General features: G+C 38.9%; 3 protein-coding genes across 4 annotated transcripts; all 3 read left to right on the plus strand.

The window, feature by feature from the left end:
- The first annotated feature begins 2,386 nt into the window (after positions 1-2,386).
- Positions 2,387-23,382, plus strand: n4bp1 (nedd4 binding protein 1). Of its 2 annotated transcripts, XM_055035380.1 has the most exons (13): positions 2,387-3,094; positions 8,794-9,021; positions 9,106-9,279; positions 9,905-10,422; positions 10,955-11,061; positions 11,182-11,321; positions 11,662-11,994; positions 12,754-12,989; positions 18,333-18,463; positions 19,426-19,522; positions 20,073-20,180; positions 21,035-21,136; positions 21,215-23,382. In XM_055035380.1, the coding sequence occupies exons 1-13, from the start codon at positions 2,783-2,785 to the stop codon at positions 21,549-21,551; spliced, it is 2,823 nt and encodes a 940-aa protein (XP_054891355.1). In that variant the 5' UTR covers positions 2,387-2,782; the 3' UTR covers positions 21,552-23,382. The 2 variants fall into 2 exon arrangements, with proteins under 2 accessions (XP_054891355.1, XP_054891345.1); XM_055035370.1 differs by having other exon boundaries at positions 10,955-11,321.
- A 2,228-nt stretch (positions 23,383-25,610) lies between these two features.
- On the plus strand, positions 25,611-44,039 carry tango6 (transport and golgi organization 6 homolog (Drosophila)). The gene is made up of 19 exons (XM_055040575.1): positions 25,611-25,768; positions 26,588-27,011; positions 27,659-27,863; positions 28,662-28,778; positions 29,352-29,496; positions 30,153-30,259; positions 30,747-30,909; positions 31,475-31,542; positions 32,192-32,304; positions 32,388-32,564; positions 32,640-32,766; positions 33,241-33,444; positions 33,594-33,737; positions 34,317-34,736; positions 35,520-35,577; positions 35,723-35,881; positions 39,172-39,323; positions 40,780-40,893; positions 43,801-44,039. The coding sequence occupies exons 1-19, from the start codon at positions 25,717-25,719 to the stop codon at positions 43,975-43,977; spliced, it is 3,126 nt and encodes a 1,041-aa protein (XP_054896550.1). The 5' UTR covers positions 25,611-25,716; the 3' UTR covers positions 43,978-44,039.
- A 10,287-nt stretch (positions 44,040-54,326) lies between these two features.
- has3 (hyaluronan synthase 3) lies at positions 54,327-59,209 on the plus strand. Its single transcript, XM_055036574.1, has 4 exons — positions 54,327-54,423; positions 55,028-55,578; positions 57,139-57,240; positions 57,853-59,209. The coding sequence occupies exons 1-4, from the start codon at positions 54,330-54,332 to the stop codon at positions 58,780-58,782; spliced, it is 1,677 nt and encodes a 558-aa protein (XP_054892549.1). The 5' UTR covers positions 54,327-54,329; the 3' UTR covers positions 58,783-59,209.
- Positions 59,210-63,607: the final 4,398 nt, after the last annotated feature.

Below are 63,607 nucleotides of genomic sequence, written 5' to 3' on the forward strand. Positions count from 1 at the left end.
GCCATTGTATAGCACACACAGCTGTAAGACCATCTGACCAAATGTTCTGAAACTCTGCCTATGTTGCTTGGATTGGGTTGCTTGGTAACAACGGAAAACAATTGGGACATTTTTTCCAAACCCCAAAATAAACACAAACTTATTGCCCGAAAATGGTTGGGTGTTATTTTTATAAAGCACTCTGTCTGTTTTTAGACGTTATTCAGACCGAAATAAAAGTACAAGAAGGCAAAACATGAATGTTCTGCAGTAGGTCCACTTTAAAGTGGATTAAAAAAGGGACATCCTGTGACTGACTACTTTCTTTAGAATGATTTTTTTACTTCATGACAGAAATATCAACCCAACATGCTGAAACTAAACTCCTAACATTCATATAGACAGAGTCATGTAAGGTTTATATATTAAGTATAAATTAAGCTCCTTTTATGTCGTCTCCAGCATTCAGCTTCCACAAAACTTGTTTCTGTGTTTGTGTGCAGCCCTTATGAGGTTTGTGTTCCTCTGTTTCAATATTTCTCTCCAAATGGCTCCGTTTTAATTTCCATCCCAGTGCAGGAGATCCTTCCTGCACTGGGGTAATATCAGGTGATCAGGGGATAACATTTGTTTCCTGAAGTTGGCTATCGACTGTGGTCAGTAAAGTACAACAATCAGGCCTCTAAAGGGACTCTTTGGGCTATTCTCAACTCACACCAAAGCACTTTTAAAATGAGTAGATTAATCTGCTCAGAGCCCTCATAGGATTTCTAAACGACTCAGCGGTTTGGTTTAAAAACACAACATTTCTACTCTGCAGGAAGATAAGTTTAAATGAGGCAAACTGCTTCTGTACATTTTAATTTAAGATTTTATCAGAAAATATTTGCCCATCTGGAGTATGCCATCATGCAAAAATACGCACAATGCAGCAGGCAGTTAAAAATAAAATTAGTTATTTAGATTACAATTAAAAGTCGGGGCAATGACTGATTATCAGGAAGTGACAGCCAAATAGTCCTCAGTCTCTGTTGCTTAGGTTCAATAGATGAAGGAATAAGTCACACTCAACTAAATTAATTAAAAATGAAGGAGTAGAAACTAATACCAAAAGCAAAACTGTAAAAACATACAAATATAAACTCAACAATAACGAATGAAAATGATGCAATAATGAAGATAACCAAAAATTCTTTTAAGTGATTATTGTTCAATTAAATAGCCTACTGAATATAAATCAATAACTGTTAAGACTATTGATTCTTAATCTATTGATTATTCACAGCAGTAAATGATCTAATTTAGTATTTTGGGATAACAGATTTAGAGCATGTCACGCCTCACAAGATGGCGGCTTAAACAGGCTTAGAAAGCTAATGTTGTGTTGTTTTAAATAACGTATTTTAAGATAATAAAATGTATCTAAAAGCAAAGCCTCCACCACAGGACAAATTGGGCAAATTGTGACAGACACAAACCAAACTGTACCATCATACAGCTGCATATTCACTGTTCATCCGAGGAGGGCGGCACTGAGACGTAAAATTAAACAAATTTACACAAAAATGTCAACATTTTCACAGAAACATAAAGATCTGTGTTTTTGTACCCAAGCATCTTGAAGGATTAAATCCTGCAAAACACAATAAAACACAGTGAAATTTTATCAAAAGTAATATTTAAATTAAGTAATATCAATCCAGACGCACATCCAACCTTAATCATCCTGAGGAACCAGTGAGTCTATCATGAATAAGGATTTCAGATGTAGGTGTGAAACTAGGGAGTGTCTTCAGTCAGAGGCTTCTTCAAAGTCGCTGTATAACAGGCTGCTACAGGAGATCCTTCCTGCTCACAGTCATCAACGTCGACAAAAACTCTGAAGAACCTTACATAATAGGAGTTACGTCATTTAATTACCGTTTGGGATTAAAACTGTAGTATGAGTCATGCTTTTAAAAAGAATATGTTTTCTACATTTTGTTAAAATGTCGTGACAGTTTGTTATGAGACAGATAATCTGTGAAAAAAAATATTTTTGTTATTTTGCTATGTAAAGAAATCCTTCCCTAAAGAGGAGTGTCTTCGCGTTGTCAATCATTCTCACTCACTGCTAAATGTGCTATTGACTGAAAATCAGCTTATGGTTACTGAAAAACAGTTCATCCGTCATTGTCATGCCTGAGCATTCACAGTAAGATCTTCTGACGGGAAAAGCTGCAGCGGTAGCAGAAATCAAGGCAGCGGAGCTCATTTTTTCCCCAGATTGTTTGTCTTATTCCAATCTGGCACGACTAATATGTATAAAAACATTATGAACGTTGCATACTGCAGCTTTAATAAAGTATTTTATCAATCTCAAGCTAGTATCACTTCCTCACCACTAGAGGGCAGAGCGGTGGTTTTACCCCGATGTGAAACCTACTTTTGTTTGTTTGATCCTCACATTTTAAATAATCTGTGGTCTTATTTAATGATCAGGATCGCGTCAGAAATTTGGTTCGTTTGAGCGGAGTTTTTATTTTCTGAACTGTCGGGCAGATAATCATCTTAGGACACAACACTCGGCCGGCTGTCGTGCTCTGATGAGGCCATCACTGGGACTTTCCGGATACGTCAGACCGAGCTTCCGACTTGTTAACGCTAGCTGCCGCCGCCGCGTTCATGTCGTTAGAGGCGGTTAACGTTACGTCGCAGCTTCGTAACAAACGCAGAGAAGAGACCATGAAAACTCCTAGAAGCCGCCAGCAGCGCCTGGAGGTCTGAATATAGAGGCGCGGTGGTCAGAAGCGACAGGGGCGGGATGTCAACAACTCGGCCTCTGCTCGGAATGAGACGAATCACCGAGCTCGCGTGTCCGGAGCAGCCGGGCAACAGGCTCCCTGCGTCGGCCGGGAGGCAGCAAGTGGAGGCCCCCACAGTGGACGAGTTTACGGTCCTGGAGGACAAAGAAGAGGAGCTAAAATGTGCCAGGCCCCGAGTGGAGCAAGTTTTTAAAGTGACGTTTACAATTATAGGTCTGTTGGACCACACAGGTCAGCCGCACGGCAGCAAAACATCCCGGCAGATATGGCTGCAGCTCCGGGGCAACAGAGACGACGTGTCCAAGGCGAAGGTGGGTTTCAACCGACCTTTCTGTACGCAAGCCACCGCTGGCACGTCGGTTTCTTAACATTGACCAACAGTTCGCTGTGACATGTTGCCGGTTTTAGTCAGAAATAAGGAAACCTAAAGTGCAAGTCGACTGTACCACTCCCTGGTGAACAGGTGTGTGTCAATGGCATGAAGCTCAACTTTTCTGACCAACAGCCTCTCTGCCTCACTTCAGCGTCTTAAAACCCTTAAATCAAGCAATTAACTTTATTATTTCACTTACTATTAGGTATAAACTCTTAATACAGCCATTATTTCTGTGTATTTTCCTCTTCTGTCTTATTTTAGTGTTTAAAAATCTCAAATCAACTGTTACACTTTCTTATCATCTCCCACAATCTATGATCAGTTTTCCAGGGTTTTAATTGTTTCTTTGGACTTTGAAGTATTGATGAACCAATCAGTACAGAATGATCTAATCTTCCAGTCTTTAGCTGGTGAAGAAAGCTCTAAATGAAAACAATAGTCTGAACAGTTTCCAGCCCAAGAGGATAAAAGAAAAGGTCTTTCCAGAGCAAACTGCCCCATTTTGAGTACATAAACAATAACTAAATTTTAAAAGCCTGTTTTGGACACTTTCTCTCAAAGTAAAACTAATCTTTTTTTTAGTTATGAGCAAAAATCTTCAGAACAAACTGTCAAAACCAGTTGTTTCAATGCTTAATATGACCTCTAGCAAAATTTGAACTTCTATGTTTTTTTAATTTTTCAAAACATTTTGATGTGAAAACAAAATGTGTGCCACTGTCAGAGTTCTTAAATGTTAGTGATTGCATATACATAGAGAGAGACAGTCCTGATAGTCCCTCAGTTTACATTAATATCTGGGAAAAGAGACAGAAAATTACAAATGTTAGGAAAACGAAACAAAACCCCCCCACAAAAGTTCAACCCATAATCTTTGGCGAATGGTGCCAGAATAAATGTTGGTTAGTAGATCACTAATTAGGTCAAAAAAGTTAGTTTATTACTGTAGAATGGGATTTTCTAACTAAAAACAGTGAAGATGCATATTCTAAATAAAGAGCTTTTATTGTTTTTAAGCTAACGGGTTTGATGAAAATCTGACCCTTTACATATTTTTAGAAACGCTGGCCTAACAAATAAACCATTAATAATTCAGTCCAGCTAAAAGTTTAATCCCAAATTAAGCAATTGGAGCACAAAAAGCAGCCCACACTGTGATTGTACCAGGGTGACTATAAGCATTATTTATAGATTGCTTATTGAGTTGCACAAGACTTTCATATTCTATACAAAATTGTGTTTTGGGCAGAAAATCTGCTGTTTTTTTGGTTTAAAGCTACTCAAAACAGCTTTCTACCAAAAAGCAATTTTCCTACTGCTCTTTATTTCTGTCCTAATTTGGAAAGCAAGCTTTGAGTGGAAAGGTTGTGTAGCTACTGTTATTATTGTTAGCATGTATTTTTTTCCCCCTTGGTTTTGGAGCAGTTTTCTGAGATTCCACCAAAAGTTAGCATAATACCATTGGTTTGGCAGGAGGTGGTAACAATGGCGACTTTAACCACATCCAAATGAAAAGAAGTAAATCCTGATTGTGGTAAAACAATTGGCATTGTTCACCATTTCCTCTTAGTCATCAGCTTCTTCCAGCTTGGATTGTTTAGTTGAAACAAAGAATAAAGTGAGACAGATGTGGAAAACCCCATTAAAGGAGATTTACTGTTAAGAGCACAGAAAACAAGAGTGGACACTGATGAAGCAGAAAACCAAATCATTATTTTTAAAAACTTTTGCATCTCTTGTCTTCATGTCTATTCATGAAATAATGTGTAAAAGCTTTACTTTGGTAAAACAGACTCGATTAAAAACAGAAGATTTGTTTTTATGTGAATGGATAAGTCATAAGGAGATAATCACTCGAGCTTTAGAAGATAAACATCAATGTGCAAATGAGCAAGAACAAGTTTTTTGACTTAACCTTCATTTAACTCTGCAGGACACATTATGAACCATTTCTCATAAACATTACCTGGTAAAAGGAAACAGGAAATGATTTAATGTGAAACAGTGACTGCAGAAAGCAATGAATTATGTTAAAGTTAAGTTATATTTAAAAAGAAAACATGCTACAGCAAGTCTAATCAGCAGTCATGTTTACTGCTAAGAAAACATAAATATAATTAACATATAATTTATTGATCTTTAGTATTTTATATTTTTTTTAAAGTATTTTGGGTAATTTTTGACACACTTGAAACTAGGATGGCATGAATAAGCAGTTTGGACAATAAATCCTTAATTTTTGTTTTTTTTTATTAATTGTCTGTGATCAGCCAATAATCGCATCATAAACTGGTCTTATCTGCTGAGAAGCAGCAACTTGTTCTCTTTTGCTGTTGCCAGTTTGGTGTTTGTTGCAACTTTTCAGACAAAAACAAATTGGCATGAGCCAAAATCGGAGTCGATGATCGACCAGAAAGCTAGAAAACTGCAATCGGTACATTCCTGCTTGAGAGTAGAGATTATATCTATAAATTTTGCTGGATGTTTATTGTTTGCAATAAACAATAATATTGTTGTTTTGAGACCATTTTCAAGTGCTGTAATGCTAATGGCAAAGTAATGCAAGAACACATTCTCAAAGAACAATGAACTTTAAATTCTCATGAACATTTCACTCTGGAAATGGATTTAAATATCCAAAATAAATATACAAAGCAACTGAAACAACAAATACAATGAATTATGAAGGTTGTAAGTAAAATTGTTCTTTAAAAAATGACTAGTAGAGACTAAAACACCAAACTGAAAACGTTTGCAGTCCAGTTTTTGAAAGAACAAAAAGAGAAAAACAATAAATCATGGATGTGGGAATTATTGAGCTTGTTGTAATTTATCATGTGATTAATTGATTGACTTATTGAGACATTCCTAGTAGAAATTGGTATCTTAAATAAAAAATACAGTTGAAGAATTAAATGAAGAATCACAGAAGTCAGGAAAGTATCTCTTAACAAGTGGCATAAGTTAAATAATGTGATGATTTGACAAAAATAAAATTTTCTCCATAAAAAATGTCAATTTAGTATGAAATGAATGTTTTACAGTGACTAAAAAGCCTGGTTTCAGCTCTGTATTCAGTTTGGTTGCCAGTGAAAAGTTGTTTTGTTGTAAAGTTGTGTTGCAGTTTGTTAAAAACATCTTTTTGCTTTAGAGCTGCTGATGCAGTTTAACATATTTTCCACAACATTAAATGCTAACTAAACACTTCTGACCATAGCTGCAGTTTCAGAGTGTATTTCAACCAGGGGATCTCCACATAGGAAGTCCATGTTCTGGTTTTCTTTATCTGACGTTTACATGAGCACACCTGAGGTAATAATAGTGATAATAATAATAATCCAGTCAGATGGATTCAAAGTTGGTCTCAATCCTCTTTTGTGCTTGTTTGTGAATGGATCCTTTTGATTCACAGCATAATTTAAAAGTCATGTGAGCTGCAGCTCTGTTCAGACATATTGCTGTTGGCTGACTGAAAAAAACCCATTTAGATCAAAAGTTAGCCACACATTATGGGTGTAATTTCCCACAGAAGAAACTCTTTCACACTTCTGCATCCTGTATCACGAGTCCTGGTCGTGTTTCAGCAGCTGCTTTGAGCTCTGCCAGTCAAGCAAAACCAAAATGTTTCAGTGGAGATTTCATCAGCCTCCAATGATGAGCAGCAGACAATTTTAGCTTCCTACTAACAGAAACCTTATCTGTTTATCCAGACTCTCTAAAATCAGTTTTTGTGTCCAAAAGTTTTAAAACGGCTTCAGCTTCAGTTAGAAAACGTCATTTATCTGATGTTAACTCAGCTGTAAAGGCTGATAACTGATATTTACCGATGCTACATGTATTTTTCTTTGAAACATTAAGAAAGTGACCACAATGCCAACATTGCTTCTCTGCTCCAAACATGTTAAGGTCCTGCACTGCATCACTATCACATGACGAAACAAATCTGTTGAAGCACGAACAACAAGATGCAAAGAAACATCGGTCGTTAATATTGGCCCAGTTCTGATTTTCAGGTTTAGATTTTCAGTTAACGTCATTTATTGTTTTACTTATTCTTTATTAATTTTAGATTTTTTTTTCCTCATCAATCATGATTTTTGTTTTGTTTTGTTTTGTTTTAAAAACTGACAATTTAAACCCGCAAAAAAAACTTATTGCATGTCCATAAAATATATATGTATTTTTTTCAAGTAAAATTTTTTATTAAAGGCCACTTATGTTTATGCTTGTATTTTTTGTCAACTTGATGGTATATATATATATATATATATATATATATATATATATATATATATATATATATATATATATATATATATATATATATATATATATATATATATACATATTTAACTTTTATAAAAGTGTTCAGTTGGAAGTTTTCAGCATCCTGTATTATTTTTAAAAATTATTATTTTTTTAAATTATTTTAAAAATTATTTTATTTCCAGCTCCTATAAAAATTTATTTTTATTGTATTAACTTTTAAAGAGACTTAGATTTTCAGTAAAAGCTGAATCAGCCTCACCTTGTTTCTCTGTATGAAAGCAGACCTGAGCTCCTCTCCTGGGGTCATAGTTGACTCATTTCCCTCCTGTCTAGTATTTCATTAATGCTAACCGGGCATGTCACATTATCACTCAGAAAGCTGCTGACTCACCCAAACGTCTCCCTCAGCCAGGAGAGTATCTGCATCTGATTCATTGCAAATTGTTCAGTTTCGCACTCACGTGACGTGAATTAATACAAGTACCCACAAACCTTACTTTCATTTTCTGTTTTTTTATATGTCTTTCTTTCTTTGTATTTGCTTAAAATAAAGAATTTTGCTCTTTTGAAATCAAATTTTTTAGGGATGAAACAATTAATTGTCTTATTGTTTATTAAAATAATCAAGTAATTTAGTAATTAATTAATTTACTGGAATATAAAGACTCAAAACAGGCCATTTGCTGAAAGAATGATAAAGTCAGAGCAGTAATGAAGCAAAAGCTGTAAAAATATATATACCTTTTGTATTTAATAGAAAAAAAAAAGTTTTGTAAATATGGTTTGCCTGAACTTGTCAGTGTCACTGTTTAAGCTTCAAGTTCTGTGAATAATATTTCTTATTAAGTACCCTTTTCTCTTCAATTAGTAAATGATTAATCAGATTAATAGCAATTAATTAATTATTGAAATAATCAACAACTAATTTAGTTACTGATTAATCGTCACCTGGAGTATGCAGATTAATACAAAGATTATATGCTGAAAGGACACACTATAGCAATGTGAAGCTGTAAAAAATACACATGCATTTTGTATTTAAGAGACAAAAACAACTTTGTAATAATTAGTCCCCCTTTAAACACCTTTTGCTATTCAGCTAATTATCGGTTAATCAGAAAAAAAGGTTTTCGTTATAACTTTTCTCATGTTCTTGTTAGTATTTTTTGCATCCTTCGCTACAAATCATCAAAGGAATTATATATTGTTGCACTTTAGGCAATAAAATTTTAATTTTCTAATTTTAAAAAGGAATTGAATGAGTTATCTTTTCTAATGTAATATTTTATTTGATTAATCGTCAGAATACTTGATTAGTAAAACAGCCGTAAGCTGCAGCGTTGATGTTTTGTTTCTTCTCTGAAGGAGTATGTTCGAGGACTCTGCGACCCGGAGCTGCAGAAAGAGGAGCATTATCCCACAGACATGCACTGCATCTTCGCCGGGGCCCGGGGCCTCTTCCTGGACAGGCTCATACGGGACACCAGCGCAGAGGTTCTGGTGCCAGAGCCGGGCCGACTGTGGCTGGTGGGCCGAGCCGAGCCTGTTGTGATGGCGCAAAGCCGAGTTCAGCAGTTTGTTGCTCTCTTCCAAGTAGGACTGGTGAAATTACATTGAAAATTGCTAATTTGGAAATTATTTGTGTTTTTTCTTCATTTGTTTGTGTTTTCTGTGCAGGAGAAGAAGAGTCTGCCAAGTGATAGAGAATCGGCGGTGAAGCGAGCCTTTAAGTCGTTTGTGGAGGAACGAGATGATAAATACACCATGGAGCTCCTGCTGCTGCCCAGTGCCCTGAAGGAGGAGTTACTGGGACTGGTTCACAGCCCCACCAGCACAAACACGTCGGCACTGGTTGGTAAAGTCCTTATAATCTATGGTAAAAAAAAAAATTTACAGAATAAATGAGAGAATCATCAAAGGTCGATTTACTTCTGCAGTTGAGTCAGGCCTGGACGACATGGCTAAAAAAACAGATAATTATTAATCAGTTTTTTTGTTGTTTATTATATCTGAAATAATACTGCACTGTTGGCATTACCTCCTGTTTTATCCACAGTTTTCACAACATTTTAAATTTTTAAGCAGTTATGAGGCGCAGTGGAAAAACCAGAAACTGTTGCTGCGCAAGTTACTGTGCAGGTTGTTGCTAGGCAACCAAAGAGTGAGTGAGGGCCACCAACGCAGCTTAGTTAGCTGAGTTTGAGCATCTAAAGCCCTTTTTCTGTTTACTCTATAAAATGATTAATGACTTACTGAATTAGTTGATGAATATTTCATTAATCAATTAATCATGATCAATCATTTCAGTTAGCTCCAGGGCTCAGATTAGCTACATTTGTACTCAAAAGTGAGTTTGATTGTTGGTTTAGTTTCCAGTGCAAATATCTTAGTACACTTGAGAAAAGACAAAACTGGACCAAAAATACTTGGTAGTATTTTCTGCTTTTTCAGTGTATCGTTTTATTCCCACTATCAGGTCAACCAGGCGCTGCTTCCCAGCATGGCGGAGGTTGACCAGGACCGCTCACAGAGCAGCACTCCGGTGACAGAGCTCTCCAACCGCATCCTGGACACCAGCTTTGAGGAGAAAGGCGGTCCGGCGGCGGCGGCCGTCTGCGCGGGCGGGAAATCGGGTTTGGGTCCAGAGTCGGTCCTGCTCAACGGCACCCGACCCTCACACAAGCGGCGCTCGTCCGAGAGCGAGACTCGGGACACAAAGAGACAATACTCCCTAGAACGGAAGGAGGAGTCGCCAGAGAGGACGGCGAGGGAGCGACCTCGGGACAGGGAGGTCCGGGGCGCCGGCAGCAGCTGCAGGTCCAAAACCCCGTCTGCTTCCTCCACGCTCTCTTCCTCCTCCTCCTCCTGCTGCTACTCAGGGAAAGCGAACACGGTGGCCGGTCCGATCACACAGGAGTCCGGCGAGGCCGTACCAGACGACGGCGAAGCCGTCAGCCCGGAAACCAACCTCCGATGCCTGGTGAACTTCTTCAGGTAAACCTTGAAAGGGAAATTCACATCTTGCACGTTTTTGTTTTTCCATTTGGGTTTCAGCAACTTTTAAAAACAAATACACCCAGCCATTTTTTGGCAACAAGTTAATGTTCCCAAAAACATGAACTTGTTTTTGGCTACAAGTTAAAGTTTTCTGAAAGTACCTTTAGTATATTAGTATGACCTTGTACAAAAGCTAAAACGCAGTGCAGCGCTTTTAGTCAACTGGAAGAGATGTTGTGATTTATATCTGTTTTGGACGCTAGATTTTAATTAACTTATTAGTTAATTTGAATTAATATGAGTTACAGCATTTAATTTTCTTTTGGGATCATTAAAGTGTTTGAATTTGAATTAGCTTATGTTAGTTTGTACAGTGCACCAAATGTGTTCTCTGTATGAAGTGAGACACATTTCAAAAGCTAAAAGTTTTGTTAACTGTGTCCCTGCTGTAAAAGATAACACCTTACCACAAAGCATAATTAATAACGGTAACAAATTATGTAATTTTTTACCCATGGTTCCTTTCCAGAACCATGGGCTACCAGCAGGAAGTGGTGGAGCGCGTTGTGAAGGCAACGGGGCAGACGGAAGACACCTTTCTAATCCTGGAGAAAATAGTTGAAGAAACCAAACGTTGTGAGCAGGACTGCAAAGTTGGGGACAGAGAGAGACGAATGAACTCTGTGCGTCCCGCTGACACCCTCTGCTCCTCTTCCTCCTGCGCCTCTTCCTCCTCGTCTTCGTCAGCCTCGTCAGTGACGTCCCGTTTCAGGGAGAAGGAGCTGGGAGACTCTGGGAGATCGAAGGAGAACATCAAGCCGAGCCAGCGAGGAGGAAGCAGCAACGGGTTGGGACACCGGCGGAAGTGCAGTGGCAGTGACACGAGCACTCAGCAGGTAATCTCACATCAAACCACAAATAATCCCATAATCCTCGTTTTAGGACATTAAAGCACAATCCATATGTTTTAAAGCTTCCATTAATCTGTCAGTTTGCTGTTGATGCCATTACATTTTGTTATTAAGGGACAAATAAATAATCGTTCTAGACGAGAATAAATGTCAAACCAAGGACGAATCTTGAATAGGGCTGCAACCAGTGGTTATTTTATTCAGGTGTATCATGTCTAGAGACGAGGCATGCACCGATTGCAGTTTTCTGGTCAATTTCTGATTAACAGTCTTTAAAAAGTCTGACCTGCTGTTTCCAACTTTCTGTGTCTTACATCCTTTTTAGGCCATCACAATCAAGAGAAGCTCCAGCGCTCAGGGCGGAGCGGGGAACTACGAGGTGATCACGATCGACGATGACGACAACGTCATCCCCACCAGCGCCAAAACAGCAGACGGTCGAATGTCCCGGATAATGACGATGCCGCACCCCGACCCCGCGCAGTCCGGATCCCGAACAGACTACCTGGCGCGAGGAGGGGGCGGAGTCTCGCAGCGGGACTACCTGTCTCGATGTGGGACTCAAACGTTGGGCGGACCAGTGAAGGTGGAGAGCGTTACGGCGCTGCGCAGCACGCCGCAGTGGCTGAGTAACGCCTCTCTGGCTTCAACTCCCAGCGTGAGTTTCTGTTTGTTTTTGTTGAATTATGTGTCAATGTCTCCATCCAGTCCAGGCTCAGGCTCTGCAAAACCACAACATTTTACTTTTAGTGCAGTTTGTAGTGCAAATATCTTTTTACACTTTAATACCAAACTAACTCAGAGGTAAGTTTTCAGTAAGAAATATGATCTTATTTTAGGTAAAGAATTCCTTAATATTGATGAAAAAGTTCTTATTCCGGTGGCAGATTATTTCACTGATAACAGGGGAAAATGTCTTGTTATCAGTGAACATTTCTGCCAGAGGATCTGGTTCTTTCTCATCAATATTAAAGAGTTATTGACTTAAAACGAGCTCTCCCATCTTACTTGAAATTCAGTTTAGTCTTATTTTAAGTGTAGTAAAATATTCACTAAAATACTTGGTAAGATTTCGTGTCTTTCTGGTGCTGAGGTTTTTATTATGCCATACCAACTGCTACCCTGTTTGTCCTTTTACAGCAAATCAGCCACCGACTCGTACTCCAATCTCTCACTGAGTACTATGAAAAGAGATTAAAGGTGTTTTCACACCTGATAGTTTGGTAAACTCAGCCTCAGTTTGGTAGCCTTGGATATTACTCTGTTTTTTTGTGGACCTTTTTTGATTTTTTTTTTATGTTTTGTGGTGTAACTTTCTAATATCACACCCAGATTTGACTTAACGAAGCTGAGAATGAGCTGTTGCTCTGAGTTCCCACCCCTAATTGTGTGTTTCTGCTTCCTGTGTCCTTCCCAGTCGGCTCAGCCTATCAACCGGACTGCAGCCTCTGCCTATCAGACCATCAGCCACGTGAACTTCCAGGGCGGCGTGGCTCGGACACCGCCTACCAACGACCCACCGGCCCCCCCGGTCACCGGCCTGGCTCGGTTCCACCAGTCGCTCCGGACCCAGTTCACCTTGAACCTGCCGAACGAGCGGGGGAACCCGGACCTCAGGCACATCATTATAGACGGCAGTAACGTGGCGATGGCGTGAGTCTGCACACAGCTTCTCACTTCTTGGTCACTTTCAGTCCTTTAAGGTTTGAGTCGCCACAAAACTCTTGAGATGATGAACCTGAAGTGTTTGAGTAGGAGGAGAAATGTAGGCTCCTTTTCCTGCCAGATAAAATCTCAAATGATTCACAATAAACAAAGAATACTGACACTTGTGTATTGAAAATAAACCATCACAGTAGACCTGAAACGAACAGTTATTTTAGTTGTCAATTAATCGATTATTCTGATGATTAATTGGGGGGAAAAATCCCAGATTCTGCTAATTTTTTGTTTAACCATTTAAGCCTTTTTTATACAATATTAGAAACACACTAAAAGATGGAAAACAAATCTGTATTTTAAAATAAGAAAATAAAACATTTTACTGACTAATAGGTTATTCTTTAGTGTGTTTGATCATTTAGCATCTACAGCTATTAAATACTTCTGACATCAACATGTGAAAATTTCAGTCTTTTCTGTTCAACATACATCAATCTAGTTTATTGATGATTGTTTTCAGAAATGATTAATCCTCTTAATTTTGATTGATCTGTTATTGAAAGAATCTTCAGCCAGTGTAGTGATCGATCAATCCTTAGAGTATACAGACTCAAAAAAGGCCTTTTATGGAAATCTACAGATTAGTGTAATCCTTTATTGATGTTAAGTCAGAGGAAAGACTGAGCCTTTTTTTTACATGCAGATTCATCCTTTGCTACAAATGGTTAAACATATACAAAAATATGTTTTTATTTAAAAAAAGGAATTCAAGTTGTTTTCTGTATTTCTAATATTGTGTAAAAAAGGCTCAAGTGGCTTAAGAATTGAACAACTTCAACTTTATGTGCAAAACTAAGATTTTTTGTGACAGAATCTCCACCTTATTTCACTTTAAGAAAAATCATGACTAACATTTTGATAAGAATTGTTCACCTCCCTCATTACTCACCTTTGTGGTGATACGTGCGATACCACTGTGGTGCAGGTGTAAACAGGAGTTACTGGCACATCGTAAGCAATCAGTCATTGGCTTTTTTTTTGGCTGAAATTGAGATTTTCTTTAAGCGCCGCTTGAGTCAATCCTCGTTTTCTGAGATAATACAAAAACAAAGAAGGGAGTAAATGTTGGTGACAAATGCCAGTCATAACCGGCTCATGTTGATATAATCAGAATCAGTTTTAGTTTTGATTTTATTATTTTTTTTATTTAAGAATCTGTGTGAAGCCGCAACTCATCCGATGACAAATCGAATCTGCGTTAAGTTGGTGTCACGTCCCACTCCGCGTACTACATGTTCTCCTTTTGACTCGTGAAGCCGCCACCCTTCCCATCAGCGCCATCGCCGCTTCATGCAGGCGCCACACAAAACCGGGCGTGCAGGTCTGTGCTACAACCCCGGTGTCGTTGGCGCGCCCACGCCTTCACATGTCGTTGTGACTCATCATGTTTGGGGATGACTGTGAGCAGCCTTCAGAGCAGCTGGAGCGCCATGTCGAAGCGAGGGCGGATCGTTACGGAGGTGTTTCTCAGAACAAAATACCTTTTCTAGTAACAAAAAGAAAATCAGCGATTTCAATCTCTGATTGATCCAGAAGTTGTTTGTCGTGGACTTAATGTGCAGATGACGATGAAAGGAGCTTTTGCTTTCACTTTGATTTATGGGCTCGGTCTTCATCCTGCATGACCTTATCCTGACTCTTCACTAGTGCAACTACTTCCTTTCACGTTCAGGTTTCTTCCTTCCTTCCTCCTGCTTTACCCGAACTGTCCCATCATGCACCTCTGACTCAGCCGAATGTTTCAACATGAGCAGCAGTTCGGTTGTGCCTGTTTTTCTTACAACACTAAAGTGTTTCACTGGGATTTTATGTGACAAATAAATAGCAGAAAGTACATCATCTGTTTATTTTCAACCCCATTTACTCCGACAACCCTCGTTACACTCAAATTTGGTGCAAATATCTTGGTACACTTGAAATAAACCAAAACTAACTTATAAGTAGCTTTTCAGATATGAGCTTGTTTCAAGTTAATTATTCTTTAATATTGATGGAACAGTACTAGTTTAACAGAGTATGTAAAGGTCCATCTTGATATTTATTTCTACTGTTGTTCTCTCCATAGTAAAGGTATGAAGTTATTTTATCAGTTTTTTGGTGATTAATCGGATAAAACAATTAATTCCTGGATTCAGTGTGGTGTTCAGAGAAGGTTCTTTTTTAATCTTAAATGCAGAATGTATTTTTTTTTTAGTTTTTGCTTAATTACTGCTTTGAGTGTGTAAGTTTTTTTTAGCATGTGACCTTTTTTGAATCCATATACTTTAATCTTAATTGATTACTTTAGTTGATGTCAATTGATTAATCATGATTATTCTGATTAATCGTTTCAGCTCTAATTAGAAATAACTTCAATGATCAAATCTGTCAGAAATGTATCATAAAATCTGATTTATTGAGAGTTTATCACTAAATAATCAAGAAGTTTTTTATTTTGTTTAAAAAACTCTCCCAGTGAAAACTGATCCTACAAAGCATTATTTAAAATTATTCAAATGAGATAGAGCCATTTTCCCTCCTTGTGTTGCGTTACCGCAGAGTTTGGTGATTATTACACAACTTACCCCCGCTTTCATGTCATTCACAGCTGCTTTCTCTCTCAGCAACTGTGGGAACTTCCCTGCTCTTTGCATATATTGACCCCTGGCTGAAAATGCACCATGTTTATGTTTTTACATGTTTGTACAGAGCTGCAAACACAGGGAAAGTGAAAATGTTTCCCCCTGATCGTATCACGAGTCTCAGCAGCAACTTTGTTAGATTTCAAGTTGGAATTTTTTATCTCTTTAGTTTATGATTACAGCATCTGCCGTGTTTAAGCGCCTGTTTCTGCTGCAGCTTGGTAACTCTTTGCATCACCGTTTGCCCCAAAAGTCCCAATGATCTTCCTTCTTGGTTGCTATTTTGGCCGCGTAACGTCAGCTGAGAAGGAAAGCTGCTAAATATTGTTTGTGGCATCGCTAACCTGTTCAGGCTGCTTGAATGCGTCTCTGTGAAACCACAGCTCACGTGAGTCCAGATCTGTAAACCCGATAGTAAGCCGAGCAGAAAGGGAAAGAACCAGGGCAGACGGGAGAGATATTCTCATGACGAGGAGGAATTTTAATTCAAAAATTTTAATTTCTGTGAATATGTTACAGACAAAACTCAGAGTTGCATAGTTTAAGAAAATCTACTTTTGCTATCCAATTATTAATTGGTTAATGCAAAGAAATATTCAGATTTAATCATATCACTAAATTAGTTGATGATCACGACTAATCTCATTAATTGTTTTTTTTAAATAATCAACAAATCAGCTTTACACTGCATTCATAAGCAGAAAAGATTTTTACCTTTTCATGTTATGCCCAGTTCACACTACGCGATTTTTTGCCCCGATTTTGCCCTTACGACAATCTTAGAACGTTCTGAGTTCTAAGATTGTCGCTTCCGACAATCGTAACCGATCATCCTGTCGTGTTACGACTGATCGGCTCCAGTCGGTGGAACGTCGGGACCGCTGCTACGGTGAATGAAATGTGCTTAATTAGATCTCATAAAACCATAAGGAAAACTTTATCCTTATTCGGAGCAGCATGCTATTGGATTGTTGTTTGCTTGTTTTTTTTTTTAAATGAAAGATAATTATAAAATTATTGCACAGAGTACATCTGGTTGAGAAGCACATTCCAATCTTTGGTTGAAATGGTGCATTTGATTTCATTCTGCAGTCATAATACAATTTTAAACAATACAATAAGTTTCAATTAAAGGAGCTGGAATACGTTAAGCTTTCTGTCAGTTGGGGGGAAAAAGAATAGAAGCATTTTTTAGCTGTAGATTCATCTTTTGCTACAAAAGCTCCAGGTTCACTAAACAAAAGCTGGCACCGCATTTTTAAAAAAAGTTTTCTTATTTAGAAAAGGAATCAAATTATTTACTTGTTTGCATCTTTTTATGTTTATAAAAAGAAAAAAAAACTCTTAAGTGGTTAAATGAAAAATTTGCGGAACGTGTCCATCTATTTTATCCAATTAATCATCTGAATAACCGATTATTGAAATCATCGTTATTGCGATCGTTGGTTGCAACCATATTGTCCAGAAAAATTTGTTATTGTGTTATTTGTTATGGAGGCCTACGTCTCCCTCCATAGCTAAATATAGCGCCTAGCATACTTGCGTCAACGGTGTAGGCGTTAGCAGAAGCGAGAGCGATGTTGTGCAACATAAATAACCTTCCGGCCAGGCCACACTGCGCTGAATAGCTTCACAGTATTTATTATTACAAAACATTTAATGCATTTTTAAGGCAGGTAATTTGTCTCCAGGATTGTTTTGAAATCGTTTTACCTGAATTATCCATTGGTGATGACAGAAACTTTGTGCTATTTTTAACAGTCAAACATTGCAGCTCAAGCAAGCAAACAAACAAGCAAAAATAAAAATCCGTGACACGTATTGGTTTGGTGGTTTGGGCCTGATGAACAGCACCACAGATCTGCTGGCTGTGATAATGTCTATAGTTGTGCGATCTGTCTGCAGCTTCCTGCTCAGGGAGTTTCTCATCTGGGCTGCCGCTGCTGGTTGTTTGCGTTGCGGTTTTTGTCGCCTTACCTACCAACATGTTGAAGTGGAGCCGTCTGACGTGCGCTTGCAGTTTGTGCACGTCACCGGAACAGTGTGTGTCAGCTGATGTTTTAAATTGTGTCTCCTGGAAGTTTTGTGGAGGCTAATAAAAGCCTGTTTTCTTTGAAGTTGTTGCTATCTTTAAAATGTTCGGATTCGTTGTTTCTGATTGCATCACAGTTACAGATGTTTCTGCTAAGCAAGACTCATATATTCCACCCCTGAATTAAATAGATTTACCCTTTTGGAGCTGCTGTTTTCTCTAATTCAGTTTTTTTTTCTCCCCACACTTGTATGAAGTTGCATCTGAAATTAAAGACTTTTGCAAAAAGCATATTAAACATTAGTGGCGTTCAAAATTCTTATCATGACAGGAAATTGATCACAATAAAGTATAACCGATATGATAAGTGCTCAACCCTAATTCAGAGCTATAATTAAGCCTAAACTTTACCAAAAATATATGAATTTTGCTTTTGAATTCTGCTTATTTGCATTTTTATGGAACGTTAATATTGTGCAAAACAAGCTTTGGAGATTAAATAAAAAATCTGTAGAATTTATTGTATTAATATAAAACTAAAATAACCATTAGCTTCAGACCGACTCCATTGCATCTTTCTACGTTGTCTTTTAGTTTAACTTCCTTTTATTTGTTTTCTAGTCATGGCCTTCACCGGTTCTTTTCGTGCCGCGGCATTGCTCTGGCCGTGGAAATGTTCTGGCGGAGAGGCCACAGGGAAATCACCGTGTTCGTTCCACAGTGGCGTCAGAAGAGAGACCGACTTGCTACAGGTAAACCTGGCGCTCACCTTAACGTTCAAAACAAAAAGATGCTTTATATTTATATACATGCATATATATAAAACAACAATGTCATATATATAACTCTCGAAAATATTTATTTTAGAAATGTTTTTAAAATGTATATTATCAGAAAACCACCTGATTAGGAAAGTAAACACAATCTTGCTCCGTTCTCTCTTCCTACAAAAGTGAAAGTTCAAAATACCAATTTTTTTTATTTTATTTATTTATTTTTTGTTTGTTTTTACCGAAAATAATTACAACAAAAGTAAGTAGAGTTTACATTTTTTATCATACCGGTAATAGGCCTGGACAATAAATCAATTGCAATATATGTTGTGATCAATATCGATAGATGATGTTTAATAGAACATTCAATAATCAATATTTACAACATGTTGGGATTTGAAGAGTAGGGTTAGGGTCAGACTGTGGTTACCTAGCAACAGCTTGTTAAGTAACTTGTGCAGCAGCGGTTTCAAGTTTTGCTTCATAACTGCCCAAAAATAATCATTACGAAAAAAGCAATGTGGAGTGAAAACGACAGTTAAAACAGGAAAGGCAGCATTTCAGATATTTAAAACAAAAACCTAATCAATAATTATTGATTTCGATTTTTCAGCTACTTCGCCCAGCGCTTAATGATAATATTGATACCAAGTTGGTATCCGTATCTGATTGATACTAGTGATAAGATTGATGGTTAGTTTTTCCATATTTTATAATTATTTCAATAAAAAAAACAACATAAATTATTATTATTATTTCTTTATCATATTAATGTGTTTGTAAAATATTTTGGAAATACTGGCTTGTATTTACCAAAATATGCAGTTTTACAAACCTCTATTCAGACCCCAGAGACATAAACCCCAAATTACTCAAAGACTTCAGATCATCATTTGACTCTAAATATCTTGTTCTGATCCATAAATTGATTTTTATTGCAGAGCAACACTTTCTAAACCAGCTGGAAGACCTGCGGCTGCTGTCCTTCACCCCCTCCAGAGAAGTCTGCGGCCAGAGAATATCGTCACATGATGACAGGTAAAAATAAAAAACCTTTTCACCTCATTTCCCACCATATTTAAACCTACATAGAAAACATTTAGGTTGGCTACCCTAACCATGCTAAATTACCAATATGAACTAAGTGATAGTAAGATAAACTAAGTTAAATTGTGTAAACAAAGAATAAAAATGGGCTAAACCTAGAAAAAGTAAGCTAGCAACATAAAAATGTGAAATAAGCTAAAATGAGGTAAAATCTGGTGGAAGAAAACTCAAATGAAACTTTTATTCAAGTTTTTCAGGTGGTCTGCAAATGATTGAGAGAAACCTCTTCCGTTTGCTAAATCTCTTCAATTTGAAACATTGGCATTGAACAGATATTTGAGGAAATTATGGAAATATCTCTGAAAGTTTACTGGTTCCACTTGAAGTCAGATTGTGACATAAATGCCTTCAGACTGAAAACAGGATCCTGACTGAGCTCTTCAGGTTTTCCTCTCCGCTCTGGAAATGTCTGACATTTGAACCCCGGGAAAATCCTGAGTGTCTAATCCAAACAACCCGCTCTGCCGCTCTTTTTTTTCAGGTTCCTTCTCCACTTAGCAGAGAAGACAGACGGGATAATCGTCACCAACGACAACCTGCGGGACTTTGTTGACACCTCGGACACATGGCGTCGGATCATTCAAGAGAGGTGATTGGTTGTGATTTGTAGAGTGCAGTTCGTCAGACGCTGACGTGTTTCATTACTCTGAAAGGGTTCTGGAAAGTCCAGCAATGCAGCTGACTAATAAAGATTTATAGCTTGTTTAGCTTTACTGAAACTGTTCCTCTGAGAAAGAGGAAACAGAATCATCACAGAAACTTGTTTTAATTAATGAAATATTCTCTTGTTTAATGTGTTCCATAATATCAGTGGCACATTTTCTATTTTTCTTTTCATTTAAGTCACATTTTTATTATAATTTAATGGAAAGTGAAATTATGTTTTAGTTCTTTAATTGGAGATGATCAATGTTTCTTAGATTCATTTGCAGAGCAGAAAATAAAATCATTTTTCACCAAAATAAATCTGAAATGTCAATTATTCCTAGTTTTGTGGTGAAACATTTAAATAGACATGGCAATGTAAATAGAAATACTTTTTTTTTTTTTTTTTGCTATTTTACTGAAATATGTGGGTGTTAACAGCTGTTATTTATTCAAAGTTTAAATGCTAACTCAGCTGCAGACACTTTGAAATCTTATTTTATGTGTGATTTTCTCACCACCTACTGGTTGGTTTGTGTATTACATCAAGATGAGCACCATATTTTATTCTTCGTTCCTTTTATATTATATTCTAATGTCAAATTTATGTGACGAGGTTTTCCTGAAATCTAATATTGAATGTTTTTCCATTTTCCATTTCAAAGCGAGTTTTCTGGGGGCATTTTATGCTAAAACACACCTGTCCGAGCCAGGACAGGTGCTAGTTTTTCAATACTAAATTTTTAAAACAAATCCTGTTCCATTTGTGTGAACGCTGCACTTTGTGTTTCCTGACAGACTTCTTCAGTTTACCTTCGTTGAAGATCACTTCATGATTCCTGACGATCCGCTTGGAAAAAACGGTCCCCACCTGGACGACTTCCTGCGGAAAGACAACAGGTGAGACATCCGATGTGTATCTGTGACTCTGGTTGTTTGGGATTTATCTGCAGCCTGTTTCTTCTTCTTCTCACTCAGGAGAGTTTCCCCGCCGCTGTTCCACCCTCCGGATTTCCGGGCCTCGTCCCAGCAGCAGCCGCCCGTTAATGTCCAGACTCTGCGTAACCCCGCCTCCCTGACAGCCCACCACACCTCACACTGGCCGCACTCCGGGCCGCCCGAGTGGCACCCGCCGCGGCGCTCTCCCTCGCCGTCGCCCGCCCCGCCGCCGCAGCGGTCGCCGGGGGAGACGTCGGAGCTGAAGAGGAAGCTGTACGATATCTTTCCTGACCAGAAGCAGCGGATCGACCGGATCCTCAGCGACAACCCGTACATGAGAGACCTGAACGCGCTGTCGGGTCTGCTGCTGGGGTGAACCGCCGCCCGCCCACCATCTTCTTCTCCTCCTGGTCGGAGGACACAGAAACTGTTTATTAAACTAGCTGCTATCTGCAATGAATACTTTCTGGGATCTTTTTATTTTTTTCCATTTTTAATTTTTTGCTTTCTGGTCCATCGAGGTGAGCAGCACCGCTGTCTGCAGAACACAATTTCTGTATTTCATCGAGAAAAATTCTGTTGGTCTGGGAATAACATTTCTGCTCGCGATCGAGATTTTCAACTTTCACCTCTGAAGGTTGGAAAGTTTAACAAGATACAGAGAATCTCATGTTGAAGAGGGTTAACTTTGTTCATAAGTATTTACTGTTGAAGTCGTACTTTCAGTCAACTGGTCGCCCTCCTCACTTTCCCTCCATTTTACAATCGAAGCACAGAAATGCGGCTACTTCACGCAGCGACTTTTTCCTGAAATGGTCAAATCTGACCACTAGGTGGCGATGGCAATGTCCAACAACATGCAGAAAGATGCAAAGTAATTTTTTTGTCACAACAAAATGAATAGTAAATATTTTTACCACCACACTGGTTCTGGAGCTAAACTTGAATCAACCTGCGTTAGTTTGATCCTCCATTTTGAATGTTTGGGGCGATTGTGTTGCAGTGAGATAATGTTTGTATGCAAATCAGTGGATCAGCGTCAGGCTACATTCATAAACACTATTTACGATATTTTCAAGCGGCCATCAGTTAGGAGTTACACACACAGTTCCAAGTTGCATTTATAAACTCCAACTTTCAATTTGAAAGTCTACAAATTTATGTTTAAACCTGGATTCATGATCAGTCGGGTTGATGTCAATCGAACTCAGTTTTTATAGCACCTTACATAAATGGACATGGGCTTCCTGAAATGCTGGTTAAATTGTTAAGTTTCTTTGGTTCAGCAGAAAGTTGGTTGGGAAGGAAATAACTTGTTTATTTTTACCATTTTAATCCAGTAAAACGTTTTTTCTAGCTGGTTGATGAGCTCTGGGACAGTTTTGCAGAAAACATACATGGATTATGTAAAAATCAGTTCAGTGAATAAAAGTATTAAAGTTTGTTTAGAAGCATATAGAAGCAGGCGGCGTAAAGCCGTTTTCAGAGAAATGTACTCTGAGGAATGCAGGTTGTAGTGACATCTAGTGGCACAAGCTGCAAACTGCAGCTGTAGCAACATGGTTGAATGGGGAGGGTGTTACTTTGTGAAAAACGTCCATATTTTCCTTCAGAATACGTCGGAGTTGTTAGAATGTGTAACAGCCTAACCCAGGTTTGTTAACAGTTGACTGAGGATCCTCAGCTTAAAAATTCCCACAACAAACTAGAATTTACTGCCTTGATGATCTTTTACAAAACAGAAAACCCATCAGAGTTGGAGGAGCGTTCAGTTCGGTGAGTTATGAACCTTGGTGTGGAAGCAGTGGAAACAAACACTACAATATTTATCTTCTGATTACACCTCGAACATGAGGTTTTCTTATTGTTTTCAGTTCTGAGTTACATTTGGAACTAAAGTGAAATGCACTGAAGAAAAATGCTGAGCGAGCAGATAAACGTTTCATGTTTATCTCCTTAAAACTCAGAATGTGGCTGCAGTTTGCAGATCTAACATCCCTCTGGTTTTTGCTAAATTCTAAAATCCTGTGTTTAAAGAATGTTATGTTGTTGTAAGGGTTACTGAAGGATTTCCCCCCCTTGTATTATAATTCTTATGTGTATATTGATTTTTTTTTGTCTTGTAAATATTCACATTTTTGCTTACAGTGCACATATGGTTTTATGTATGTTCAAAATCCAGAATAAATGCAGCCTTCCCCCTCAAACATCAGCTGCCCTGTTTGTTTTCTGCAACATTTTAAATAACTTCTCATTTTTAATAAATGGTGCCACTGCAAAAGCATTGTAGCACATGTACTATTTGTCATATTTTTTTATTATAAGTCTTATTTTTATATATTCTTCTTTACAAAAAATCAGAAAATTCACCCTTATTTGAAGCTCCTCTGCACTTTCCAGCAGAAACTTCACATTTTGAGCAACTCAGAAAGTTTGACACCAACTGAGCCATTATTTTAATGCATTTCACAGTTTTAATGCATTTACAGTTAAATGTTTGGTCTAAATTGGCTCCTTTTATTTGTCAAACACCAATTTATAATGTAATCTTTACAAAGTTCAGTTCAGTCACAAATCTGTTCCAGTGGATCGTAGTTAGTCCATTAAATTCAGTCTATTTTTTTAAATAATTTCTAACAGTTTTAAAGAAACCCAGTAGCTGTTTTGACCTTACCGTTGCACAAATTCTATGAAATTAAGCAAATAAATGAACTTAATAGAAACAAAGCAATTTGGAAGAAATATGTTAAAATTGTGTGGTTTTTTTCCAGCTACATTAAAATTAGTGCGTCAGTGTACGCTGATAACATAAGTAACATGATCATCAAGCGGATGTTACAATTACTGATGGAAAAGATAAAGAAGACGGAACTGTCTTTTTATTTTTTACCTCAGCAAAAATAAGGTTAAAAAAGTACTGTATCTTATTTTTACCTTATGTTTTGTCTTTTTAAGATCTCTTAAAAAGACAAATATAAACAAATATCTACCCATCCTCAGAAAAAAAACCCTCAGGCAACTAGGGAGGGCCCCTTGGTCTGATTTATAGTCTAGTCACAACTCAGCAAATGTCTCTGCTCAACAGGAAAGACAATGTGGCAAACGGTTGCAAACATTGCTCCCCATAGCAACTTGTTTTGTGACGAGTTAAGTGATCCTAGATATGTCAAAAACAATGCATTTGCACACTGGGTCTTCCTTCTGCACAATGTTGGACCGCAAGTATGCAGCACACTGGTGTTAAGATGTCACAGGTTGTGCTTTCAGTATGATTCAAATGTGGGTCTCTGCTGTACCAGTCTGACGCAGACATCGTGAGCAAAATGTCACTTTTGGTGAGAGTCCACCCCCTGGATAACACTTTCTTAGTTTTACTGGCACAGTATTTCAGATTACCATTACATGGAAAGGAGTTCCTAAGATCAGAACTCCTGTAGATTGTTTAATGGTTGATAAATTAAACGTGGCCCATCATGCAAAATTCACATCATTTATATACTTCCTTCCATGCATCTCAACTGTTTCCAATCTAAGAACACAGCCACCAATCCAGCCACCCGGGCCACAGACTGTTTGTGCCGCTGCCATCAGGCAAGCGGTACAGGAATATACGGACTACAACAAACAGACTGAGAAACAGTTTCTTCCCCACAGCCGTCAGAGCCATTACTCCCTGCCGCCCCCTCCCACACATATCATAAACTCACATACACCCCCCCCCACCCACCCCACACACAGCCATATTGTTCTGCACTTGCACTGTCACATCATCTGCACTTTACCATAATTGGACCTGCTGCTTCTTCTTTGGTGTGGTTGAGTGCCTTTAGTTAATTTTAGTTGTATATATATTATTATTGTGTGTTTGTTTATTTAATATTGTATTTTTTGACTTTTTGCACGGGAGTTGCAATAGAAATTTCGTTGAATCCTGTTCAATGACAATAAATGCTATTCTATTCTATTCTATTCTATTCTATTCTATTCTATTCATAAGGTGTTTTAGGCTCTGCTTTCCAAAGCAGTATGGTTGTATAATTGCCCATCTTGTGAAAGGGAATTAGAAGTTGGATGTAACCAGCAGCAGCTTATTTGAATTTAAAGTGGCGAGTGGGCCTCATTTCTAATACACCTGTTCACACTACAGATTCTTCTGTTATGTGAGGATTGGACCATAAAGGCAACAGTAAAAGCTTTCTAAAAACAATAAATACATTTAAAAAATGGAGGAAATATAGCCATTTCTGAACACAATATTCATACCAGGTTCACTGTAGACAGTTAAATGGAGGCTCTGATATCCACGTTAAATTGAACCAAAAACATTTTGGACATTTCCAGCTGTCCAGTAAAGGCACCGCAGTGTCAGCCAATCATTTCCCGTTCAGATCGGCGCTGCGTGATGACGTCAAACGCAAGCATCCGTTCAGTAAATGTTTTTAGCCGAAGCAGCGTGTAGCTTGGTGTTGCGGGATTTATACCAGAAATAAAAAACCGTTGCGTGTTGTTGTCGGAGCGGTGATGAAAGCCAGGAGTCCGAGATGACCTCCGAGATCCTGAACGCCATGAATATCCTGACCCAACCTCTGGGCGGTGAGTTTCAGCCGGTTTATCACGCGGTTCGTGTCCATTCTGTCGTACATTTTGTTAGTTTGTAGTTTTTGTTTATAAAAGTCCTACGTTATAGTTTTGCCTGTTTCTTTCTCTGAATCTAATGAATAATATTTTTGAAGAATAATTTGGTTTGCAGAGACTCCGTAACCCAATTTATTTATAGTTTTATTTATTTTGCATAATATATGCCAGTTCTAGACTTCATTAGAAATCACAGCGTATTGATCTTTGAGAGGGCATACTTGGATTCTTACGCCATTGTCATTATATTAGTTGAAAACTGTTTCAAAGTGACTTGAGTTTTTATTCTTATTCTGGACTACTCTGCATCCACAGAACCAGAACCAAATATGGAGAAGCAGCATTCAGTCCTCTAATCCTCCTCTAATCTAGAACAAACTTCCAGAAAACACCAAAACTGCCGAAAGACTGAGTTCCTTTAAATAGAGGCTGGAACCCCATATGTTGAGAGCTGCCTTTGATTAATGACTGGAGTATTTATCAATTTATTTATTGTATATTTCCTCATGATGCATTTGATAACATGTCGTTTTCCTGGAAATTCTCATAATTTTAAGATGTTCTGATGAAATTATGTCTTTATTCTGCTAGTAACGGGGGGGGAAATAAGTCACCTTTGAAAATACAGAAAAACAGCGCTGATTTGACTTAAAAAGTTTCTTTTTGTTTTTAAACAGAGACTTAAATATACTGACTTACAGATTTGTTTAATAACTTTCCAGTAGTACAGCACATTTAAATACATCAGTAGCTGATCTTCTGCGTTTGCGGCTGCAGAAGCGTCTGCGCAGCCGTCCCAGCAGGAGGCCCTCCATGCCGCGTTGGGGGCCAACAGGTCCGTCCTTCTGGAGCGGCTTCTGAGCGACGGCAGCCTGCAGCGAGCGGCGCGGCTCAGGGACGAGACAAAGGGCGAAGCTGACTGGTACAGCTCAGAGACAGATGATGTCACCTGGAGCTTTGTCCAAGAGTGTCTCCTGCTCCTCCTCGCCTTAACCCGACACCTGACTGAGGAGCTGAAACGCTTTCAGGAGGCCCCGCCTCCTTCAGGAAGCCTCCGCACAGCGGAAATGGCGCCGCCGCTTCCGCCCGACGTCCTCAGCGTCTCCCAGCAGAAGACGCTGGGTGCCGCGCTACAGTTTGTGGTTTCTCTGGGCATCTGTCCGTACCTGAGCGCCGGGGTCGGTGTCCCACTGGGCCGCAGGTCGGTCGGCTTTCTTCTTCTTCTTTGACTTTACTGGCGTTTGGACAATAGCTTTTAGGTGTGCGTGATGTGGACTTGGAGTCTTATCCTGATATTTTGTGATACTAACAATGAAAAAAAAAAATTTCAGTAATTGTATGCCTGTGACAGCATTGCACAGGATTCAAACACAAATATTGTTCTGGAAAACATCACCATTTGAAACAAGAAGTTTGTTTCAAAACAAAACAAAAAACTGGAGCACAATAACATTTTCACAAATAAAAAATAAGGAATTTATATAATAAAAAACAGCAGTTGCATTTAATTATATTTTCAGATTTACAGATATTTACTAAATTAAATAAGTATTGAATTCCATTAATTAAATTACAATTTTATTCATTTTTTAAAATATTATTAAAAATTGCGATTTAAATAAAAATTCCCCATGAAATAACAATAGAAAAAGTAACATTTCCAAGCATCCTGACAGTTTTTTTAACGTCCACCAATAAATCGAAGTGATCAGAAATTTTACACCTTCTGAATTGGAGTTTGAGCCAGATTTGAAACCCAAACATTTTGTCATGTGAGCCAAATTAGTTGAGTCAGAAGTTCTCTTGCCCTCAGATTAATTGTTCTAAACTTCATGATTGTTTAATTAGGTCTGCATTCGGTGTTGTGGTGGAAAAGCTGATCCGGAGGGAGGCGTCGCCCCCAGCGGGTCGCCATCTGCTCACCACAACCAGAGTCCTGCTGCAGGTGGCTGAGCTGGCGACTCTTGCCACCCTGGTGTTCAGCAGGCATCTGGGGGACGTGATGGCAGCACTGTGCCAGCTGGGCTACGAGCCGCACCGAGAGGACCACAGGGTGGGTTTACCTTCTACATGCTGCTGCAACCCAAATCTACTTTTTTTTTAACCAAATGCCACCTTCATCTGGCTTTTTCACAAAGAAAAAAAAAACCCTGATCTCTGCCACTTCCAAATGTGTAACTGAATCAGATCTGATAGTTGTCCGATCTGCAGTCTTAACAGTCATGTTGCATTTTATCCAGCTTCTAAAAGGACGGTATTATGTGTTTTCCAGACACATCATGGCATTTTATGCCACAGTCAAATAACTATAACCTTCAATTGTTATAAAAAGTTTGTTTACAAGAAAGTTTACATCCTGATTTAATATTGGACCTCTGTCTCTTTAAGAAGCTCCTACTCTTCCTGAAATGCTGCCTTCAGAAAATGATCATATCTCTCCTCCATTAACCCTTTAACATTTTTACCATCGTTTTACTGAGTAGTAGTTTCTATAATGAGCGTAGTTCCACCAGGCGTTGCTAATCGTGTTAGCTCACCGTTTAGCTCTGAGGAGGACCTGTGTCTTGGAGGCGGAGCTACGTCCAACCAGGCATTTTGCACAGCTGAACGGTTGCCATGGAGATTCAAAGGATTTTTATCAAGCGTGCATGAAAGAATCAGAACAAAACATGTTTTTCATGAGGGAATGACATTATAACACGATGCAAAGCTCCAAAAAGTTGATTTTACATGATGTTCCCCCTGTAAATCATTGATGTGAGACATGCATCATAATTCTCGTTGTGATAAATCCAAATCCAGAGCGTTTCAGTCCTGCTGCTTTAGTTTCTGTTTTTCTGCCCTGATGCAGCCACTCAGCACAGAGGAGTGTCGGTCGTGCAAAGAGGCGCTCAGGAATCTGGTTGGAAAAGTTTACCAGCCGATCGTCGTCAAGGAGCTGCTGGTCCTGCAAGGTGGACCCAAACAGGTGCCGCTTCCCGTTCTGACCCAAATGTTGTTTTTGTTGTGCAGACAACAGAATCGTCCATCACATGTTGATTATATATTGGGGCTGCAACAATTAACCCACTAATTTAAATATATATATATATATATCATACCTGAAAATTCTTCATCAGATTTTGAAACTTTCCATTAAATTTTTTCTGCTGGTTTGAAAAATCCTGACATATATTGAACTTATGACTGCAATTATCTATTTTGTCCACATGATGGCAGTAAAAATAAGTTGAAAACTTATATTTCACCAACAAACTCCTCAAACTGTGGTTGTTTTTGACCTTTTTTTGTCCAAAGCATTATTGTAGTGCAGGAAATGAGCTTCCATTTAAATAAGAATAAAACATAATAATAGCATCAGTGATAATCATAAAAAAGAAAGCAAAACTCGCAAGAAAACATGTTTTATTCTCCAGTTTTTCAAGGTAGTTCTTGTTTTCCTGGTCATTGAGCTTTGATGAAACTTGTGTTGGTTCCATGGATCATTATGCTCCTACATGCTGGTTTTGGATTCACATCCCTCTCCTCTGTTTGCTTCCAGTCAGGTCCAGCTGGGAGCTCCAGAGCTGCTCTGGGATCAGCGCCGGCCTGGCTGAGGCGCCTCTGCGGTCAGCTGCTGTCTGAGCGTCTGATGCAGCCCAACGGCGTGCAGGCGGTCGTCAGAGCCGTCCTGGAGGGAGGAACGGGTGAGGAGGGGGAGCAACAGGAGGAGAGATTATGTACAGATAATGTGCAAATAATCCAGCAGGTTCTCCTCCAGTGGCGGAGCTAGACTCTTACCATTGGGGGGCCCAGAGGGTGGATGAGAATGACAAGAAATATATATTTAATAACTAAAGGAAAACTAAAAATAAAATAACTAAAGGGAAAATTCTACATATAATAACCAAGGATATATATATATATATATATATATATATATATATATATATATATATATATATATATATATATATATATATATATATATATATAATTACTAAAGGCAAACATTTATAAAGAAGAAAATATATACCCTATATTTAAAAATATACATATCATAAATAAAAAATTATTACTTAGCTATATGTATGTTTGTACTTGTCATAAATGCATAATTTTTATTTAGTCAAATTCATTTAAATATATGTAGAAAGATAGATATATTAAATAGCTACATTAGATCAATAATATTGGATACAAGCTGGAACTCTTAAATGTTTGGCATGCTTAATGCCACAATGACTTTAAATATTAGGGAAAAGTTGCAAATGAATTAAAGGAATTAAATGAGAATGATGAATGCTGCTTCTGTAAACCGCTCATTAGTTCTCCTGGTTGAACTTCCATTTTCCCCCTGCAGGGGGCGACTCGGACTGGAGGAAATGTGACGCAGTGGCGCGGATCCTGGCGGCCTGCCCTCAGCAGTCGGCCTCAGCAGACGGATACTTCAGGCTGGTCTGTCCTCAGGTCAGCATCACGGTTTCCTCTGCAGGGTGACGCAGGCAGCAGGTCGTCCATCTGAGCAGGAACAGACTCAGGGTTTCTGCTGATCAGATCCTTTTCCTCCAGCTGTTGGTGCAGGTAGACTGCTGCACCTGAACCTCATTATAACTTACCCCATCCCTCATACCTGCCTGCGGTTTGGATCAGCTGGTCAGCAGGAACGCAGACTTGCATGGAACGCAGACTGCACTGGAAACCTTCCTTAATTCGTTCATTAGCTACTATAGCTAGCAGCTACTCCTTCTCAGAAATATCCATCCAATTTCCTTGCTGACCATCCTGCAGCGGTTAGCAAGACACATCCCTCAAAGCTTTTCATTCCACCAGTACTGTTTATTCTGTTTATTGTACTGCAAACCTGTGTAACCTTTATTTGTCTCAGTTTGTCCTTTGCAACCTTTTTAATATTGTTTATAAATATTTGTGGCTAAAACGAATCGATGCTTTTCAGATCCTTGACCTCCTGCATTTCCGAGACAAACTGACAGCTCAGCAGTTCCAGCGAGTCGCCACCAGGGCGGCGCTCTCCATGGTCCAGGAAAGGCCCACCTTCGCTCAGCAGTACCTGCTGGCCTCACTGCTAGCCCCGCTACACCAATGCATCACGGCTTCCGGTCAGTAACACGTCCTCAATCTGGCCTGATGTTCAAATACGGTAACGAAGAATTGGTAGTTTAAAACGTCTAAATATTCAGAGGGGTCCATTCAATGTAGCTAAAAAAATCCAACAAACATCACCTACTTGCTGTTAGCGTTGTGGAAAAGTTTGGATCCTATTTAATGATGGCCTTAAAGAAATAAAGGCGAAACAAGTAAACAACGTAACAACTGAGACTGGTTGCCAGGATGACTCCCTCCTGCAGGCTCAAGCGAACCGCCAGCGTACAAAAACTAAAAATCATATTTTAGTGTTTTTAAATATTGAGGGTGAGAACCTTCTGGTGATGCTTCTGTCTTTTAAAAAATATTTTTACTGATTTGATATCAAATGTCACGTTTTCATTAAGTCTAAGTGGAAAATCACAATAATAAACAGAAATAAAGGATGTTGGTGATTAATATGCGTAATGCGTTTTTCTTAGTGATAAATGGGGTTTTCAGTTATATTCTAGTTTATTCCATCTTGACTCTTGCATGGAGCCGTCGCCTTCATCACCGTCTCTTGTGTTTGTCTTGCAGGTGAAGAGCATCCGCACGTCGCTGTGGAGGAGTCGGATCTCACTCGCTGTTTGGAGGATGTCTACAAGGTGCAACAGTCTGAAAAAAGTCTTTTTATGTTTTAAAAAATTAGTTTTCACACCAACTCCGGCACATATCATCAGCAGAGCAGGAGTTAAAATCAGCTAATCAGCTGCCGCGATCACTTACTAATAATTGCACAATTAATCCTAAGTCTGAAAATGTAATGCTGCGTGGGAAATGTTTTGCGTGATTTTCGGTGTTAAATTATGATACGCTAGTAGAGCTGTTGTGAGTTAGTTGGTCTGCATGTAGTGTTGACACAGGGAGAGAAAAAAGAGAAAAGAATACCACGAGTGGTTTTGAGTTATTGTTCAACAGTTTTTCTGCGTTTTTCTTTTTCCACACTGCACTAAATTAATAACACCTACATCTTCAGGTTTCATTTTGTTAACTGATCTACCGCAGCAGCACAGCTACCCATAGCAAGTAAAAGAAAAGTCTATTTTTGCCCTCTAGCATTGTGCGGATGGGCAACATTTCCAAATGTAAACAATAAAATATGTTTTGTTTTTTTTGTAGAAAGGACAGAGGAGTCCTTTGTGGTAGTTGGAAAATGCCAAAGGGAAAAATAAAGTATCTCATCTATATACAGTGTTCGATGTGATTATTGATGCTTCAGGGTGACATTGTTGACATTTTTTTTTTGTGGGTCAGATCTGGGTCGTTGGAAACAGTCCGTCTCCGACGCTCCTCGCGCCACTTCAGGACGTTCTTCCCGTCATCTTCACGCTTTTCTGCTTCACCAAGCAGAGCGTCTCCCATCTGCGGTGAGTTTTAACTGGAAATCTTCTCTGCTGCGTCTCCGCAGCGAACGTAGAAATGAATCGTATGTCTTCTCTGTGCGCCACAGCGCCCCCTGTCAGGAGATCCTGCTCTGGTTCCTGAAGCATTCAGAGACGTCTGCGTCTCTCCTGTTGCTCAGGCAACTCTCTGGCCTGAGGGAGCGCAGGAACGAGGTGGCGGCGGCGTTCCACTTTACGGCGGGCAGCGGCGGCGGCGTCAGGCTCGTCTGCAGACAGGCCTGCAGGTGGCGACGCAGAGCTGAGTTGTAGTCATCTGAGCGGTCTCTAGCTTTCGGCGTAACTTTCTGCTGTGACCGTAGCGACGAGGATGAGGAGCTGTACGAGACGCTGTCCGGGGAGCAGTGGAGACTGGAGTGTCTGGTGCAGCTGCTGGCCCAACTCAGCGACTCCGACCTGCCCGGGGATTTCTTCCTGAACCTGCTGCAGGTACCAAAAGGACCGCAGAGTAAAAACAGAGAGAAGAAACTCTCCAGCATACAGCAAAGGACTAAGGCCGATGAAATTTAACCTCAGAATTTTGTCCATAATCTCAGAAATATCACTTTAATCTAAGAAATATGACTTTAGTCTCATAAATATGACTTTTTTTCTTCAATCTTGACTTTTTCCTCAAAAATAATTTTCCCCACAGAATCTTGACTTTAATCTCCAAAAAAAATGACGTTAATCTCAGAGTCTTGACGAATCTCGGGCATTTGTAAGCAGCCAGGAAAAACTGAAGCATTTTTTCTTCAGAGAAGGAGAAACAGTCCAAGCCGGGTCCGTTGGGGTTTTTTCAGTTCTGTTTGGAAATATAAAGACTCGCCTCGCTCTTTAAGATGTGATCAGTAAAAACTGAAGCGTTTCCTTTGGTCATTTCCGTTATGCAGAAATGTTTTGTTGACATGGCGTTTGTTGCAGGAGCTGACTGGTTGGGCGGTTGCTCTAGATGAAGAGCTGAAGGACGAAGAGGAGGTGGATGTGGCGGCCATGACGCTTCTGGAGGTGGAGCAGCAGGTGCTGGGTGGAGCTGAGAGGCAAGCAGAGAAGCTAACTCTGCTCCAGGCGCTGGCTGTGATGGTGGAGAGTCTGGAGCAGGAGCAGCTGCTGAGGAAAACCTCACAGGTCAGAGGATGAAGGATGGATGGAGAGCGAGGAAGGGAAAAAATGAGGATGGATGGATGGAGAAAAGAGATGGATGGAGAAAAGAGATGGATGGAGAAAAGAGATGTATGGGCAGAACTTTTGCCAAGATGTATCTGTTCTGGTTGCAGGTTGTGGACTTCATGGTGTCCCTGCTCCAGAGGGCCTGCGTCGGGCTGGACGGGACCTCGGCGCCAGGTGTTGGGAACCCAGTGGAGAGCCAGACGCTGAGCATGGGGATGGGCCTGGTGGCGACGCTCCTGTCCGCGCCTCAGGTACAAATCCCTCAAACCGCTCATGGAATTAATCAACTTATGATTAATTACCAAGAAACGGTAAAATTAGCTCCAATTGATGAACTAATAGCAGCTGCTTAGATCTTATTTCAGTGTTGTAGTTTGGCCACCAACCAGCAGAGGGCACCGCTGGTCGTCCTTAACGCCATCTTTGTTTGAACCAAAAACAAAGATGGCGGAGATGTCACAGCATCAGTATTGAATGCAGCTGATAGAATGATATGTATTTATTATTAATATTATAATTATGGTATTTGATGTGTTTTGATGATGACGCTTGAAAAAATATGTCACGTTTGTTACTAGTTTCACAACCGGCGACTGTATGATGTTTTTTACTCTTATTGCAAGAAATCAACTAATTGTATGGGAAATTAAAACCAACTGAAAAACAGTTGCTATTTGATTGCCAACCCTCAGAAGACTCAGGTTTTAAGAAAATAGCCGCTTACAACTTTATATTTAAGATTGATCAACTTTAGATCATTAATCAATAACATGCATTTCTTATCAGCAGTTGATTAATCTCCTGTTTTTTTTCTAACTTCGCCGCGTCAGATCAGCGCTCAGGATTATTCCTGCATGTCGAAGTTGCTCCGGCCGCTGGAGGCGCTGGCCCAGCAGCATCCCGACGTCGTCGTCCAGGAGCTGGCGTCCAACCTCGGCGCCGCCATCGCCACTCGCGGCGCCTACCGACCCGAAGACCTCGCTGAGGCTGCTCGTTGCCGTGGCAACCCCGACGACACGACAAAGAACAGCAAAGCGAAGAGCGAAGGAAGAAACCAGCAGGCGCCAGCCAGCAGGCGTCCCGGTCCGCCATCTGGATCCGGTGATCCAAGTGACAAACCGCTCTCTGATTGGCTGCTGGAGGCATGCGACCCGGACGTGCCCACCCGAGCGGTCGCCCTGAGGGCTGTGACCCGGATGGTGCAGCGCAGACACCCAGAGGCCGTCCAGGCTCAGGAGAAGGTCCTCACGGTTCGTAGAGACTGACGAACACAAACGAGCATAAAGTCTTTAACGCATTAATGTTACATCATGCAGATCAATCGCATTTTGACCTGTGAGCCTCTCTCCTCTGGAGGGGGATCAGGATATCGCGGTTCTGTACTGCGGCTAACAGTGTAGTGACAACAGGTGAGAGAGGAGATTCAAAAACACAGAGAAGAACGTTCCGATAAAAACTGTGACTTTTCCTCCCACCAAATCACAGCCAGTTAATATTTAACGTTTTCAAGATAAAAAATATCATTTACGTTTGAAACAAAATGACTTTCTGAATATGAAAATCTGTAAAACTGAAATATTTAATTTGAGACAATAAAACATTATTTTTAAAATATGAATGTTAAAAGTAACGATAACGAACCTTTGTTGAGTTCCAGATTCAAATCCAGAAATTTTCCAGGTTGTAATTCCTAGTTTCAAGAGTTCTTGTTTGCCTTGTGATCCGAACTCGAGTATCAGCGGGTTTCCCGTTTCATCCTCGTCTCCTGGGACATTCATAATGCATGAGGCAGTCTTCCTCAGTGGGACGCCGCTGCCCTCCTGGGGGCTTGTTAAGGAAAAGATGCCCCTTATTTAGGGATTCCCTTTAGCTCCAGGCCCCTGCTGATGCTGCAGAAACCCCCGGTATTGATTTTCCTCTCCAGTTCGGTTCTCCTCGGATCAATCATCTGTTTTATTCTCTCTGATGTTTGTTGACTGGCTGATCCTCGGTCTGGATCTCCATAATTCCCCGACTCTCCGTGTCCTGTCCAGCTCTTCCTGGAGAACCTGGAGCATGAAGACTCGTTCGTCTACCTGTCGGCCATCCAAGGTGACGCCTCCGCTCTCATGTTTGTTTTTATAACTCTCTGTATATGGAGTCATTTTAAGGTTACTTCAACCAGCTGTTAGCTTTATATCACCTCCAGCTTCCTTTCAGCTCACAGTAGCAGAGACTGAGTCCGATCTGCTTTCAGGTCTGGCCGTTCTGGCTGATTCCTACCCGGGTCAGATCCTGGAGAGGCTCCTCCAGGATTTCCAGCGCGGCCCGTCGCTCCCTTCGTCCAAGCAGGAGCGCTCCCTGGAGACCCGGCTGAAGGTGGGGGAGGTTCTGATGCGGGCCAGCAGAGCGATGGGTGAGTGTCAGTCTGTGTGGCTCGCTTGTTTCAGTCCATTAATGAGACATTAATTGACTCACATTAACATTACAATTTACTTAATGGATACACACCAATTTAAATAAACCATTTTGCTAAAAGGTTTTTGCGCTGAGGTTTTTCAGTCGCATCCAAACGTTCCCCTGCTTGGATCTCTGAGTCGCTGCCTCTCAACCTGCCAGGATCTCATCATACTTTCAGTCTCTGATGTTTTTTGTTAGTTGCTAATAAGAATCTAATGGTTCAAGTTTTAAGTTTGGAAGCTAATTCCCTCTCACATAACTGGAAAAGACGGTTCTTAACATTTCTCTGACTTTCAGGAAAATATTGTTTACTTATTTTAGCATAAATACTTGGCCTATTATCACAATTTAAAAACTGGTGTGTAGTTTATAATGTGCACTTTAAGCTCAAGTTGATACGCTGTCACAAACCAGACATGTTAAAACACAATATAAGCCTATGGATTCCTATGGTTTAATGTATCGATGCTCGCGGATGAAAAATTGATTCTTTTCAAGGGTGGAAAAATCAATAAATATCGTAGAATCGATATAATTATACAGCCTTACTGAAATGATTCAGTAAGGCTGATTCAGCCGCTGGCTGTGGAACCAGCTGTGTTGGTGGACGACACAAAGCACAGAGTCGCCTGCAGCTGCTTCAGCCAAGCGGCTCCGCGGCCAACTGACCGACGGAAACACAAACACAGCACTGACCCTTCATTACAGCGATGCCCAAACCCAACCACAAATTCACTTAGTAACACTTTCGATGCAGAACTCTTACAGAGGGGTCTGCAAGTTTCTCTGCCAGGAACTAGGAACAAACCAGAAACGTAAAACCAGGCTCTGAACGTCCAGTCGGTTAAGAAAACCTCTATTTAAAAAAATCACAGCTTGGCCAAAAAGACACATTTTGGCCGGTTGGGATGTTGGAGTCAAACGCAGCAGCTGTCCGAGAGGCAAACTGAAGCTCCTTCCAACCTTCATGCAGGGATATAAACACCCTGATTGTCCCAGGAAAGTGGCATGATGGGAATCTGGCACACAGAACCAGAGCTGAGTCAGAAAAATACATAAATGAACGCAGCAAAACACAGCATCTCCTCTGACTGGAGAGGAATTTAAGCTTCTGCTGATGCTTGTGAGATGATTATTGTGCAGGAAAGAAATGGGCTGAACTGTCGATGTGTTGGTTGAAAAGTAGATAAACTAGAAAAAGTCGTCAGAAATGTTCAAATGAAGCAGCTTTTTTGTAAGTTTGCTCTCGTCTTTCAAGCTTTTTATGAATCTGGAACATAAAAGTTTATGTCATAACAGAGCTTGTTATTAATTCATTTATTTATTCAAATAATTCATAATCCATACTTCAGAATAGGGCTGGACGATAGAACAATACATATCGCAATAGACGTGATTAACATCATAATTAATATTCAATAATGTAGGCAAAGAAAAGACTTGACCATTTTTGCACTGCAGTGTGGACCCCGCAGTGCAAGGGTCACTGCCCATTCCTCCCAGCCTGGCTCCATCCGACCCGGTCCTACTGGTCCTACTGGTCCTACTGGTCCTACTGGTCATTTGCATTGAGGATACGTCATGTAAATTGAATTCTTGCTAAAGCTACTGAGGAGGGGATGTGCTGTGTTGGCGCAGGAGTTGAGCACAACCCACATATGGAGGCCTTGGTTCTCGACTCGGCTGTTGCAGGTTCGATTCCCGGCCTGGCGACCTTTTGCCCCAGGTCTTCTCCTTCTCTCATTATCCACTTTCATGCCAATTAACTATCAAATAAAGGCCACTAGAGACAATAAAACCTCCCCGGCGACTGCAGGACAGTTTCCTTATTGGTTCTCCGTCCCGCTCATTCTGAGTGCGCTCATGAGCGGAGAAGCGAAGGGAAACATTTACCTCAGCTTAACATTTAACAGAAAACAAATCTCATCTGAATGTCTCTGAGCTGGACTCGCAGCCAGCTCGTTCACAGCCTTGCCGACTTCTGATCGTTCAAAAAAAATCTTTGCCTGAAGATTGTAATCCCAGTGTAGGGTGAGATTATGATGGCTGAATGCCAGTAAGTTGGTTCAAAACATCATAATGTTAAAAGCCATTTTAAAGATTTGATCACTTTATTTGAAGCCTGTATGTTTTTTTTTGTCTTTTTTTTAATACTTGGATTCTTCACTGATTATCTGTTTACTTCCTAAATATTTGCATTGTTCTCCCCCTTTTTAGAGAACAATATATTGAAATGATGCAATATATTGAAATGACAGCCATCGAGATAGTATAGAGCTCCTCTGACCCAGAAATCTGGTCTTTATCCCGCCTCCACAGCCAATGAACCAATCAACAGCTAACTCCAACCCGGTTTGGCTAGCCCGATTGGAGCCGCAGCTCTCAGGGGTCAAGGGATCCAGGTGGTACCGGGCTGGAAGTGCTAATGCAAAAACCATCAGGCCTGCTTTTCAGCCAGAGCATCCTGGGTCAGCCCAAGAGCATCCTGGGTCAGCCCAAGAGCATCCTGGGTCAGCCCAAGAGCATCCTGGGTCAGCCCAAGAGCATCCTGGGTCAGCCCAAGAGCATCCTGGGTCAGCCCAAGAGCATCCTGGGTCAGCCCAAGAGCATCCTGGGTCAGCCCAAGAGCATCCTGGGTCAGCCCAAGAGCATCCTGGGTCAGCCCAGGTCTGGCTGTGCAAAAAATTCACTCAGTCTTTGGTTACCTAGCAACTCACTCTTCCTTTGGTTACCTAGCAACTCACTCTTCCTTTGGTTACCTAGCAACTCACTCTTCCTTTGGTTACCTAGCAACAAACGTGCGCAGCAGCAGTTTAAAGTTTCGCTTCTATTCTTCATAACTGCTTAAATGTAAAAAACAGCAGCATGAAGTGAAAACTGTGGATAAAACACATAATGTCACAGCACCAATTTGGCTGCATTTCACATATTTATAACAAACTTCTCAATTTTTGATATTTACTCATATGAAATGCTTTTGTCATGATACGTTTTTCAGCCTTATTGTTCAGCCCTACTTCAAAACACAGCAACAATTTAAACGACGTGACTCAAAACACACAGGTAGTTTGTACTGTCATATTCATCAAACTAAACTAAATTATGTCTTCATAAATCACGACAACGTATAAAAAAACTCAACAGAAAGAAAACAAAAATACCAAACTGGATTCAACATTTGAAGTGTTTTTTTTATGGGATCTGGTTTGAAAAAGTCTCGCCCGACGCTGCATGTTCTTCCTCCAGGGGAACTGGCGCCGCACCTGGGCCGCCCCCTGCTGGGCGTCTTCCTGCAGGGAACCAGAGATCCGGACCACACCGTCCGGGCCAGCAGCCTGTCCAACCTGGGGGAGCTCTGCCAGAGACTGGACTACTCTCTGGGACCGCTGGCACACGAAGTGAGAACGCCGCTGGAAATTTATATATTTCACATCTCAATCATGCTTTTCCAATGTTCTCATAAAAATCTGTTTTATTATCTGTATTTGTTCTATAGAATATTTGCAGCTTAGTCTGACTAAAACTCTGCTATACATGTCAAAGTATAAATCAACTAAAACATTTGTTGTTCACAAGGGACTGAAAAGTTACAAAAATACAAAAAATATTATTTAAAAGGCAAAAAACAAAATCTTACCAAGTATATTTAGTTTCTAGAAGTAACTCGTTTTGTGTCAATAATTCCTTTATTGGTGAAAAAAATACTATTTCCGTTATTTAATTTATAACATGGAAAAAATGTCTTATTATAAGTGGATTTATCTGCCAACCCTGTTAAGTCAATATTAAGTAATTATTTATTTAAAACAATCACTGATGTCTTGCTGAAAGTTACTTGTAAGATAGTCTTGTCTTATTTCAAGTGTAATAAGTTATCTGGACCAGACAAAAATACTTGGTAAGCTTTTGTGTTTCTGCAGTGAAGTGAAAGAATAACTTACTGGGATTTTTTTTAAAAGATTTTTTGCAGTGCAGATTTTTCTGCTCAAGACCCCAAAAATGTTGAGTTGTGACCAAAGTGGGGTCCTCACCCCAACTTTTGGAAACACTGAGTAAAGGTTGTGTCCCTCTGAGGAAAAATCTGCTGCAGATTAAATGTTATTGCGATATAAAAATAGTTTTCAAACACAAACTGTGAGGCTCGACTGGCTCTGCTGAGATCTGCGGCTCATTCAGCCGCGTTCGCTGAATGAGCTTCAGTGTCAGATGAACAGGAAGGACTCTTATTCACAAACCTGTGATCTTTTTCACACTGACAACGGAAGTTCATAGTCTGATACTTTTTACAGCTTTTACTCGGTTTGTTTGATTTATTTTTTTGTTTTTTTACAGATATCAAACACTCAAGAGTAGTTTCAGTTCACCAAACACCAAAACAAATACTACTGTGTACAAGTACTTCTTAAAAATGTAAGTGCCATAAAGGGAGTAAAATATTGTCAGACTGTAAAGCTCTACTGCTATTACAGATGATGAATTACATGATGAATTAAAATCAGCTCAATAATTCCCATTTGGACAACAGTGGTTAAAGAGATGCTTCCCTTTAATGTCGTTAAAATTTAGAAAAATGTTGCAAACATTTGACGCAAAGTACAAAGTGTTTTTTTTTTAATCTGTCGTATCAACTGGAGCTGTTGGGTTTTTTTTTTTTTCTTTATGAAACGATGTCATTTTTAAACAAAGTCAGACCTGGGGCCACACATTGGACACCCCGAATTCAGAATTTGTTGTAAATTCTTTGTTTTCACAGGTTTAACTTTCATTTCTACTGATTCCTGATGGTTTCCTGCCTCTTCCTGCTGTGAATATTTAGTGGTAATGTGTTTTTGCTTCTTTCTTTCTTCCGTGCAGCTGAGCTCGTGTCTGACTGCGCTGATTAAAACGGAGCGGGAGGCCGAGGTGAGGAGAGCCGCCGTCCACGTCGTCGCTCAGCTGCTCAGAGGCCTCAGCGATAAAACCACCCAGGTGACAAACTCTGCAGCGCAACACGCCGCGTCACCCGGCAAAAACACTAAATATTACCAAGTATCTGTGTCTAGTTTCCAGTGTGAATATCTTTGCACTAAAAATTAGACAATGATTCTTTAAGATTGTGAGGTTTCGCACTGAACCCAGATTATCTTTAACATCAGAGATGCACTAGAGAACAAATTAGGTCACAAATAGAAACCATAGAATAATAGAAAAAGTCAAATAAATAATATGGAATAAGATTAAAAAAAGGAAAACTGTATAAATATAAATGCATATTTTTGCAATTTGTGCAAGAAATGTATCAGAAATATATGCAAAACAATTAAAAACATGTAGATAACATTAGATTATTAAACTTTTAAGTTCACCTGAAGTGAAATAAGCTGCATTAAAATCTGGTTCTGCAGGATATTGACTCAGGAAGGTAAACATGCAACACTTTCTGGGTTTTTATTTGTAAAAACCTGTTGTTTTCTTCCTGCTTCATGATTTTAAGCTGCTTTGTGTTGATTTATCATCTAAAATTGAAACTTTCTGTCCTGATGTGGGGCTTCATATTTGGAGGAAACCTCCTGACCTGCAGGTGAAACTGAGTCGCTCGCTGTTTGTTCTGCTTGCCAGATTTACAAAGCAGCTCCTCAACATAACGGATGTTTATGCAGCTTGTAATTTTCCACCTGGTGGTCTCTCAGGTGTGTTTGTGTTTTCCTTTATTTTTGTTTCCTGCCTGGGGGTCAGAAACCTGAGCGTGACCTCTTCTTGTTTCCTGCATCTCTGGCGCTTTTAGGTCAGTAGGTTCAAAAAAAAAAAAAAAACTCACTTCAAACTTTGAGAAACTTTCAACTCTTTCTGTCAATTTGCTCAAATTAACATCTAATCTTAGATTTACTTCCAAAACTTTGTTGCTGCAATTACAAATTTAAAGTTTTTAAATTCTTTTTTTATCATTGGAAAAAAGAACATGCAAATAGTTAAAATGTGCAGCGATGTTGGTGTACAGAGTGCCAAAAGTGGAAAAATTAAACAAGAAATTAGATTATTAAATAAATGTACAATGAAATAAATATATGTTTAAATAATTTAAACTGGTGGAGCTCAACAGATCAGTTTTATAGATAAAATTATTTCAAGGAGCAGGAAAGATGAAGCAATTAAATATGCATTAATTATTATTCTGCTTCAGTTATTCTAAGTTTTGTTTCATTGATTTACAAATGCACTATATAGTCTATTAAAAATTATCTAAATATTTAAATTAAACACTTATTTCATGGCACATTTAATTAATAATTTAATGATGCAGCTTTTTATTTTGTCCCTTTTGGCTCTCCATATTGGTGGTGATATTTTTTAACATGTTTACAAAATAAGATGAAATTGACGGGATTTTGGTTAAAGAAGTAAAAGCACTAAAGCTCCGTATCGCTGCCATCCTTTCCATTAAAATCCTCGTTCAAAGTTTAAACAGCTGATGGAAATTTGGTCTTTATTTGACTGATTTATGGTTTTAATTCATTTTACAGTTTTCACACAATAACAGTTTAAGTTTGATGGATTTATATCCAGATTTTTCTCACAGGATGTTCAGATTATTGAAAAATATTCAGATTTTTTTTATTTTAACTAATTTCATTCCCACACTTTTATTTCCACATGCACAGTTAATATATCAAAACGTAGGTATTTGTCTCTACTTTCACCAATGTGTCTGTCGGTGGTGCAGGACGTACAGTTTTCTGTTAAATCAACCCAGAGTGCTGAGAGCTCACAAGTTATCTCTCATTCACTTCCATTATATTGACTGTTTTCCTGCTGAACTGAAATTAAAGGGTCTCTTTAAAAAAAACCTGCAGACTCATAAAAATGTGCATGTTTGGTCACCTGAAGGTTCTGATGTTCATGGGTCAAGAATTGTTTCAGTATCACTAAAAGTTTTTAAAGTTTCAGTTTAAATAGCAACGAGTGACTCGTCTTCTTGAATATGGAGGCTGAAATTATTTCACTGCTCAGGTGTGCTGTGGCTCCTGCTGTCTTCCAGCTGTCGGTTCTGGTCCAAGTCCTGTCATCACTGCAGAACCAGCTGGATTGTAACAACACAGGGATGTGGGAAAAGTTAAAAAAATAGGGCAAAGGTCAAAGTAGGGCAGGATAGAGTGATGGTTTAGAAGTGAGAGCAAAGATGGACGGATGGACAAAAATTGATAGAGGTGAAACAATACCAGCTCCATTTCTCATTGGCTGTAAAGTCGCATAAATTAGAATTATAAAAATAGATTTGCTACATACAAACATGTTGATTTGGGGGGAAAAACTTTTTTTCTTATTTAAAATTGTATTGAAATTGGTGTAACTGCAATGGAAAGGCTTTTTTTGCAGCCATATGATGTCTCTACATCAAATAAAACGTCATAATAGTTAGAATATTTCAAAAATAAAGTCATAATACGAGAATAAAGTGGAGATAAAGATAAGTCAGTATTGTGAGAATAAAGCCGGAATAATATAAGAAGTCATAAAATTTCCAAAAAATAAATATTACAAGAATAAAGTCATGATGACTTTATTCCCAGATTATTTCAACTTTTTCTCATTAATTTTATTCTGGTATTATTGACTTTATTCTTGTAGCTTTATTAATTTTAAGTTTTGTTTGTTTTTCTTAGTATGGCTCTAATACTCCATTTTATTTTGTAAAACTGTTTAATGCTCTGTTGAACCACAAGTTTGTTATATTTGTGAAACAGATTAACAGTAAATTTTGACTGATTTGCTGTTTTCTATCCAGTCCCTTCATGACCAAACAGGTTTTGTGTTAATAAATGTGGTTCAAATGAAATTCAGGAAGCGTCTTTAGCCCTGACATGTGGTTTGTGTGGCTGCTCCGTTTGCCTCCTGCAGGTCCTCGGCGACGTCCTCCTGGACCTGTACCGGGCCCTGAAGCTGGTGGTCGGCTCGGACCCGGACCAGGCGGCCGTTCTGCACGCGCAGCTGGCTCTGGAGGAGCTGGACCACGTGATGAGGAGGTTCGTCTTCCCAGAGCAGAAGCTGGAGAAGAAGATCGTCGTCCTGCCGTAGAAGCTGGAATGAGTCGGGTTTCCCTCTGACAATAAAGGACACTTGTGTCCATTTGTCTTCAACTGGTGTCTTTTTCTCCTTAATATTTTACTTTTTAAACTTGACAATTAAAACATAACTTGGTTAATCCCAGTTAACATATTTTCACATCAGGCCAATTTAGTTTTGACATTGTTTTTCTAAATAAATACAATCAGCATTGTTTTCATCAAGGTGATTTTTGACTTTACAGTGTTTGGAAAATGAGATTTTTTTTATCACCGGTTTTCTTGCACAAAGATCTTAGTTTACTTGAATTAAGATCAAACTAATATAAGTAGCTTTTCAGCAAGACGTACAAGAGAGCTTGTTTGAAGTCATTAATTCCTTAATTTTGATTTTAAAAAGTGCTTGTTTCACTGGCAGATTATTTCACTTATAACATGGGGGAAATGTGATGAGTAAAAAAAAAATCTACCAGTGCAACAAGTAGGTTTTAAAGTCAATATTAATTAATTAAAGACCTGAAAAAAAGCTCTAGTATCTTGCAGAAGAGTTGCTAGAAAATAGGACAAAACTGCAAACGTTTTCTGGGTCAACTTTTCAAACAAAATGCTGCAAACAGATTTAAGTATAAAAGTTAGTGGTTTGTTTACTGAGGGGCGTTTAAGCAAATATCAGAGGTCTGTGGGTAAGTTTCAGCCTTTCTGTATAATTTTGATAATTGAAAAAGATTCAATTTTGAAATTGCAGTCTTCCGTTGAACAACTTTTCCAAGATTTTATAAATTTTAACAAGAAAAAGTAACGACTGCAGAACAGTCTGAATCTTAAAGAAAATCTAAAGAAACAAAGACTGGGTCAGGATTGTATGCCATGAATCGGGAAGAGCCTGAATGAGACTCGCACTCAAAGGTGTCTTTATTTTTCTCCTACTAGATGTTTAGAAGCCCAATGAAGTCTGGACTTCATGGCGAGAAGATCTGGGTAGAAATATCCAACAAAGGCGGCGCTGCTTTGTGTCAACCAGCCTATGTGTGGTCTGGAGCCTGACGGAGAGGAATTCCTTCTTTTGTTGTCGTTTGTTTAGCAAAAGGCTAACGGGCTTTAAGGGTTGACCCCCTGGTCTGTCTCTATATGAATATGCAACAGTCTGAGTTGTTTGCAGTCTGAGATCTTCCCCCACGGCGAGACTCTGATGTTTCACCAGAGAAACGTCACGCAGAGTCGCTTCAAATGTTTAATATCCTTCCGTCTGCAGAGCTGGTAGCATCTAGTTGCATTTACTCAGTTACATTTACTTGAGTAAGCTTTTTGAAAAAAATATACATTTTCGTTTACTTGAATAATTTTTATCATGAAGTGTTTCTACTCTTACTGGAGTGAAATATCTGGATTTTAACCAAAAACCCACCAGACAGACACACGGTTCCTATTTCATACTGAAAGAAACTGATTTCAACATTTTTCTTTTATATTCTCTATTTAATTTTGTTATTTTTTGTTTCTTATATAAATTATTGTCATTTTCATTCTTAAAGTACAAAACTTTCCACGTTATATTTTGGCCTGTCTTATGATGTAATATTTAAATATCTGATCTGTTACTCTGAACTTGCATAGACTTTTTGTCAAATCCTTTTTTTACTTCAGTAATTTCTTGGGACAGCTACTTTTTACCTTTAGTAAAAATAGCTTGAAGTAGTGCTACTCTGACTTGAGAACGGTTTTTACTTACTCTAAGCACTTACTTACAAAAACACAACATCTCATCAATTATTCCTGCTTTATTTTCTAGTGCAAATAAGTAACTTTTCTTGCTGAAAAGTTATTTACTAGTTACAAGTAACTTTTCAGCAACAGATATGATAATTCCTTAGGATTGATGAAACTGTATCAGTTCCATTGGCAGTTTTGATTGACTGTTAATTTTCCCGTGTTGTAAGTCAAATAATCTGCCAAGGGAACCAGTACGTTTCATCCATATTAAGGAATTATTTGAAACAAAGTCATATCTTGCTGAAAAGTTACCTGTAAGTCAGTGTTGTCTTATTTCAAGTGTATTAAGAGATACAGCAGAAACTAGACCAGGAATAGCTCTGTGAACAAACTTATCTAAAGTCTGCAGATGTTTTCAGAATGAGGCAACATGCAGATATTTTGGCTCTGCAGTTTTTAGTCTATAAAAGGAGAAAAGGTTGAGAGTTTTACACTGAAAGAGTCTCCAAAATCTCCTCAGTTTCAGCTCACTGGTTTGACTAATAAGCTGAAACACTGATGGTGTTTGCAGGGTTTTGACGATGCATTAAGATGCCAATATGCTTCCCATTGATAAAAAACCACCAACTTATGGCAAAAGACTTATTAGTACATGAATGCTACAGAAACACAAAAGTATTTTTAGTCCAGTTCCCTTCGCACACATATTCCTATGTTTCTTAGTATGTTTAAAATACACCAAAACTAACTTATGAGTAACTTTTCAGCAAGATATGAGTTTGTTTTATGTCAACAATTCCTTAATACTGGTGAAAATAATTACTAGTTCCAGATTATTTTACTCATAACATGAGATTTTCTCATATTATAAGTGAAATAATCTGCCCGTTAATATTTAAAAACTATTAATCAGTTAGATAAAAAAAAATTGCCAAATTTAATTAAACGCAAAATGTATATTTTTTGTCGAGTTTTGGTACAGTTACTGCTCTGAATGTTTTGTTTTTCCAGTAAATCGTCTTTTTTGAGTTTGTGCCAATTAACAATCAATTACCAAATTAGTTGACAACTATTTCAATAATCGATCAGTATGATTAATCATGATTAATCTAGTATTAGTGATTAAATTGAATTATATTGAAACAATAGACTGTGATTAAATCAATTAATTAAGTTTGATTGTATTGAAATAACTGATTAATCACTCTTAATGGTGATTATTTGAATTGATTATTCAAATCATCAACTAATTTTGTATTTTAATTAGTTATCATGATTGATCTATTAACAGATTTGTATGAAAATAATCAGTCACAATTAAACTACTTAATCATGATTAATTGGTTGTTAATTGATCAAATTCAAATATATTGAAATAAGAGATTAATCACAATCTTCCAATTAATCATGATTAATTATTAATCAAATTTATATCAAAATAATGACTTAATCGCTTAAGTTTAAATATACTGATATAATTGTTTAATCACAGTCTGATTTATTGTTTCAGCCCTAATATTAATAAATTATTAATCTAAAACAAGTTCCCATGTTTTACTGAAAGTCACTTGTAAGTTAGATTTGTCATATTTGACGTGTAATAAAATATTCACACTAGAAACTAGATCAAAAATACTTGGTGAAACTTTGTGTTTGCAGTGTTTAATGTGGTTAAATCCTGATGTGAGGAACCTTAGTATTAAAATGACCTTATCTGTTTATCTGCAGTCCTGCTACTTGACCTGAATGAAATGTAATTAAGTCGCGTGGATAGTATTGATTCCCAGAGCCGCAGCGGTTTATCCGACCTGCAGGACGTCAGCGGGGAGGAACGGAGGAGAAGGTGGAGGGAAGACAAATAAAGCCATAAAGGGATGCTTTGAGTCAGCCAGAGAGGGGTGGAAGCTGGAGGCTGCATTGCAGAGAAAGAGTGAGCAGGTTGGGGGGCTGGAGGAACGAAGTGACAAAGATTCAGCCTGCAGACAGAAGCTGATTCTGCAGAGAGGAGAGAGGAAAACCTGATTCTTTGACCCTCCGACTTCATCTTCATCCTTCAGGGTCGGCAGTTGGGATCAGGAGTCGGGATGGAGAGTAACTGCAACCCAAAAGCTGCAGCGGCATCATCTGCAGGCTGAAAGTCTCGGATCAATCCCGGCTTGGAGGGTTGGTGGGTTGGAGGGTCTCCATGCTCCGGAACGGGACCAGGAGCTAGAGGGAGGAGGATAGGCGGAGGAGGCCGGCCCCCAGGCAAGGAGGAGGGTGGCGGTCTGAGCTGCCAGCTGTATTTTTGGATGTGGGATCTCCTGAATTAAGCGAGCAAGCTGGAATAAAGATTTAGTGTGAGCTGGAGAAGGGAGGGGGCCAGAACAAGGAGAGCGCTGTGCTGAGGAGAGGCGACGGCTGGACGTCCCGGCTGGACGGACAGAGCTCTGGGGGGGAGACGAACACACAGGGTCCACTGGATCAGGAAGGTAAGCACTTCTTTAAGGACACACACACAGAGAAACGGGATTAATTAAACTGAATAAAAGTGAAATTAGACATCTGTGATGAGGCAGGATGAGGTTTGACGTTTGGCAGGTTGATGCAAACACTGGATGAATGGATGCATTCAGAGACACAAACTGGATGGAAAGTTTGGGATAAGTAGCGTCTCGACCACAGTGCAGGACAGTGTTCAGGTCTGGGGGTTCATGTTTGCAGAGTGATGCAGAAAGAGAATATTTCCAGTTTCATTCTGTGGGACTTTTCAAATATAAACTTGATGGACCTCATCGATCAACTAACAATTAGTAGATGAAGGGTCAACTGTTTTTCCATAATATACACATTTTTCATAACATGCTAAATATAAAAAGAAAAAAACATTTGATTTTAACATTATTTGGTATGTATTACATTTTTTTTGTTATTACTAAACTTAGACATGAAATTTAACAAAACAGGAACCTCTTAGGTTGCTGAACAGAAAAAGAAAATTGATAAAAACATGTTTAACATGTAATTTAAACATGTTAAAATGTAATTTAAACATGTTAAAATGTTGACATATAATTTCTTATGAACAAATGTAGTCAAACAGGGATGCGGAATGGTCCTTTATTTGGCATTTTCATGTATTGAACCGATACCTGACGTGATTTGTTCCGTATTTTTATAACTGTCCAATCGTTCATAATTTAAAACTTCGCTCCACGACATTCATGAACTCACAGCAGCTCTCAAAATGAAGCATCCTTATTACATGTTACCATTTTCCTCTGTTGTGCCTCTTCTGTCATGCTAGCCATAGCAGCACGTCAGTTATTTTTGAAAGAAAAAGTTGGCGAATGAGCATTATTAAGCTGAAAATTAGGGAGCTTGTCGAGTGTTTATATTTCAAAACAACTTCAGGGGCTTTGTGAGTGTTTATATTTTAAAACAGAACCGCATAAAGCGCATTTTGCATCTCATATCGGACTCCGTTAGAACCGTTTCTCTTTCCCGTTCTATCGTGGCCGCCATTTTTGTTGCTGTATTAACTGCTCCGCTTAAGGATGACCAGCCGCGCCCTCTGCTGGATGGCGGCCGCACTACAACTGTAAATTCAATTCTCTTCAAATTCTATGCAGAAATATTTCATTAATTCAAAAGGGAAGCCATGTTATTGGAACTCATTAATTTAGATTCTTCAAAGAGTGAAGAATAATATAATATAATAATAATATATTTATATATTATTTTGGATATTTGGATTTTTTTGGCCTCAGCACTTTTGTTCACTGATTTAGAATATGTACCCATGACTTTCTATAAGTACTGTAGCTAAAGGTGACTTTGTAGCGGTTCTTTGTTATTGCTGGAAAGATGCCTTATTTTTCTCGCCATGTCCTAGTTCAGAAATCCCTTAATGTGTCTCCCTCCTGAATAAAAGTGGCGATATGTGCTTTAACAAGCTGTTCTTAGTACTTTCAGTAAATTAGCCAAATAGCTTCTGTGTGAACATGAAGTCCTGGCAAGAAAAAAGTACAACCCATTTTATGCTCTAAACTTTTATGTATTAGGACATAAAAAACTTTAAAAAGTCACTCCAATGTCTCTGAAAATGGTTGAAATATAACCTGAGAGATTTCCTCTCATTATCCAAGGCTGGGCAATGAGGCTTAAAAATTAAGTTTGATTTTATATCAGATCCAATTCCTGATTTTAATTGATTTGTTGTCACTTTCTTTTCTAAAAAATAAATTACCATATTTTATGATTAATTGTAAATGACAATAAACATATTTCCACAGGGTGGCTTTTATTACAGTCATCCCTCCTGTGAGGTGCACAAATATTAGGGACAGACTCTGAGAATTTTTAATTACAAAAATATTGTCAAAATATTAGAAGAATATCTTAAATTTATGAGAAAAAGCTTTTAGACATAGCAAGATCTGACATGGCCACCTCAGTTGGTGTGATTTCATTTGTGTGATTGCTGTATGAGAGGACTTGTTCAGGCTTATTTGATAAGACGCCCCCTAGTGGCAACCTGTACCTGCTTTACTTTACTGTGGTTTATCATGTTACCTCACATCAAACAGTTTAGTGTTTGCAGGCTTGTTCAGCTCTGAACAAGCCTCATCTTACACAAGATTAACTGATTCACATTTGCAAAGGAATCAGGAAGGAGATGGAGTCAATCATCACACATTCAGGTTCGTTCTTGCAGAAGGAATAACCATACAGTGTGTGACGTTTCTGCAAAGTTTAAACGTGAACTATCATAATTCCTTGATCACAATAGGATAGATCTATGGGCTACACAATTTTTTAAAACAAAATCAATGCTAGATAATGAGATATTAATCTACCTTTTGGAGCTCCTGTCAGGATTAGCTGTTTTAAGCTGTTTCAGCTACTGTGGCCAAGACCCCCAACTCAACGTTTACGCTCGCACATGGCTGCACAATGGCTGCAAACAGAGGCACAGTCGTACATCTCTGAACAGCAAAAGTGGAGCCTCCTGCGCAACCAATGAGAATGCAACAAGTTGTTTCTGAATGGCAAGTCAACCATACCAAATACTTGACTTTTCCAGCAGCCATTGTACAATGCATACAAAAGTAAAACCAGCTGACCAAACATGTTGGAGCTGAGTTTGGGTTGCTAGGTAACAGGCAGTGTCTCTTAATTTGGCTCATTGTCCATCAAAAAACATTAACTTATTGCCCAAAAAACAGCTGGATGTTGTTGTTTAAACTACTTGGGCTGTTTTAGAAGTTGTGGAAACCCAAACTGAGTTACAAAAATGTGCAAAATATTAATTTTGCATAATTCATCCCCATTAATGTGTTTCAGCAGACCAAAGGTGATGCTTTGTTTGCTTCCACTAAACTTTCACAATGCTGATAATGTGTCATTGTATTGGGTTTGGTTTCTGGTTTCCTTTTAGAAAGAAAGTCAAGCTCTAAATTAATTTTGTAATTGTTGTAATTTTTGAACTGCTAACGTGCCAATTCCACTGATATAGTAAATCCATGGTTAAATCTACTTGGGCCTCCTCATTTGTCTTGTCGGACTCCCAGCTCACCTCTTGACCTTCAACCAGCCCTATAATCAAACTCTCTATGTTCAGTCTCCATATGATGTGACCTTTGACCTTTGGGGCTCAGACCTCTGCTGCTGCTTGAGCCTGTTAAATTATCCAACCTCTTCTCCCTTTAATTCGTCTTCATTGCCAAAGACAGACTTGATCCAGACATAAATCCCAGTAGAACGTCAGGGATACCCAATTAAAACTGTATTATTTTCCTGTTTCAAAAGGAAAAAATCCAATCCAGTTTACATTCTCTCCATTATTTAACACACGAAGCTGTAAAATATGAATGCATTGTCCAAGCTGTTAACATTACATGTGGGCGGATCGGTCCAAAATATTAATAATATCAATATTAAGTCAGTATCAGTATCAGTACTAACGTGATAAGATTGATATCTTAGTTTCAGATACCTTTATGAAATGTTATTTTATTATTGTAAACAAAAATGATTTTACTGTGATCTGCTCTCCGACAATAATTAACTAGAAAACAATGCAGACAAAAGTTTTTATGTTGTTTCTGTTTACTGTATAAATAAAAAGTGTTTTGTTGACATTTGCAAACTTTATTTAAATTCTGTCCAAGGTTTTAAAAAAATTATTCAAAAGATAAAAAACAACAATGCCTACAGATGAGAAGTTTGTTGATATATCATAATTAAATAACAGCTGTTGCTAATGCATATCAAAAACACAAATCTTACTAATTATTTTTGACTATTTTCTATTAGTGCACTTGAAATAAGAAAAAAAAACTAACTTACAATAAACTTCTCACCAAGATAAATGTATTTACAAGCAAATCATTTCTTAATATTAATGAAAATAGTATTTTATGTGGGAGACGATTTTACTATCCGAATTTAAATTCACATTTAAAGCACTTTTGTACTTCCATTTAAGCATAAAACAGCTCAAGTGATTAAAAAACAGATGTTTTTTGTAAATAAATTCATATTTTTGCGTGTCTGAAAAATGACCTGTGTCAAAAACCTCTGGAGTTTAACATCACAAATTAGCAGGCAGTGCCCGTTACCAAGCAACCCCACCAGAGTTCTGCCCGTTACCAAGCAACCCCACCAGAGTTCTGCTTGTTACCTAGCAACCCCACCAGAGTTCTGCTTGTTACCAAGCAACCCCACCAGAGTTCTGCTTGTTACCTAGCAACCCCACCAGAGTTCTGTCCGTTACCAAGCAACCCCACCAGAGTTCTGCTTGTTACCTAGCAACCCCACCAGAGTTCTGCCCGTTACCAAGCAACCCCACCAGAGTTCTGCCCGTTACCAAGCAACCCCACCAGAGTTCTGCTGTTACCTGGCAACCAAAGTGAAACTTCAACACATTTGGTCAGCTTGTTTAATTTGCAATCCAGAAACCACTTGCTGCATTCTCGTTGTTTGCGCAGGAGTTTCCACTTATGCTTCTCTAAGATGTACGGTTGTATAATTGCATCTATTTTCATGTGTGACTGTAAGCCTTGAGTTGGAAGACGTGGCCAGCAGCAGCTTATTTGAATTTAAAATGTCAAAAGCTCTAAAACAGCTAAGACCTCATTATATAAGAATGGTTTTGTGCAAAAAGTGTTTTGTATAGACCATAAACCATAAATAAGCTGTTCACGGAAGCAGTGCAGGTCACCTTTAATGACATCAAGTTTTCTTTATCTGAGAAAGACAGAACCTTTTTCTATAAATTGTTCAGCAGTGTTAGCCCATGCTGAAATGTGTTGCAGGTTTAGAGAAGCCAGGATTCGTACAGAGCTCTTATTTCCAATTAAACTCCCTCTAAATGGCTTTGATGACACATGAGCATAACTATGGAGAAATGTCTGGTTCATTCAGGAAAATTCTGCTGGGGTTTTTTTTCCTGTCAGAAATTTATCCCGGCTCATCCATGGTGAAAATCGCTCAGATTGGGCGATAAACGTCTCCGTCCCTCAGAGCTGAATGTGATGTCAGGAAAGTCAGAGTGTCTGAGGGGCCAGGTGGGGGCTGGAGGTAATTTCATGAATGAAAGGGCAGAATTGTTCCTGTTTCAACTGGTGCTGAGCTCCAGACAAACCCCGCCTGCCCTTTAATTAGAGCTATGAACCCAGAGTGGCGCAGACTGGGAGGAGGGGACTGGCCGGACTGGTCGTCTGTGACGATGATGATGCTTCTGTTGATTTATTTATTTTGGATATTTGTCCATAATGTTAAAGGTTCATTAAGATTTATTGAACTTCGGCCTCTCACAATAACACATTTTGCTGGATGATAAATTGATAAATTACTGCGATAAAGGATAATGTTGTTGTTTTTCAAGTATGACAGTGGTAATTGGAATAATAAGGCAAGAACACATTGTCAGAGATAAAGACCTTTCTGCTTGATTTAACATTAATATATTGTGTTTGGTTGATCTGTTGATTATTTTTAGATGTGTTTTAAACTGATTGATAATTGGACAGAGAAATGCATTTGATGTTAGATGTGTTTTATAGAATTAGAAATTGCCACTTCAGGATTTCTGGGTAAAACAAACATATAGAGAAAAGATTTTCTCCATATTAAATGCAAAATGTTTATATTTTGTACAGTTTTGGCTTAATTACTGCCCTGAGTAAGTTGTTCTTTCAGCAAATGTCCTCTTTTATATCTATGACGATTAATCAGTTAGTAAATTAGTTGAAGATTACTTCAATAATCGATTAATCACGATTAATAATTTCAGCCCTACAACGGTTGGCAGAATTGATCTTCCTCATGTTGACTGGTGGGCAGCAACAGTTACTTCTCCAAGGAGTTTCCTCACAATGATCAGTTAATTATTGGACATCGTTGCTGTTAATTGATTCATTGTGATTAATCAGATTAATCCTTTCAGCCCTCATTCAAATATTCCATAAAAACTGCACCATTACAAAGTTGCTTAACTACAATTTGCTTTAAATGTTTTCAGAATAAATGGAAATGCTTGCTCACACTCACATTGATATGTTTTTATCATTTAGCCAGTTTATTTTTCTCCAAAGTCCTTTGCACTGTATAAACAAACTAATTTTTGTTGTTGTTGTTCCTCTTATTCCTGGTCTTGACTTCCTCCACCAGATGCCCTCTCGCTGCAGGAATGCGCTGAACATCGTGGTCACCACCCTGTTTGCTGCGGTGGTTCTGTTCACCATCCTACTGGCCTACGTCACAGGTTGTCTTCTCACCCACTCATATAACCACTCACCGTGATTATATTTAAAACATAATCACATTAATTTGAATTATTAAAATAAATTATCTTAATGAAAACATGAAAATTAAAAAAAAACATGTTTTGGTGCTAGGATGGAGTGTTTTTTCGTCCATATTGGAATTAGTGTATTCTGGAAAACTGCATTAGCAACACTTTCTCATCACATCAGATGTGATCACCAACCGGATGTTGCTACTGGCGGAAATGACAAAGAAGACGATAGGAAGTTGGTAGGAGGATGATAGCGCACCATTTTTTAAAATGTCTTATTTTGTGAAGATGTACCCAAAAGCATTTATTTTTTAATGGAAATAGGAAAACTGGGTTGTTGTTTTTTGTTTTGTTTTTTTACTTTAGCGGCATATCAACAAAGTTTTGTACACACTTTTAATGAAAAAGACAGCAAAACTTAGAGTAGGAATGATGAACCTGTTTCTCCATATTGGAATTAGGGGTGGCCCCAAATGAAAATCTGCCTTGGGCCCCAAAAAGTCTTTGTTCGGCCCTGCTGGCTGTAAAGTGTCCACGAGGAGAAACTGACGCTCATGTTTGGTTTCTGCAGGTTACCAGTTCATCCACACCGAGCAGCACCACCTCTCCTTCGGCCTCTACGGCGCCTTCCTCTCCCTCCACCTCTTCCTCCAGAGCCTCTTCGCCTTCCTGGAGCACCGGCGGATGCGGACCCCGTCCCGGCCTCGGCACCTGCGCCGCTCCGTCGCCCTCTGCATCGCGGCCTATCAGGAAGACCCGGACTACCTGAGGAAATGCCTGCGCAGCGTCCGGCGGATCTCCTTCCCGGGCCTGAAGGTGGTGCTGGTGGTGGACGGGAATCGGCCCGAGGACCGATACATGATGGACATTTTCCAGGAGGTGATGGGCGGAGCGGAGCAGGCCGGCAGCATGGTGTGGAAGGGGAACTTTCACAGCGACGGCGGGGAAGGAGGAGGCGTTGCAGCAGGGAGGAGGAGCGCGGTGCACATGGAGGAAGCGAACCGGGTGGCCCGGCTGGTTAAAGGCCGCCGGTACTCCTGCGTCATGCAGGAGTGGGGCGGGAAACGGGAGGTGATGTACACCGCCTTCAAAGCTCTGGGCGACAGCGTGGATTATGTTCAGGTGGGAAAAACTCCTTCAAAACCCCAACAGGTGGTTAAAATGTCTCTTTTCCTATGAAAAAGGATATATATGACGATATATCGTTCCAGACATTATTACGATTAAATTATTGGCAAAATAATGCAAGAACACATTCATAAATATAAACCTTAAATTCTAATGAACATTTAACACTGGAACTGGGAGACATTTTGAATATCCAAAATAAATCAATTATGAAGATTATTTAAGCAAAATTGACCCTCTAAACATGGACAGTTGAGACCAATTACCAAACTGAAGACAAATTTTGGTAGCAGAAAGAGAAATAACGTTAAATCATAAAAATGGAAAGTATTGACCTTGTCTTAATTTATCATGCGATTAAATGATTTATTGTTTATTGTGATGGGGCTATCTCCAACCACAAAATTAAAGGATTATTTTTTGGAAGTACGGGTTAGGTCCAATGTAGATAGAAAATAAAAAAGGGGAGTAAATTCCTGCCAAAAAATGCATAGGCTACATATTTTGGTTAATTTCAGAAATTTTCTAGAAAAAAATAAGAAAATTTCTGAGCTGCAAAGAAGTTGCAAGAAATAAAACTATAAAACTTTTTAAATTGATCTCAGAAATTTTCTACAAAGAATTCAAATTTTTAGATTAATCTCAAAAATTGGTAAAATTTTTTAATTTTTACCAGTTTCAAAAATCAAAAATTTGCAAGACAAAACGTTTTTTTTCTGGAAAAGTTTAAATTAATTTCTGAGATTATTCTCAAAATATTTTTCTAGGAAATTTTTGGGTTTTAAAAGTAGGAAATGCCCACAAAATGTCTACATTTACAAAGTCAAACATTTGCCAGTGGAAAAAAAAAATATTTTTAGGTTAATCTCATAAATTAGAGCTAAAAATATGTGGAAATTTCCAAACTTCAAAAGTAAAAAAAATTGCAAGAAATAAGATTAAATAATTTATCTAGAAAAGTTTTCAAAATTTCTGACTTTCAAAGGTTGTAAATGTTCTAGAACAAAATGTTGATCTTAATCTCAACATTTTCCAAGTTTGTTCTAGAAAACGTTTGAAATTAATCTAAAAATTTGAGATTTTTGGTGAAAATTTACCCCTTTTTTCTATCTGTTATCTACCTACCTACAACGGCCATAATCTTTGCTTTCATAGATTAGCAAATCATTATTTAATTCTTAAATCTCCATCAGTTTCCATATTTTCCAGATTTTAGAAAGTTTGAGAAAAGCGTTTCCCATGTTTTCACTCCTTTTTCATACTCTTAAAATCTGCTGTATGCAACTTTTAAGTCCAGTCGGTATTAGCGGTGGGTGATTTTAGACATTTTTGTGCTTCCGCTCCCAAAAACAGCCTAAACACTTAAAACCCTTCGTCTGCTGCGTGGCGCTCCGGGTCACAGGCCGACCTGCTGATGTGATCCGGCTCACGTCTCTGTCAGCAGTCCTTCATTTCTCTGCAGATTTTTACGCATAGTCAACAATCCGCGTTCTGCAGCAGCTGCATCCTGAATTTGACCTTCTGAATTATTCAACCCTTTGTCTTACTGTGCAGGTGTGCGACTCGGACACTGTTCTGGACCCGGCTTGTACTATAGAGATGCTGAAGGTTCTTGAGGAAGACCCGATGGTGGGGGGAGTCGGCGGGGACGTGCAGGTAGGGAAGCTGAGCTGAAAGTGGATCTGAAGGATCTTTGTGATCAGTTTTCTGCTCCCAGTCTGGAGGATTGAGAGCATTTTTATGTAACCTGTTTTTTTTTTTTTTTTTTTAGATATCTACTTTTTATCCTCCTACTTATTTAAATAATTGCTGGGTTTTGTTTTATTTTTGGTTTATCTTTGGAGAACAAATACATTTTATATTTTATACAGTATTCAAGCCCTAATTGAAATTAGAAAATAAACATTTTGCATTGCTTTAATGATAATTTTATGCGTCCACAAAAATACATCTAATATCAACTTGTGAAAAAATACATCTAATATCAACTTGTGAAAACATCAATACAGTGGAGGTCTGATATGTTGATTATTTTTTGGATAAACTGATTCATAATTTGATAAAATAGGATGTTATGAAAAATAAATTTATACCAGGAGAAGCTAGAAGGAGTAGCGGAGTTGTAGGAGAAGATTTTTAATCTTAAGTGCTCAGAGTTTGTATTTTTGGAGAGTTTGGGCTTAATTTCTGCTCTGACTGTGTTGTTCTTTGCTGAAAGAAAACTTGTTGTTTTCTACAAGACATTTCTCTGCACCATGTCGCCTCCAGATCCTCAACAAGTACGACTCGTGGATCTCGTTCCTGAGCAGCGTGCGCTACTGGATGGCCTTTAACATCGAGCGAGCCTGCCAGTCCTACTTCGGCTGCGTCCAGTGCATCAGCGGCCCGTTGGGGATGTACAGGAACTCCTTGCTGCAGCGCTTCCTGGAGCCCTGGTACCACCAAACCTTCCTGGGCTCCAAGTGCAGCTTTGGCGACGACCGCCACCTCACCAACCGGGTGCTCAGCTTCGGCTACAAGACTAAATACACGGCGCGGTCGAAGTGCCAGACGGAGACACCCACGCAGTATCTGCGTTGGCTCAACCAACAAACACGATGGAGCAAGTCTTACTTCCGTGAATGGCTCTACAACGCCCTCTGGTTCCACAAGCACAGTCTGTGGATGACCTACGAGTCGGTGGTCACAGGTTTCTTCCCCTTCTTCCTGGTGGCAACAGTGATCCACCTGTTCTACCGCGGCCGGCTCTGGAACATCCTGCTCTTCTTGCTGACGGTGCAGCTGGTCGGGATGGTCAAGGCCACCTACGCCTGCTTCCTGCGAGGAAGTCTGGTCATGATCTTCATGTCGCTCTACTCTCTGCTCTACATGTCCAGCTTGCTTCCTGCCAAAATGTTTGCCCTGCTCACCATCAACAAGGCGGGATGGGGAACGTCTGGCCGCAGGAAGATAGTGGTCAACCTCATTGGCGCTGTGCCGGTCACAGTTTGGGCGCTGGTGCTACTGGGAGGCGTGGCGTATACCGTCTACTGTGAAACCCAGGAGCCATTCAGCGAAATGGAGAAGGCCTTGTTGATAGCGGGGACGGTGCTGTACGCCTGCTACTGGCTCATCCTGCTGGTGCTGTACTTAGCCATTGTAGCTAAACGATGCAACAAGAGGGAAGAGCAGTATCACCTGCCGTACGCGGAGTCCTGAACCGCGGCGGCCGGATGGCTTCCAGGTTTCTCTGCAGTTGGACTCAACCAGGTGGAGCAAAGACCTGGGATCTTCAACACTGGTGCTACAAAGTCGAGAATCTGCAATCTGAGAGATGGATGGTGCTTTCCACTGTTCAGGTCTTAAAGCTGCATTGTGTGGCTTTTATTAAAAAAAAATGGATTAAAACTGTCATGAGACAAAAAATCTGTGAAAAGATAGATATGATGAACCAATCAGAGCCAGGAGGCGGGTCTTAGCGCTGTCAATCATCCTCATATACTGGCTGCTAAAAGGACTAAAGGCAGAAACAACTCAGATGACAGAAAAACCTTTTATCCACTGTTATCAATGGCTATGCTAACTAGCTTTAGCATTCACAACAAGATCTGCTGATGGGGAAAAACTGCAGTAGGGTTCAAGCAGGGAGTGGAAGGGGATGAGCAGCGCTGCACAAGATTGTGATTGACAGTGCTTAGTTCTGATTGGTTGTTTACTTCAGACAGAAGAAAAGTAGTCGCTCAGAGAGGAAGAGGAAGAGATCGATCTTTTTACAGATTACCTGTCTCGTAACAAACTGTCAGTTCTAACAAATATGTAAAAAAAAAAAATTTTTATAAACATTACATCTGCAGCTTTAACGTGTTCAGGCAGACATGCAGGTATTGAGAAGAAATTAGCGGCAGACCTGTGATTTTTTTATTCTTAATTTTTTTTAAAACCAGAAGTGAGAAAATCAGAGGAGGAAACATCAAAGTCCCTGATGAGCCTGAGGCAAAATTGAAAAGATTTTAAAATCCAGTCTGGTTCTGTACAGAGGTGGGTAATAACTGGTTACATTTACTTGAGTAACTTTTTGGGAATCAAATTACTTCTAGGACTATTTTAACTATGTTGTACTTTTAGCTTTTACTTGAGTAACTTTATAATTAAGTGTCTCTAATCGAATAACATTTCTGGATACTGTGAATAACTTCACTGAATGAAGAACAAACTTATTTTAATATGAAACTGTCAGAAGTTTCATACTGAAACAAACTGATTTGGATTTTTATTATTTTGTAATTATGTTATTTCAGAAAACTTGCTAAGCCTGGTGGTTGGGGCGATCCGGTCATCTGCCGTGTTTTGAGTTTAAAAATGTTTATAGATGACAGGAAGTTTGAAAATGTCAGTTTGTAATTTAGGTATTAGCAATACCTAAACACCAACTACAAAGTCTTAAAAAAGGCAGACATAAAAAAAATACTATTAAAATAAATATATTTTTTGCACTTTAGTTGTTTAATTCGAAATAAAGTGTCCAGAATGTTGGGATCTTTTATCCGTCACTTATTGTTGTTGGCATGTAGATCGGTGAAGACAGGAAGTGGTTAGAGAGTGAAAAAAGACGCCTGATGTCAGTTTCCTATGTGTTGACATGCTGACCACATCATGCTGCCTTTGTGCTTCCAACCATTTCACCAGAGACTCTTTAACTTGTCTTTTCTAATTAATAAACTATGTTTAGCCAAATTAAGCCTGGTGACCCGCCAGGCTTATAATACACTGTATTTATATGAATTATTTTCACTTTGAGTTTTAAAATAACTACATGTCCTTTTAATAGACTTTTCACCAAATATTTTTTCACTCTTAATTGGATGGCAACTTTCTTTCTACTCTTAATTGAATACATTTTTAGCTACTCTGCCCACCTCTGCTTATTTACTATCCATGAACTTTTAAATGCATTTCCACTTCTGGACACCTGTGTCAGATTAATTACTCATTATCAGGCCTTTTGTAGAGCAAAAAGGTCCTAATGAACAATTTTATTCAGGTGCCAAACAAGGGAGTCATCTAAAAATTGAGTATCAGCTCTCCAGGACTGATACTCATCATGTACAACCAGCCAATAAGAAAACATGCAAGCTGCAGAGTAAAAACATGCACTGATCTCAGGGGAGTGCAAGTCTAATTTAGAATGATGATTAAATTTAAATAGCAGGTAGAAGGAGAGCTCTCCGTTGGTCAAAAATAAAGAAAACATGCCGCAATGACAAAGCTAATATCTGAATGTTTGGTGAAAGAGTGAATAGTTGGACTGAAAGGTCAGTAGTTTCTCACAGCTTCTGTCAAAACAACACAAACTGGTCGAAAGTTGCTGTATTTCTGTCACAAATCTTGATATGAAGACACAAGAATCTTAGATAAAGTGTATAGTGATGCAATATATGCTGAAAATGGGAACATCAGCTGGTGGAAACGAAGCTTCAGTTGGGCAGAAACAATCTGAAGGCGATCGCTACGAAGCAGAACCTGGAGAAATTAGTTATTTCTGGCATTTGCTGTTTTGTTTCAAGATAATCGGAAAGCAAACAGTGTGGAGAGTCCAGAACCCAAATATTTAGAAGAAACAGAACATTTGCACTCAGGGGATATTTTTTTAAAGTCCTGATCTATTCATAGTGTATTTTTATTTCTCTTTCTTTAAAGTGGCAAGAGATCCATTTTTAAAATGGTCTTGATCAGTAGCTCTCCAAGATTTATGAAGTTTTCTTTCAACTTTGTCTGTTTTTCACTCGTTTTCTGTTGAGTCTTTGCACCTGACCATTGTCAGATTTTTCATTGTTTGTAAGGCCAATTAATTTTTACTCATAACCCCAATTTATGAACAGCGTTGAGTCAATAGATCACTTAAATCTTTGTTAAATTTGATCTTTAGACATCTTTCATTTCCTGAAGCCAGTCACCAAAACACTTTTAGTTTGCATTTCTTTTGCTGGAATAAGAAAAAACTGAAAATACTGCAGTTTTACAGACATTAACTTGTAAATTAACTTCAATAAAGAGATTTCCAAACAGCAATTCCCTAAAAATATAAATGCATAATTTGAGGAATTATACTGTTTCTCTGTTATTGCAATAGACTGAAAACCTTAGAGAACCGTAGAAATTATCTATCTAGTTATCACTGAAAACAGTTTAATGACTTATTTTCGTCCCACCTCGTCTGTATGCTGAACTGACAACTCCTGACATCGGACTTCTTCATGCGCAGGAATGCTTACGCACTGCTGGCCCTATTGATAAGCAAACACTGGGGGTTTTAAGAAAATGGCTGCTTATTGATCATAAGTTGAGCTCATTCATGATAACTTGCATCCCACTCTGTATTTATACATTTATACACGTCAAGCGCAACGATTTGAGTGAAAATTAGCCTACAGTAGCTAAAGTCCAAAAAATAAAAATAAAACTTTTGAAAGCTACTAATCAAGACCATATTAAAGACAATAACTTATGGAACATTCAGCAACTTCAAATTCAACAGTTTTGTCAGGACTGTGAGAAGACGGAAAGGGAGGGGAAATCTGATTTTTATGGCTGGTTTTTCAGAGTCTGAACCAGCAGCTTTGACTCCGTCCTACTGGTCAGCAACAGCACAATCGCCTGCTCCAAGAAGAACATCTGAATCATCAAGCAGCTGGATTTCTGCCAGGATTAATTTATTGCTTTTGAGGGTCCAAGTCTCCGTTTACAGCTTCATTCACCAATTCAGAGATTGTTTTAAACATTTTCCTCGGACGCCGGCTTCCATTTGTGTAGCAGTGATGTTTTTCTATCGAACATTGTTCTTTTAACTGTTGATATTTGGGTCATTTTACGTCGAAAGGACTTTGTTCAAAACCGTGTAAAGACTGAACACCAAAGAGATTTAAGTTATAAAATCTGGGAGCGTCTCCAGTGGGACTTTCTCTTTTAATTTATGTTTTTTTTTTTTTGTTGTTGTTTTGTTAAATTTTAAATGTATAGATTCAAAAAGGACTTGTACATTAAAAGAAAAAAATGTCTTTTAAAGATGTAATATGAGTTCTTGATCCGCCATCTTGAAACAACAGAGGAAGCTAAATCCTAAACGACATATTTTTTTCTGACAGTTTGACAGTTCACAGACTTTTTGTTTCAGGTTTTTTTGGTCACAAGCAAATTTTTCTAACAAATCATCAAACAAATAACACATTCCATAAGACATTTTCCCCACATTATAACATGTTAATAAGCACTCTTTTCAAATCAACATGAAGGAATTATTTTCCTGAACCAAGCTCCAGTATTTTGCTGAAAAGTTACTTGCCAGTTAGTTTTGTTTTATTTCAAGTGCACTGAGAGATTTGCACTAGAAGCCAGACCACCTGGTTGTTTCCTACTTTTGGATCTCGCTTCAAAATAACAATCCTTGACAGTTTTTCACACTTTTCTACATATTCATTTTGAAATTTAGTTGAACTCCAGCGGATAATTTTAATCTCTGGACCTTCTGTTTGCCATTTCAGGACCCAAAGACGGCACCCTTCCCCACCATTGGGAACCATTCCACTAAATTCATGGTTTTTGACTTTGGAAAGCAAGTTTAGAGGTTTGCGAAGTGTTAATCAGTGAGCTGCTCAATGAATTGGTCCATTCAGTCATGGGGGCCTCTGACAGGCGGCCATTTTTTTTTTATGTGTGGAAACGCCTTCATCAAACACGCACTATAAGCCACGAGTATTCATGTTGCTGCTGCAGCAGAGGAAGACCCTGAATGTTTGTCAGTAAACTTATGGTTTTTTGATTAAACCTGAACTTTTATTCGGTTTGTCGCTGCTGCCCCCTGCTGGTCAGATAGTGGTTTTGCTCTGAAGTCCAGACTTATTTTAAACACTGTGACTTGAACAGATTGTCAAATTAGAGATTGATTCAAATTTTATAGGGAATAGATAAAAATGTGTAAAATGCCTTAAAATAAATTCATGTTTTGTAGCTGAAAAATACTCACATGTAATCTGAGCACAATTTTTAT

Source organism: Poeciliopsis prolifica, unplaced genomic scaffold (genome assembly GCF_027474105.1).
Source record: "Poeciliopsis prolifica strain line A6 unplaced genomic scaffold, Auburn_PproV2 SCAFFOLD001, whole genome shotgun sequence".
NCBI lineage: Eukaryota > Metazoa > Chordata > Actinopteri > Cyprinodontiformes > Poeciliidae > Poeciliopsis > Poeciliopsis prolifica.

What these genes read in the sequence shown, in the direction of transcription:
- n4bp1 (XM_055035370.1), top strand. Translation starts at nt 2,783, where the DNA reads ATGTCAACAACTCGGCCTCTGCTCGGAATGAGACGAATCACCGAGCTC. An exon ending in AGTTTGTTGCTCTCTTCCAA is followed by an intron (nt 9,022 to 9,105) that starts GTAGGACTGGTG and finishes TTTTCTGTGCAG; the next exon opens with GAGAAGAAGAGTCTGCCAAG. An exon ending in GTGACACGAGCACTCAGCAG is followed by an intron (nt 11,322 to 11,661) that starts GTAATCTCACAT and finishes CATCCTTTTTAG; the next exon opens with GCCATCACAATCAAGAGAAG.
- has3 (XM_055036574.1), top strand. Translation starts at nt 54,330, where the DNA reads ATGCCCTCTCGCTGCAGGAATGCGCTGAACATCGTGGTCACCACCCTG. An exon ending in CCTACTGGCCTACGTCACAG is followed by an intron (nt 54,424 to 55,027) that starts GTTGTCTTCTCA and finishes TGGTTTCTGCAG; the next exon opens with GTTACCAGTTCATCCACACC. An exon ending in ACAGCGTGGATTATGTTCAG is followed by an intron (nt 55,579 to 57,138) that starts GTGGGAAAAACT and finishes CTTACTGTGCAG; the next exon opens with GTGTGCGACTCGGACACTGT.
- tango6 (XM_055040575.1), top strand. Translation starts at nt 25,717, where the DNA reads ATGACCTCCGAGATCCTGAACGCCATGAATATCCTGACCCAACCTCTG. An exon ending in GGTGTCCCACTGGGCCGCAG is followed by an intron (nt 27,012 to 27,658) that starts GTCGGTCGGCTT and finishes TTGTTTAATTAG; the next exon opens with GTCTGCATTCGGTGTTGTGG. An exon ending in GTCTGCAGACAGGCCTGCAG is followed by an intron (nt 32,565 to 32,639) that starts GTGGCGACGCAG and finishes CTGTGACCGTAG; the next exon opens with CGACGAGGATGAGGAGCTGT.